This window comes from Dreissena polymorpha, chromosome 5 (genome assembly GCF_020536995.1).
Source record: "Dreissena polymorpha isolate Duluth1 chromosome 5, UMN_Dpol_1.0, whole genome shotgun sequence".
In the NCBI taxonomy this organism is placed as follows: Eukaryota; Metazoa; Mollusca; class Bivalvia; order Myida; family Dreissenidae; genus Dreissena; species Dreissena polymorpha.
The window spans coordinates 52,091,190-52,163,278 of NC_068359.1; the positions used below are offsets into that span (position 1 = coordinate 52,091,190).

General features: G+C 33.7%; 3 protein-coding genes and 3 long non-coding RNA genes across 6 annotated transcripts; 5 read left to right on the forward strand and 1 right to left on the reverse strand.

Moving 5' to 3' along the window:
• The first annotated feature begins 23,066 nt into the window (after nt 1-23,066).
• Nucleotides 23,067-27,689, forward strand: LOC127831219 (macrophage mannose receptor 1-like). The gene is made up of 7 exons (XM_052356206.1): nt 23,067-23,210; nt 25,247-25,355; nt 25,588-25,704; nt 25,901-25,964; nt 26,110-26,373; nt 26,677-26,829; nt 27,580-27,689. Exons 1-7 carry the CDS (start codon nt 23,191-23,193, stop codon nt 27,687-27,689), a joined length of 837 nt encoding a protein of 278 aa, XP_052212166.1. The 5' UTR covers nt 23,067-23,190.
• Nucleotides 27,690-27,930: 241 nt separating this feature from the next.
• LOC127881989 (uncharacterized) lies at nt 27,931-28,461 on the forward strand. The gene is made up of 2 exons (XR_008050366.1): nt 27,931-28,174; nt 28,322-28,461. It is a non-coding gene; the product is annotated as an uncharacterized LOC127881989 (long non-coding RNA).
• Nucleotides 28,462-28,722: 261 nt separating this feature from the next.
• LOC127881991 (uncharacterized) lies at nt 28,723-29,511 on the forward strand. The gene is made up of 3 exons (XR_008050368.1): nt 28,723-28,767; nt 28,913-29,284; nt 29,435-29,511. It is a non-coding gene; the product is annotated as an uncharacterized LOC127881991 (long non-coding RNA).
• Nucleotides 29,512-31,938: 2,427 nt separating this feature from the next.
• LOC127831220 (uncharacterized) lies at nt 31,939-38,134 on the forward strand. Its single transcript, XM_052356207.1, has 5 exons — nt 31,939-32,042; nt 33,407-33,512; nt 33,865-33,975; nt 36,966-37,038; nt 37,266-38,134. The coding sequence occupies exons 1-5, from the start codon at nt 32,023-32,025 to the stop codon at nt 38,132-38,134; spliced, it is 1,179 nt and encodes a 392-aa protein (XP_052212167.1). The 5' UTR covers nt 31,939-32,022.
• A 603-nt stretch (nt 38,135-38,737) lies between these two features.
• On the forward strand, nt 38,738-46,996 carry LOC127881992 (uncharacterized). Its single transcript, XR_008050369.1, has 3 exons — nt 38,738-38,859; nt 45,029-45,082; nt 46,943-46,996. It is a non-coding gene; the product is annotated as an uncharacterized LOC127881992 (long non-coding RNA).
• Nucleotides 46,997-62,102: 15,106 nt separating this feature from the next.
• Nucleotides 62,103-71,140, reverse strand: LOC127831221 (uncharacterized). Its single transcript, XM_052356208.1, has 10 exons — nt 71,112-71,140; nt 70,706-70,814; nt 70,358-70,474; nt 69,943-70,006; nt 69,037-69,300; nt 67,734-67,883; nt 67,112-67,339; nt 66,688-66,951; nt 63,239-63,292; nt 62,103-62,194 (listed from the first exon to the last, which is right to left on the reverse strand). Exons 1-10 carry the CDS (start codon nt 71,129-71,131, stop codon nt 62,103-62,105), a joined length of 1,362 nt encoding a protein of 453 aa, XP_052212168.1. The 5' UTR covers nt 71,132-71,140.
• Nucleotides 71,141-72,089: the final 949 nt, after the last annotated feature.

Below are 72,089 nucleotides of genomic sequence, written 5' to 3' on the forward strand. Positions count from 1 at the left end.
TGAAATAAGCCGACGTTACTATTAAATACGTCTGATAATTTACCCATGTGTTTAACCTGTAATTTCACTTCATCGTACATGGATCGATTAATAGTTTACCGTCGATGCCCACATTAATCATCTTACTCCATAATTGACCGCGATTGATGACGTCATATGCCTTCCGGTAGTCAATATAACAACTGTATAGTTTATCTTTATTCTGAAACTGTTTTTCTATAAGTGCATTAAAAATAAATATTGCATCGACCGTGCTACAGTTTGGTTTAAAGCCGAATTGTGCATCCGTTAGAATGTCATTCGTTTCTGCCCATTGTTTAAGCCGTTCATTTAATATGCTTGTAAACAATTTCGCAAAACAACTTATTAAAGTAATTCCCCGATAGTTATTTGGATCTGATATGTCCCCACGTTTATGAATTGGTATTATAATACCAGATGACCAGCTGCGCGGAAAACGCTTTTTATCAAGTATGTAGTTAAACAATATTTCTAACGGCCTGACGATTACATCGATTGTTTCAGTAAAATATTCATATATAATATTGTCATGCGCATGAGCTCTATTGTTTATCAACCGTTTGGTTGCCCTTATAATTTCTTCTTTCGATATAGGATTATCGAGTTCGGGGTGAGGGTTCTGTGTTTAACCTATTGTCAAATTCATGTAAAAAAGTATCGGAATCAAACGAGTTTATATTTAGGTCACCTTCGTCCGCTAATTTACTGAAATAATCGTGGAATTCGATTAACGGTATCGTATTTGAGTTTTGTGATGTAGTTTTACGTTTAAATAATATCCAAAACTCACGGGGTGATTTCCTTCTCATAGTGTTCATATGCTTTTGCTTTGATCAGTGTTGTACTTTAATTTAGTTTTTCTACAAGTATACTTATAATCCTTTTTCGATGCAATCATTTGTTCTCGTGTACGCTCGTTTTTGTTAAGATTATACTCGTATATAGCTCTGGTACATTGAGATTGTTTGGTTTTACATTCTTGGTTAAACCACCTTTGTTTATTTTTAGCATTACCTATAAACCCTTTACTTTCCAGATTTATAATGCGCTTAAAATACTTTTCTCCTTTAGAATTTAAGTAATTCGAAAATTCTCCCACTAGGATATCGGGATCAGAGTTTGAATCAATTTGTGATAATAACATGTGTTCCAGATTATGTACATCGCACGAAACATCACGAAGAAAGTCGCATTTGTTCTCGGGTTTCCATTTAAAATAAACAATCGGATTAATATTACTAGTTGAAACAGCGTTATTCATGCGGAGAGCAAATGTCAGCGGCGCATGGTTCGAGAATTCCGTGAAATCGTTAACGGTAAAATCTAAAATGTCCGTAAAATTGGTGTGCGCAGTTAATAAATAATCAACTAAGCTTTCACCATAATGTGTATAGCATGTTATTTTACCTATATTTTGATCGTTATGTAAACGTCCGTTCACGATACGAATATTAGTCGCTTTACAAATATCTAACAGGTTGTCTCCAAATCGATTCGTAGTAAGGTCACAAGGTGAGCGTGAGATTAAGGTTTCAATATCTGGGACAGTATCAAAATCGGTATCGCTTATATACCTATCATTTTCGATGTAATCGGCTTTATTTCCCGTTCGCGAGTTTGTGTCTCCAGTTAAAAATACCTTTCCTTTGGTTTGATAAAAATTAATATCTAATTCAATAGTTTGAAAAATATCATAAGTATACAAAGAGTGGACAGGGAAATTTTCAGGTGCAATATATATAACACATAAATATACATCTGATTCAATATTAAAAAACAATTTATCTAATTTAAGCCAAACAATGCAATCGATGTCATTTTTTACTAATGTAACACCTTTACGAATATAGTCTTTAATGTAAATCACAATACCACCACTGGAGCGCTTCGCTCTACGGTGTTGTAATTGTCTGTTTGAGTGAATAAACTTACTATAGCCTTTTAGGTCTAAGGTAGAGTCTTTATTTGTCCAAGTTTCAGTAAGACATATAATATCGTGACAGTCAAGAAAAGATAAAAACTTACTATCAGAGCATTTAAACGCTGTAAGTCCTTCCACATTCCATGTGACAATTTTAATGACACCCTCACTAACGTCCTATTCTTTGTACACTTGCTTGTCCGAAAGGGGTACCTTTTAGTTCCTTTGACTCCCTGCGAACCCTCTCCTTGTCCGGGTAGTATGCGAATTTCGCAACAATTTGCCGCACTTTATTTGGCTAGTATCGGCCTATCCGATGTGCCCTGTGCAACTTGATTTCGGTTTGGGCGTTTTGCACGTGAAGCTTTGTTTCGATGAATTCCAAGAATTTTTTGTCGCACTGTTCTTCTTGCTCCTCAGGTATCTTGAAAAACAACAAATTGTCCCGCATACTCCTGCACTTGAGGTCTGTTATTTCAGCCTGTAATTTATGTTCGTGCTGGATCACTGAATCCTCGCGACTTTGCAAGTTACTCGTGGATTTTAGAGTTGAGTCGATATCACTCTGTTTTTTTGTTATGTTTCATGTTCCCACTGAAATCACACTATTTTTCTAACTCTTTCATTCGGGTTTCAAAGCTATTCATTCGTTGCTCTATTTTGTCTATTCTCGAAACTATGCCCGACACTGTTTGATGAATTTGGTCAAGTTGTGAAAGTTTTTTGTCAACAGAATTTAACCTTTCCAAAATTGATGATAAAATGTCCGAGCTTGGTGGCGGCGATGGCGTTGCCGGGGGTATAAACCCCTGTCCATAAAAATTGGACGTGTTCATCATGTATGGAAATGGTATCTGTGTTAGTTGTGGACTGCCATAGTACTGACCTGCCTGGCTCGCCTGTGTTTGTCCGCTTATATTAGTCACGGGTGAAGCCTGAGCATTTTGTGCGATTTTTTCCCTTTGTTTCGCTTGTTCGTGCTTTGTGTTGAGCTTGCTTGACCGTTATCCGACGAATCTTTGGAGGGTTTGCGTTTTCTGGTCATAGATAATCATAGGTATCATCCAAATTTTCACTTAAAAACACTTTTCATTCATCCTCACTTATTTTATTCCATAAACTTTCAATTTTTTCGATGTAATTTTACTCCTTCAAAATTTTAGCCCGCCATGTTCACGCATGCGCAATGTTACTTTTCCATGACATTGATGATGTTTTATACAAACGTGAATATCTATTGGTATTATATATAAAAGATTAAAAGCAAAACTTGTTAAACTTGATGGTTATAATGTATGCCAAATGACTTTCCATGAACCAGGAATATGGCTGCATAGCGAATGTAGTCTTGGTAACCATGGTTAGCATCACAATTTTAGGAATTTGCTTTTGTTTAAAAGGTACCTTGTAAATTTGGCTATATAATTAAGAGGTTACTAATCACAACAAATGTAATGCAATTGAATTAAAAAAGAAAATGATATGACAGTACTCAAATTTTTATATATTTTTCCATTTTGACCATGAATGACCTTAACCTTGACCTTAGGTTACCTTGAGGATCTGTTTGGTAGAAGCCAGTAAAAAGTCAAGAATCAAATTTTAAAAAGAAACAAAAGGTTACCCTCAGCAGGGCTCGAACCACTGACCCCTGGAGTCCTGGAGTAAAATATCTACCACTTAGACCACTCGGTCATTCTTCCGAATGCCAGATGTATAAACAATTAAATAAAACGAAAATTTGCGAATCTGAAACACCTTTTTTCAATTGTGTCGATTTACCCAAACGTAAAAAGGCCCCTTTAAATACCTTTCGTTTATTCGCGACATAATATATAGTGTAATCGACCTTCACAAGAGAAACCGAATAGGCTTTTACCGTACGACGTGTGTATTAATGTATTACACAAGTATCGTGATGTGAGCTTCAATCATAATTTTGTAAATCAACAACAAAACTGAACTCACCTTGGTGAACACATTGCTTTGTTTAAGTATCGCATGTTTTACCATTTTAACAACTACATGGGACCTCTCCCTAGAGGATGGATAAAACGTGTGATTGTTAAAACAAATCAAATGACAATTTATATACACCCATGGTATGGTGTGTTTATTTTCTTACAATATGCTTTACATCATTGACAACAAAATGGTGATCACTTAAATTGCTAGAAAGGTGCATTTTTTTAAGCGTGACCTGCGTTGCGTCTGGCTCATTGTTATGTCTTGTAATTTAGTGTTCCTTTGACCATTCCGAGTTTTGGTTGTTTAATGTAACTGTGCAAATCTTTTCTCATCCGATGTCCTTTTACAGTTAAATCCATTCAAACGAATATTCAATGTTCACATAATTTAAATGGTGACACAAATAAAGAGTGATGATAATGCATGTTTGGAAATATAAATACGGTAGTATGAATACAAACCTTGTCAACTGTTATATCCTTCTTTCTGACTGTCACACATGTTTTGTCTTCTTCTGTCTGTTCCGCCCTGTAGAGCTCGCACACGTTCAGATATCTCCTGTGCCCTAACGCCTGACACAGAGGTCTGTTGAGGCACTCTTTCGCGCATTCATCGAAGGAGATACCAAAAAAGGTACGTATCCTATCTTGACATTCGGACCAAAAACTTTTATCAATTTTGAAACATGTAATTAAGTTTAAAATTGTAATTAACAAAATTATATGTATCAAAAAGCGTAAAATGTCCATGGTGTAAATTTCAAATTAACCTGATTATAGACTTTCATAAAATTTAACATGTGAACCTTTTATCGGTATTAAAAGTGATGCGAGAGTTTCTACCTTCCCAAGAAATGTTTAACGTTGCAGTGACAGTTTATTGATTTTTATTTCAATTCATTACTTATTGATGGAGTGAAGCCACGAAAACTTATTTCAACAAAAATCATCCATTTAAGTAACGTGTTGATTATGGTGTGTGATCAGATAGGTTTCCTTCAGCGGTAATTATTGAAATATTGATGATGCAATAACCAGTGCACTCTATCCACTTTTTACGTAAAGCGTTGAAAATGTAAATTTCTTAAACAAAACAGCGTAAAGTATCAATTTAAAATAACACGTATTGCTATTTAACATTCGTTCTTGCACAGTTGCATTGCAATCATGCCCATTCCGCTCTGACACATCTAGGCCGAGCTCGAGTGTGCCCTTGTGCAAATAGCAAATTGTGATGTCTACTTTAGTTCATTCATTATTCGTCTTTTACCACAACAGACCGAATAAATGTTGATGAAATAACTGCTCTGGTTTAAATTAAGAAAATGGTTCAGTGCTTTTTGAACGATCGCTGAGTCATGAATTTGTTTAAAAACAGCTCATACCAAACATGCAAACATTCATAACACGTGTATTATATTAAACGTAATGAACGTTTGCTCTGCCTGCAAAATCATCTAAGGATTCCAATATTTTGACACGTGTTTGATCAGTTGAACATATGCGTTAAGAAACGATCAGACACCGCACCTAAATTTGGAACTTTTAAATAAAGTATTTGCACTTTTATCACTGCGTCCGTACTATCTTTTCTATTTCAGCCTATTTTTCTTAGAATAACAATTGTGAAATAATTTTGGTTAAGATTAATTTGTGAAACCTGTAAATGTTCGTAAAACGTTAAAATGTACCAAATGACAGCCTTAAGCCATCGTCGATTTTTAAACGAAAGGAAAATAACATTTATCATCTTATTGCTTTAAATCAGTTGGTAAGAAATATGGTTGCATATTTAATTCGCTCATCGACCACTGATACTGGCGATAAAACGTCGCCAGACATTTTTCAGTTTCTAACAATTGCCATTTGGGTTTGTCGTATCAGCAAAACACATGAAGCGCACACCATTAACAAACTCAACATATTATTGAACATGAAAACCTCTTGTGATTGTATGTAATGGGCTGCAGATACTGGCTGTGGTCGGTAGGCCAAGAGTGTTGCCTATGATTGTTGAAGATAGGCCTTCAGTGATTACAGATAACCAAAAATTATATACTATACCCTTCGTTCATAATCTACGAGTGACCGTTAAAACTACACATTGGCTGAAATCATGTTTACTTTTTAACAATTACTAACAGATGTGAGGACGAAAACTGTGTCAGATTATAATTGTATTAAGAGGACATACATATATTGGCAATAAACACAGCTTGAAACGTGTTTGCAAAAATGATATATTTATATGGACCAACGCGTTTAAGTTATTCCACGCTTTCCGCTCGCATGTGATTACATCGGAATAGAAATTTAAATATTATATATTTTTCGCACGCTTCATTTTTTCAGTCGATTAACTAATCATAGTGTTCTGGTTACATTGAGGTTCAAAGTAAGGTTTTGGAGACATGTTCGTAAATCATAAATTAGCCCATGTTAAGATATTTAGGACAGTATCGAATAACCATATGTTAAATTTAACAGAAAGCTATCGTTGGGAAATGTTACAGTATTAGATTTAACTCAACCAACCGTCAAGAATCCATAAATATTACACACTAGCCAATAATTAAAACTCACTGTTGTTGGGTTTTGACAAAAACATCGGACTATTTAATAACGGTCTAGCGCTTCGTTGAAAACTGTAATGGTGAGAGGCATACATTATTCTAGTGCGTTAAATTAAAAACTGAACATGAGTTCCAACTTGAAAAGTCCAGAACATAGTTTATATCGACATTTTATTTCAGCTTGAACACATTGGAGTGCAAAGTTCGCGCAATGAACCTGACAGTCTTCCTGTGCGCTGTTTTTAGTTGTTCGCGTAGCGAAGCAAACAGTTAATGTTGTTGCTGAAAATTTCAAGTCAATTCGCAACAAAAATGCTTCATAATCGCTAAAACCGAATATAAAAAACAAATAAATATAACAAGCATTACCTGTTTCGTAACCTCGTTCATGCTTCTACAACGGGGTTAAAATTGATGTTACTGGGAAACGTTCTTTTGATAGCGGCGATCTTTTGTATTTACGGGTGTTAACAACGCAATAGTTGAAGGTTAAGCTGCTTGTTTATATTCACCTTCTCAATTTATAAAACTTTGAACATGAGTTCACCAGTTACAACAGGTTAACTATGGACAACCTCAAAAATAAGTTATAGTCGCTACAACCGATATTGAAAAACAACTTAATATAACAAGAAATATCTTTTAAAAAGGTAGTCGGCGTAATTGCTGACTTTGAAATAAAGTTTGCAATGTACGTTTCTAAAAAAGTAAATTGAAAACAGAGTTTAACTGTTGTGTTTTTTCACTTGTAAGTCACATATCCACCGCATGAAATATGTGTAATCATTGTCAAACCACACATAAGTGTAAGTAGATGAAAATTATACGACGGGAGTGCACATCATTTGTGTCCTCACATGCCTTATTATGAGTATATTTCTTCACTATCGAAATATATAGTATGTTAACATTTGATTTAAATGCAGTTTTCTTTCGACACATTTAAATCACACTTTCATAGCCGCGTCATGCGAAAATGGGTCTTATGCGTTTCGGCTAGAGTATCTTAAGCCCAATATGTGCATTTTCGCAGTCTGGTCAGAGGCGATGCTGTTCGTTATAAAATCTCTCGATGTGTTATGGTCTCATTATGTATCTCCTGACCAGACTGAGAGATTAGCAGACTGAGTGGGCTATACATATGATGGGCGCATATGGAATAAGACCCATTTTCGCATGACGAAGTGCATTAAAAATCTCATTGTGAATGGTAAAAGGCACATTTTAGCACAATGCTTTTCGATACAAAATTGGATTAAAAAAAGCAGACTTGTAAATAAGGGCAGCCTATCCAGGCGTTCAGGAACGATTTCCAGACGTGCTGACCGAGTACGGAAAACATTGTGGTTGAATAATTGAACGATTTTCCTCTTATCGTGCCACTATGCTATTTCGGTAATGTTTGTTTTCTCATCTTGAAAGCAAAAACTGTGTTTATCGATAGTCAATTATATAATCCCCAGACGATTTAGTGAACGAGTACTGACCCTGAAATTCTTTTAGATGGATTATAACGCGTAATTGTAACTGGGTCACAATTTGTGTCGTTTGAACATACAGAGAGTACTCCGGAATTCTTTACACTGAACAGTGCTACATCCTTTGCGCTGAGCACAGACACAGTGATGTAGCCAAAGTTCATAGGTTTTAGCATATGAAATATTCGAAAATATTCATGCTTGTCTTCTTGCATTATGTACAAGTCATTTAAGGTGAAAAGCTGGGTAATACAGCAACGGCGAAAAAGCGCATAAGTGCTTTATACCTATGTTAAGGTCAGAGTTGTTGACACCGAGGGTAACATGTAATGCATAAACAACAAAGTACGGGTCAACAGGGCTGTCTTTATGACAACCTAATTCGAAAGTAAAAAGTATTGCTCGCAGATTTATTTTGTATTTATTTTCATCGATTATCTTATTGTATATTTTGAATTTGTACGTGGTGTCAAAAATCAAAAGTTTTGTTCAGGGTATTTTCATCATGAAATTATATTCTTAGTGAGATAGATATTCGATATTCCAACAATATTCATTTAATAAGATGGTGCTTGCAAATTGTCTTTATATTCCGTTCTCATTACCATTTTCATCATACGTTTTATGCTCTCTGAACGTCCAAAAATGTCCATTTTGTTGTTATTTTGTATAAGTTATCTCTATAAATAAGATGATAAAAAGTGCACACAAATCACGACCCGTGCGTTATGACACACTCTTTATAAATTTGAATGGCTTGTGTTCATTTCATACTTGCGATTAATTTTGTAAAATGAGTTGCGTCTTAAATCATGCAATAGCGAACAACTTCAGTGCCTTCAGCGCTTTGATTCTAATTGCTGTGAAAGATTTAAAAGGGTTAAAAACATCCAAGTTGCTTGAAGGAAATGTTTATGTGGAAAAGGAAAATGCTGTAAATTATCGAGTCTTTACTGTAGTTGGCGTTTCAAGCGCCACTGAGTTCGCTACTGTCTGTAAAAAACAAATGGATGCGATGCGGTCTTCTTTTCGGCCGTCAACGGTTCATGCACAGGATGCAGAAAACTAACCTTTCCGTCACCAGCGTTGGTGGCGTCAAAAGCAAACGTGTACTATCAGTTGGGTAAGGCGTTTGAAATTTTCGGAATGATATGTTTGTCCTTCGCTTCGACAATGCTTCACAATATATTAGAGTCATCGACGCTCAGACAGAGCGACTACTTAACGTAATTGATTAACTCTTGAAGAAGTCAACCGAATCAAGAGTTACATTCGGTGCTAAACGAGTGATACTATTTTTAGAAATATGTTTGTGCGAACATATTTTAATGGATTATTATGGAAAAATAATGAATGTATATTACACTTCGAGCCCTAACCTAAGATTTCTTCTTTCTTTTAAGAATGACGTTTTTACTTCGAATGCAAATATCTTATCAAATGATATAGGGTATATGCCATCAAATGAAATATTTTCTCAGATATCAAAAACTAAAGACACATTAAGAAGTAAACCATTTCTTTTTTAGTGAATGCAAATATCTTGGAATGGCATTACGGAACGTCCAGATACTTATTGGATGTCAGCATAAAAATGAACTAAGCCGACGCAAAGGTTTCATTTTTTCTTCTGCTTATCACGTAACTGCGTTATATAATTCGTTTTAGACAATTCATTTAACATTTGTGTGTAAATTTGTTATTTGTAATTTTATATCTTAACATTTCAAAATATATACGTCGAATTTTAAGTACTAGAATGCATGAACATATTTACCGGAACAAAATAAATGTTCGTACAAAGTTTAAAAAAAAAGTGGTATTAAAGCTGGGATGGCTTATCCGGTGCGAGAATTAAGTTACTGTTTAAAAGTCAGGAAAATAAACACTTCAAAGGTCAAATCATCATCTTGCTTTAATTATTATATTGCCGTTTATACATAAATGTTCAAATATAGTTTAAGTTTTAAGTCACTCGCATGACATAGAAAGATAAACAATATAAACCAAAAACTTAAATTAACCACTTGAGTGCAGTCTACGTTTAAGTGCAGTTTATTCAACGTCCGATACGTGCGAAATAAATATATTGACACTAACTTTGCATTGCAAGTTTGTTAAATATCTATAGAGGTGCAACTGTATAAAAACATACCATTAGACAAAATGAAATGCGAATGTCTTTAATACTTATCACAATTTTATTTTAAGGTTTACTTCAGCTGTTTGGTGCGCACGTGGTGGTACCTGACAATAAGTCGAACAGAATTTCTTGAACGATCTCCTGTCACAAACGCCAACAGGTAATAGTTACTAAACGGATCTCGACATCTTTGGAAAAAAGTTACATCTTATTCACAGGTCGATCAACGCTGTCCTATGTACCAATTGAATATTTGATTAAGTAACGATAGTTGATATAGTTTGTTATTTTTGAAAGGTTTCACATAGGTGAGATTTTTTTGTGTATCTCAGATTTTAAATATTGCAAAATTAAGCTTAGTCCGATGTTAAACTATTACTAAACTGTAGCCTCGGGTACGTAAAGAGGAGTGGTGTAGGAAAACCGGGTTAGATGCATGAGCAAAGAACTGACTTCGTGTCAATTTAGGGTTATAGTGTCTGATATGGAATTTCTATGTTGCAAATAGTATGCCTATCTTAAAAGTGACTTTTGCTATGAGTGAGATGTTTTATGCATTTGAACTTCTTAAAACAACAAAGCGATGCATTGATCGCTCTACTGCGTTTACCTTTAATATAAGACGAGCAGATCGAAATGTCATGATAATATTTCTGGCGTTTAATTATTTCTATGTTTTCCTCACTTTCCTCTTGTATTAAATTTTAAGTAAGTCACTTCTTACAATTGACCTTTCGACAGCCGATTGATTGACAGGCTTATTAACCAATCAGATTACTGCATAGATTAGGCCCGTTTCTATCCGCCATTTTGTCCGTCAAACTCGCCGTTGTTCGTTACATAAGCTTATACGTAATGCTGTGTTTTAAACAAAGAAAATGGTTAAAAGGTGCTGTTATGGCACTTGTTATTCAGACACAATGTATCCAGAACGGTTAAAAGATGGAACTACGTTTTTTCCGTTCCATTAACCGGGTACTAATCTTAAAAAATGCAAACGTTGGATTCGTCTTTGTAGTCGTCTCAACGAACAGCTTAATCTCAACATATTAAGCTATCGCCCGAAAGCAAAACACCTCGACGTTTGTTCTAAGGTCGTCATAATAAGATACTACGCGAAAATAGAATATGTAAGTTTTGCACCGGACACGCTTTAGAAAACGAGTATCACTTTTTACTTGTTTTTCCTCTATATAGAGAAATTAGAAAGGAACATTTAAAACCATATTTTCAAAGGTGGCTGACGTTAAATAAATTTGACATTCTAATGCAGTCGGCTAATAAAAAAATATTCTAAACTTTGCTAACTAGATTATTAATGCTAATGAAATGCGTAATAATAAAGACAATCAGTTATAATTTTTAATAATATCACATAAAATAGAGCATTTTTATTTCTTTCGGTTTAAATCTTCCGAATTTAATGTAGCTAGTTGTATATCGTTAAAAGTTAAGAAACTATTTTAAAATGCGCATGTAATTATCAATAGTTGCCAATAAATGTCATTTTACACCATATGTGGGCTTTCTACTAATCCGTTATCAAAACAGATGCCGCAAACTGTGAATGACCCTGACACTTTGATAGCCAGTCTGATTAGCGAGTTTTTTTTTGTACATGAAAATTCTTTCAACTTCTTATATTTAAAACATTGCAAAAAATAGTTTAAGAGGAAATTAATAATATATTGTGTATGTTACTTTTTTGACGACATTGACTATGTTACACGATTATAACAATGCTCATGGGTCATTTTGACCAAACGCATTATAGATATGTGTTATATCGGATTTCAATATAACGTTCTTTGTCTTCTTATATAATAAATTTACTTACCTTTGCCACATTTGCAATATTGCCATCGGTTGCAAAATTAACGGCTTTTAATTAAAAAACTGAAACATCTATTACTCAATGAAAAGTATTGTGACAAACGACAATGCATACTGTATGTGATAATTTGCGATAATTAGCCGACTTTGACTATAGATTAACGACTTTTAAGTAGACTTATAAAAAAGTTATGACTATTTCATAGATATGATAATTATATTCAGCATAACTATTCAATGATAATAAAAATATTGTATGGCCTTTCTGGTATACCATGAGGCGTTTTTGGTTCACTGATGCGGACTTTTTGGGAAGCCTTTTTGGTAAACGGCTTTTCTGGTACTATATCTTTGAGGGGAGCTAAACACCTATTTGATACATTACATTTAACACATTTTAAATAAAACATGATAGCAATAGAAACATTTCATGTAATTTGGACCGAAATCTTTGTGAATATCTTCCAACGTACCGATTCGCGTAGCCAGTTTTATGACGGACTTCGGCGGAGTGACCTCCCTTGAAATCGGGGGGCGTGGCTTCACTCTCGCTGTCGAAAGGTCAATTAAGCGAATCTGATAGAAATTGCCGTACTTTACCTTTCACAAATGTCCTATCATTATTGTTATTGTAAGATGACGTGTGTTCAGGTTGAGTTGGAGTTGTTGGGACCGCTCATTGTCCTTCGTCAACCATTACGCCATACGATCCATTTTTGCATGACGCGGGTCATGTTGTGCTTGGATTGTGTTCTTTATACGAACGCATGAATTGCTTTTTACAATCCGTTATATTAAAAAGTAAAATATATCCCTTCCTTATCCTGTCCTTCAAAAGCGCAAAAACGAGTGTGCTTTATTTTTTGTCATGTAATTTAAAGATTCACACGATATTGCATGTCTCTGTTCTGTCATGTTTCTAGTCTAAATAACAAAAATTGTTGACAGGTGTTTCGTTTGTATACATTGGAATAATCGATTCAACTTGGATGGAGCATTCTGAAAAAACGGTGAAGTACACGTACTGGGCCCAGGGAGAGCCTAACAACGGCGACGGCAACGAAAAATGCACTGCTTTTTGGCGTGTTTAGGGATGGGAATGGATCGATATCGGTTGTTCTTATGTGATTCATTTCGTATGTGAACATGATTAGAATCATGAATCGTGTAGATTGAATATCACTCCCGTATTCATCACACAATAACATTATTTTAAACACAGGCTCGAACAAAACTGCTTTGTATTTGTAGAACCATTTTATCAAAAAGCACTCCTACTGGTGTGGGTCAAGTAACTTATTTATTGAGTCGGTATGTTTACATATTTCCGTTTACTTCTATTGATATGACAGTATGTGCAAACATGGGAAATCATTCGCGTACCAAATTGTTTCTAGAATAATGAAAGGCGAATATCATCGACTCAGATGTACATCTTTAAACCTCCAAACGAGAAGGGGGAGAATTCCAATTATAGACACTTAAATGATTCCAATGTTAGCGCGTTTCATATAATATTTGAATACTAACTCTGTCATTATTCTATTATGATTTCTGTTAATACTTTTCTGTTATTATATATTGTACTTGATGTATTTATACGACACGGATTTATTGTTTATTTTGTGAGTTGTAGATAACTTTATTATATTGTTTAAGGCTTACGCGTTTATTGAAATTTACATGCTACTGCTTCCTTATAAAAATTTACTTAATATTTATTTGTTTCTTTTGTATATATGAATACAGTCAAGTGATACGTGCTGATTTTGTTTAGAAGTATACAGAGGTGATGCTTATAGCCTTTGTATAGAAGTATACAAATGATGGTTGTTGCGTTAGTATATGAGGATACAAGTAACACCCCGTTCTCACAGAGCTGCGACTTGACGACGATTATCCCGATCAAGCCACGATATGAAAAAGTAGATCAGGACGAATTGAGGCCGATCGGACTCTAAAATCGAGCAATTTGGCAAATTATGGTCTTCATTTCGACCGTACTACGATGCCCCTATATATATACAACGAATATTGTTGGCCACGATCCCGCTACGTTTTTTAGCATGTTCAAAATAAGCGTGGCGAGAGCGTAGAGATCTCCGATCATGAAGACTCCTCCGCGATCATACTGCGCTTATGAAGACTCCACAACGTTTCTCCTGCGATTTGTCACGATCGACCACGTTGTCGGCCACGCTTTGATCGTAGTAAAAGCGGAGTCTATGTGTGAACGGGGCGTTATACTTGCTGCTTTTGTATAGAAGTATACACATTATGATTGTTGCCTTCGTATATAAGAATACAAGTAATTCTTGCTGCTTTTGTATAGAAAAATACACATTATGCTTGTTGCCTTGGTATATGAAAATACACGTGATACATGCTGCTTTTGTATGGTAGAATACACGCGATACTTGTTGCCTTTGTATATGAGAATACAAATGATATTTGATGTTTTGTATCTGAGAATTTACGTGATACTTGCTGCTTTTGTATATGATAATACAACTGATATTTGCTGTTTTGTATATGAGAATTTACGTGATACTTTCTGTTTTTTAAATGAGATAAATAAAATAAAATAAAAGTGATACTTACTGTTTTGTGTATGAAAATACAAGTAGTACTTGCTGGTTTTGAAAAGAAATATACACGCGATGCTTGTTGCCTTTTTATGGATAATTTCGGTAAATTATCGAGTTTAACTAACGAGCGATCAGCTATATTAACATCTATATTGTTTGATCACGAGATAATTAAAATAGACAATCTACCAAGACTAACGCATGTTAGAATTATTTAAACTTTTTCACCGTTTGTTTAAATTATCCAAGGGTAAACATGGAATAGTATCAATATTTTACATAAGTTTTAATTTTTAATAGCAGTTAATTACCAGATTACCAGTTATTATATTTCCCTTCCAATCACCGGAAAGCATGACATAATACTGTGAATTATGTTTTATAAACAGTGGTATTGAAGATGTGCGTACTTTTATAAGTTATGTTATACACAAATGTTGTTGTTGGTAACTTAATGATATATATATATATATATTGTAATATGTAAACGCGTTTTCAATTTAATTATCGGGAATTTAATTGTATTTCGAATAACAGTATGAACAATGTGTATTCTCTTTGGGTAAACAAAGCGTCTTAAGTTGTAAAAAGTAGCAGGTTGGTTCACTCAAAGTGAAAGGAACAATAGAAATATTTTCCGTTTTTGTGCTATAGATTGTTCTTAAAAATGAACATGTAATTTATGTTCTATAACAATTCATGAACAGTTAATTGTATTAGGTAAAAAAAACACAACAAACTTCCCTTGAGTACATTGGTATTATCTTTTAGCAACGCAGTGCCATTGAAACATATCTTACATAATTATAATTGAAGACAAAGCTAACCTTGTCAAAATAATACCAATATCACGAATTGTAAAATTAAACTGTGAGAATAGCAGAAGACTTTTTGAAATTAAAACTACACCACGAATAACTTAGAACCTGGTAGTAAATAAGCTGTATATCTGCTTTTTGTGAAGCACATTTGTTTAAGAAAATGAGCATATAACTGGCGATAAAAATAACATTAGTATATCATACATGTATGCAAAGGTATTGTTATCACGTCATTTATACTTGTATATTATAAGATCAACTTATACACATATAAACTGCTACATTGATACGAAAAGGTTTATAACAAAGTACGCTCCACAAAACATATCAGTAATTCACTTAAGAACTATGCAATTTTAAATGCTCCGATTTCGTTGGCTTGGACTATTCCGATATTGTGTCTGTAATTGGAAGTTGTGTTATAGTTAAGGGCAATTATAAATTATTGTTACATTATTGACTTCGAAAATTAGTCTGTTTTTTATATAATCACGTATGTTTGTTTCTTCGTATACAAAATTGCACATATTTTCTTTTTCGGTCACTGTACTTAGTTGTTTTTACGAGTGCTTCACTTTTAAATTGCTGAATTATAGTCAATAAAACTTTGTGTTGGATTTAACGTTGTTATATATCAAAATTACGATGCAACCAATAAAGCTTTTTAACGAAGTACGCCGTAAATTAGTTTCAGGCAAATTATTTTTTTTCTGTACCGGATATGAAATAAGTGTTAGCTTTTTCGGATATTTAAATGATAAACGGGATTGTTATCAAATAAGGGAATAATATAAATTACATATTATCAAGAAGCCGAAAGATTACACATGTTGTTTTTTCTAGACTGAGTCATAAGAATCGACCGTCATCCTTAATACCAAACAAATATTTTTTTATTGAGTGCTGGTGACTGCAAGCATGTCTCATGACGGGAAAACAGGTGATACATTCCTTTTATTGAAAATGCGCAAGTTGTGCAAGACTTGTGTACACCGGTTAGCTTTCCTAAGCGTTAAATGAAGTTGTTATTGTTTAATCACCTTAGGACTAAAGCATATCGTCACAATATGCTCGATTATATATAAATTAGAATGAAAACAGCGATGTACATTAAATGTTATGCCAAATACACAATCGCAACACTCATATAATTTTGATTTCTCAAACAACGGCTAAAGATATCAACTATGATGTGGTGTTGTTGTTATATAATACACTACATACAATAAACGATAATTTAAAATCATTAATCGACTACGATATGATACTTCTTCACCAGCAATAGATTTTCACGAATGTTATAATTAATTATTAGTTTACAATTGATTAAAAACATTAATGCCCAATAAGTCATTAACAGTCCGGTTCGCCGATTTTGCAGCGTATTTGAACAAATGTTGGTACCCGAACATATGCTCGTGCCCGACTTGGAGCACAAATGTCTTAATCAACTACACTCTGAGAAAACGAATGTGTTCTTTGCTACATGTATCTAAATAATTATGCATTAATCTTAAAAATGTTCTTTCTATTTTTTAAAAGTTAAATTACTAAAATATGCAACAACGTGTATCATACGTGAACTAGATAACGCCCCGATTTGGGAATAGGGATACACCCGCCTTCATAATGCTAGTATATTATTCGTTCTCTATACATTGTATTCTTTTATATTTAGTTGCACTGTAATTGTGAAGATATATCCCTGGTTATCTAGTGTTTTCGTTCTGTTTTCTTATTGTATAACCCGCAATTCCGTCTTTGGGTAATTTTTGATAATAAATATTTGAGCAAAGGAAACTTGTAAGAAAATAATATGTTATAGGAATGCTGGGAGGTTTTTATTTTTGAAATTAAGAAACTGATTACGTATTTTATTTACACCAAAACGTATCACTTATTGATATCCATTTGATACTTTATGAAATTACATCAAATGCAAATCATAGTGAATCATACCTATACATGTAGTGTTTATAGGGAAATACGGTATTTTCTCACTGTACTCTTTTGTGCTCAAATGTGTCCTCTATGCTATTAGGTTAGCCAACGCGCTGAAATAGTCGCATGTCTATGAGTACATGAGAGCTCCGCTGTACAAACAAAATACTAATTGAGAAATAATTTATTTCATGCTAAGTGATACATTATTGATCATTCTCAGAGAAATATTTCCTGATAAATGTCTCACTATCCTAACAAAGGACTACGTTAATTAAATTCAAATGTTATGAAAAATGATAAAAATAAGTAAATATAAATTACAGTATATTTTAAATACCAACTGTTAGCAAGTATGTATAAACACCAAATACATAATAAGAACATATCAAAATCTTATATTGTAATACCTATTAAATAAAATCGCTTTCTGACTTCCTCAGTCGTCGTGATCCAATTTAATAACCAGAAAATGACTGAAGAATATTGATAGGTTGTTCATTAAGAATTGTTAAGGTAGGCCAAATAATGATGAAATAGGGTATCCTACGGGTCCAAAAAGCTTCCGAAATGAGGATGTTAAATCACGCATACTGAGGGTTTTCAGTATAACTTGAAACACTATATTGTTTCATAAGGACAACTTCTAGAATAGTTATTGGTTGGTAATAAACATGGAGGTCAATTTAAAAAAGTAAATAGATATTTTGAGTTTGCCGGCATTTTAAGACATCTTCAGGTTTTATGCTTTTCACAAACATACTTGTCTGAAACAAGGATATTAAAACCCAAGAAGATGCATGTTATTTGACAGAAATCAAAATATTTTATTTTTATTTTTGTTAACGTGATTATTATGTAAATTCTAAAATTATCGCAAACATAGTTAAAGTTTAATTTCCAAAATAACATACGCCGAAATGACTGAATAACTTGAAACGCGCACATGTTACTTGTAAACACAATTGCAAAAGGTTTTTAACATACGTAACAATTATAAAGCGCGACCGTTCATAAAACACAATGGGACTTATCTGCTGCAAATATTGACGATGAATGTGTTTGAACATTTCATTAACACAAACGTTCCTAATTTTTTTTCCCGAGTTTTAAGCGAGATGTGAATCTGTTTAAAGATTTGAAGTAATTAACGTCCAATTGGGACAAGGCTATGTCAAATAGAACATGCGTTAATATCTTAGATTATCGGCGCGCAACCAGCCATGTTATTATGTTATATTAATTTTCGATCCAAAATGAATTATATTGAATATAACATGTTTTTTTATAACGGATGAAAAAGAAAGTTAATCTTTTAATTTTAACAAGCTTATCCGGATCTCCACAACTTTGTGAACACGCAACTTATATGTACATACGGTGACTAGTGTATTCAACAGAAAGTGTTTCATATGAGCATTGATGGTACATACGTACTATAGGGGTTACACAAAGGCTAGCCTGTTCCTGATTTTGGCAATTACTTAATTCCTTAAGCTCATTACTGTAAGGATGGGACGTGCTTATTTAATCTATTGGTGGATAATAAAAACGACTGTCTGGTTTGTTTTGCAGATTCCACCAAACAATAACAATATAATGTAGCTGACAGTCGCGAAATCGAATGACTTTTCCAACGTTATTGGTAATGACTACAAGAATTTTAGGCGGCACAAAACCGTGTTTAAGCGATGAAACAACCGTCGTCCGCCTTTAATAAAACACAATTAATTAATTGCATTGTACACTCCCATCTTAATATACTCGTCGTTTGAAGATCCAAAGTAGTTTAGAACCGATTTTGTGTTTTTATAACAGAATACTATGTAGCCGTACAACTAATGCAGTTGTGTATTTACAAGAGCTTAGATCGATGCCCTGACCTTGTTTACGAAATCAATTCTACATTACACATTGTGTTACCGCGACCCTTTGGTGTCCTATAAAACGCTTTATAGACACGCAAAGACGCACACAGACGCACACGACGACTCGAAAGAAGACGGTCCGATATAGTATGTTTGTATATTAGTAAGACCAGTTGCAGCCCCAATAAATTGCGTTTTAAATGCAGATAAGATATTCATTAAAATTCGATATGGCGCTGGAATGAAGCGTAACTTTACATCAAGATGCTGGATTTTTCTCAAGCCACGGGTACCTGACGACATACGCTGGTCAACTAGGTTCTTGCAATTCATATGTAGAGGAAGTGAAAGAACGACGAGGTACCAGTACTTATACTGAACGCATCTTAAGTATGCTTAAGAAAGAAGCATTCAAGTCTGTGCAATTTTAAACGTACTTTACTCATAGTTATGAGTAAATTTATTATTCTCTATTCTCAAAATACTATTAAAATCTCATCATCTTTATAACCCATATCATCATCATTATCATTATAAAACAAATAATAATCCAAAGACAAAATAGGAGTGAGTGCTTGTATTTGACAGGACTTTCAACAAATAAATGCAAAAAACAATTCTTCTGAAGCCCGTATATGTTGTATACGCAATGGATATAGACCTCAACGGCACCGCTCAGTTGAGGAATCTCGAGACGACTGGAAACGGTGTAACATCTTTGTTCAGGTGTATAAAGAACTGAAACGATACTTTTTAAATGCTGTAGGGCATGTAATTATGAATACTTCACATACACATGTGTGTCATGTGAAAAAGTGCAAATGTATTCATAACAATTAGACGTCAAGTATATATCTCAAAAAAGAGTTACTGTTTTATTAAACTGATCCCCGCCGATGCCCACAGTGCACACAGGACGCCCCCAATGCCCATCAATCACGCTAACTTGCTTGAATATTAAAAATTAACAAATGTGAAACATTAATTTGTTCAAAGAAGCTGCTAATATCTGCAAGATTCATCTACCACCACCAATCAAGAGAAGTGTACATGACTTCACGTACACCCCATACAATACTCAGTAGTAATAAACGATTCAGGTAAAACCGCGAGCGGGATACGCAACCCTACTGCCATTTTTGTTTTCTTATTTTTTCTTTTAATGGCAGGGGGACGTATGAGGACCCATGGCTCGAGACCGGTGTCAAGGTGCCTTCATCACCTCCCGAAACCTCTAATTTAGAGAAATCTACAAATAAGCAGCTATTAAGATGCTGTAACATTAAGTATTTTATAGTAAAAAATGTAATTAAAACATTATCAATTCATTGCGCAAGTTAACATAACAAACAAACATCAAAAGCATCCTGCACACACCCCGGACATCAGCAAGAAACAAACAAATCACTCAAACCATAAAATCCATAAAGCATCTATAAAGAATGTTGATAAATCATAAATATTCCGATAAATATATAAATGTATATGACGAATTTAACAGCTATATTAAACCGACTTCAACATCTAACCAGTCACACCAAAATGAAAATATTAAGTAATCGTACAATAAAAATGTCTTTAAAATTAAACGTTCATTACGAACGACAACAAAAAATAATAACACTTGACATTTAAACATACCAATATTTCAATAAGTATGCTGGATTCCTCTCCAGGAAGTGAGAGTCTCGAAAAACATGACACCCATAACTTAAAAGACCTCATTCAAACACAATATTAAGTAACAAATGAGTCAAAATAATCAAGAAAACTTAGCTGCTTCAGACTTAAATGAAAATACACCCATCGTCTTTCCTAGTAAAGAAATCGGTTCGTGTTAAGATCCCATCTCACATGGACTAAAAACCGAACTGAAAATATACTAAATATAGACTTTATAATAGCAAAATTATAAACATAAAAGCAATGTAACCAATTATTTAACCATACATATGTTCATTAAGGGCGGGCGGGCGGGGTTATCACCCTTTCGTTTTCTTGCTCCATAACTTTGCCTGTCAAAAACAACCCTCGAATGGCGTCTCACTAGATGTGCAAATCATATATACCCCAAAACGAAAAACTCGTGCGCTTTCGCGCTAAAACATGCACACAAAACCCGTGCATTATACGCGCTAAACCATTACCATAATCTCTCTTCTAAATAACACGTATTAAACCATACTATACCGTATTTCTCAAACCGAGAATAATTTCATTTATTTTAATTTCAGCAGTGTGCAATTTAGTATTGTAATTGATTTTTTTAATGCGTTGCTTGTTTGTTTAATTACATGACCTAAAGAGGCAGAATTATAAACATACTGTTTTCGGACTGCGAGAGAACGAGTCATAATTTTAATCATCAGAACTAGTTTTGGTGGATTTAACAAAAAAGTCAGGTTTATAATTTCAATTGCTTGCTGTGTGAAAAAAAAGAATAGTAAAATGGTTGTTTAATTTCGTTCAATCTAATTCCATCGATAAATGCCCAGTCTTACAGTTACCTGCAAACTCGTTGGGCATGTCACATTTGTATGATATTAAACACATCTGGTGTTTTTGGCTTGGTATTGCACACATTCGTAATTAAATAACTATAAAATGAGAATTTACTCGATGCATTTTGTCTCATCTTAAATTGTGTAAATTGTAAAACAACTAAACATACAGTTAAGTATGTTTTTAATTACGAAACAGGCTGTCAAGAAGTCCCGTGAAAAAATGAGGCTTTATACATTTATTTCCCTTTCTTGAAGATTTTGCAATCACTTTACGAATTGATAACGTAGCTGAATAAGTCCGATATAAACTTCCATGTATTTTGTCTATGCCTCAACTCGGCCACAGTCATGTATTATCTGTTTCGGTGTTTACACACGTGTGTCGATCTGTACGTACTAAAATTTGTCCTTATTGTAACTTCCCTTTCCGGTGCAGGCTTTCGACATACCTTATCACGAAAATAAAACGTTTCTGCTCCATAACATGGGCAGTCAAAGTAAAATAAGAACCAATATTCGCTTATGTAAAACGGCGGTGTTCGCGATTAAGTACTACAATGCTACTTTAAGGTCAAGTTTAAGATAAACAACTTATGTTGTTTTTATGTTGCCCTTAAGGATTGGAAAAATGAGATTGTGAATATATAAACCGATTTGAGAGGCCTCTTGAACTAAGGAACACATCGCTACTATCAATGTCATACTTTGGATAAAATGAAATGAACAACACTCAATGTACTACTTATACGTCACTTCAATTTTAAAGCGGAGTGTGAGGAGATTTCCATCACAATCAACAAGCTCCCGGTTTTGGCTACATTACTTTACATGTAATAAACATGTTAAAAGCACAAAATGTGTTGTTTTGAAACAAAGTAGATACACGTATACGTTAACATGGAAATAGAGTTTTTAATATTGTATGCAAATCGAATAATGCATTGATGTTATCATGTATGTGTTATGATATTATGACACACATACAATATAAATACTTAAAACATCTGCTTGTTTTGGGCGCAAGACAGCAAACGCGTTTTGTGTAACAATCATCTCGAGAAAGCACTACCCAAACCTTTATACGGCAAAATCATGACATTAACATTGTACTGGTCTTTTTACAAAGCAGTTTAACAGCAGCTAGTGTGATGATAAAAGTAACAAGTGTTCTTTTAACAGCATATATCCATGTTGGACATCTTCAAGTTATTTTCCTTCAACTGAACGTAAACTTGCAATAAAAGTGCAATATACAATTATGTGTGTTTCTCTTAACGTATTTTGTTGGAAATATAAAACATTATGAGCTTACATAATGTGTTGATTTCATTTGTACTAATGTGCTTTGTGTTATCATCATCGCATTAAAAACAATCCACACCTTAAGACGACAATGTCCATTATGGATTTGTTTGCCACATGTTCGCTATCTAAGCGAAATTGTAAACGCCGCATGTCACACATTTCGATACAGAAAGGTCAATTCTTATCATGAACCAGTGAAGAATCCTTGCTAACGACCTAATAGGACTATGCTTGTTTTTGAATTTCGGTAAATATTTATCGTTTGCTATTGTTCTGTATAAAAATTACATATATATATATATAATGATTCATTGTTTCATCAGCATGAGTGTGAATTTAGTCATAGTGAACATGTTTATGTTTGTTTCGAAATAACACACTGATCTTCAGGCCCGTAGCCAGGTTTTTGAAAAGGGGGTGCGAATTTTCCCCATCAACGATTGTTGCAACAAAGTGGCGAAGGGGGAATATGTGGGAGGGGGTGTCCTCCTCTTGCAATCGGGGGCTTTTAAGGTCCTCCCCCTAGAAAATTTTGAAAATGAAACGTAAAATCCTGCATTCTGATGACTTTTTATCCGTATTAAGAGACTGAAGTTATAGAGCATTTTATATGAAATTTCATTTTCAGTCATCATACTTAGTGAATGATCGACATGAATATGATATAACATACATGTATTCCCCACTACAATTTTTCAATAACCACCGTTTTCGATCAGTCACGAAAATACATTATTTTATACGGTGTACGGTGCGCGCACACTTTGTTTACATGTGCAACAACAAATTTATAGAATGTTAAATCAACAATAAGAACGGTATAAACTATCATTATTTATTGGAATCTTAGAATCTTGATAAAAAATGGCGTATTTACCATTCAAAAAGTCTACCATTCATAAATCAAAAAGGAAATATTAAAAAAAAACAATTTTTTGTCTGCTACTATGGACAGTACCAGAGGCCTAGCATTGCTCTAAGCTTGCTAATAGTGTATTATACAACAAACACTGGTTAACAAAACTGGGTCTTCTATAATCTGCATTAATATTAAAGAGAAATCAAAGGATATAATAAGTTAATTTTATTTTTAAAACTATTTTTAGCAAATTAGATATCTTTTTCTAAACGAATTTCAGACATATTTAACAATTAAGGTTTCATAAAGACCCTAAAACCACAAACTACTGGCCTTTTGGTCTCAAAGTACTTAACCATGTATACCAGAACGTTAAAGAAAAAGGATGGACTTATTTGCACATTATGCTCAAGATCCGTCACAGTTACTAACATTAAACGTTAACGTCCATCTGATTCTATTTTATGACGTTTTAAATTCATTATAACAAATGTTTAAGAGTACATATTTAAGAACATATTTCCTAGTGTCAAGTTTGACAGAATTAAAACATGGTTGAAAGTTCTGTATGTAGAGCAGAACAGATGCCACTAAGTGTTGGTAAACTACAAAAAAGCTACCTTGTTTTTTTGAAATAATTTGTTTGTTTTTGTTTTTTGCCATACAGCAAACAAATTATCCTTTCTTGAGCTTAAATACGAAGACTCACTAGATTCCCAGAAAATATAAATAACCGTTTTTTACTCGTCAACAAATATTGGGTGCGAACGCACCCAACGCATCCCCCCCCCCCTGGCTACGGGTATGAATCTTAACGTTTGTACATTCCAACCTTATGATTATTAATACGATAAGCACGGTAAAATATTTGTTTAGGAACAAATCACAATTAGCATAAATGCTCATGCATTTAAACCTTAAATGCGTCACATGACATGCAATTATGAACATTGCCGTTGGCAGATCAGTGCGAACTGTCAAAGTGGACTATCGAATTATAGTAGCTACTTTCACTTCGAACAGAACAGAGCACACATATATATGTTGATAGCAATAACATTTACTGCATTGCATCCACAATGATTGTTTAGTATAGAGCAATACATTTTACTACATTCAGTTGTTTTCAAGTTGTTATTAAATTTGTTAGCATTCCGCAAACAAGTAAGATTATGGCACAAGCATGGTCATGCTCATGACATAATCGAACCGATGGTGCTTTACTATGTGTTTCTTCTTTTAATTAACAGTGTGTTATCCAAACGGCCCTTTTCACGTGATTTTCTTTTGGTGGCATATGTTGTCGTTAAATTAGGCGTTTAAAAAGAATTTGACGTAAACATAAATTCATAGATTTTTCTTTAACCATACTAGCTGCTTTACTACCAAAAATGTTAATCATTTCATGGTGAATATACTTTTAGATTATTCATTTTACGTGCATTACTAACTTGCGGAATCTGTGTTACCACCTGTGAAGCAGATGTACCATGTGCATGCTCCATTAACACAGAGGTGGCTGTTTACGAACTGGTGTGTTTTGCATTTGTTCTCGTTTGTAAAACTTAAGAGGTTACTCAAATTTTATAACTATTGGTTTTAATTTCATCTGCAATATCAAGCAATGGTGCACATGTGTTTCTTAGAAAACATAACATAAAATATAACATTCGTCGATAGTTTGGACTAATTCAAAGCCATGTAACAGTTTGTTCTCCTATGATAATCTAGGCCTTAGACGGTAAACAGTGGTATGTTATTGCAGGACTACGATAAGTCCTTGGTTATTGGACATATTCTTAAACATGAGTGCAAACCTCAGATACATATTCATACAAGCAAAATAGACAGTGGATGGATAGCTGTCATTATGGATCAAAAGGTAATAACCGTGTTATCATTGCTTATTTATTAAGCGCGAAAGACACTTAATTTTATACATTAAACTTATCTTTACTATGTTCATGTTTGTATTTACTTGTATATATTTTTAAATATAAGTTTTACTTTGTGACACATTAAAAATATCAGTTTACGATCATGCACAAGTAATTTGCACTTTCTTCAATAATTCATAGGTTGGGTTTGTTCAGAATAGTCCAAACGTAGTCGAAAAATCTTGCATGGTAGCCAAAAATGCGTGTATGTATGAATCATTAAGTGTAATTTAAACAGTAAACGCTTTCTATTTACTTGCAAATCATTATCGTTTTGCAAATATCGGAAATCCCATTTTGATATAATTCTTTTAAAACGTTTCATTTTATTATAATTACATATCGCCCAGATGACGGATATCTTTGTCCACACACCGGTCAATTGATGACGAACGCTAGTCAAACCGGCAATTGCTACGAATTTGTGGACATATTAAAAGAACCACGTGATTTAGCGGAAACATACTGCAAACTGAACCAGGGTCATCTGCTCTCCGTTACATCCGTTAACGAGCTCGAATTTGTTTTCTCAATTGCCCCAAAGAATGCTTCTGTGAGCACGCAGTTTTGGACAGGGTTTTCTACAATACAGTCAAACAGCAGCTGGAGTGATGGTTACTCTAACAATCGATCTTATAACAGCATATAACCACGCAGGACATTTGCACAATATTTACAAATTCAATATATCCCTTATCAAATACACATGCCCAAAAGCGCACAACAAGTACAAAACAACTACTCATGCGGTTATATATTAAATTTCATTGTTCAATTAACTGAACAAACGATATGCTAAATTTAAATGTATGTCCAATCGTTAAACCATCAAGCATGCACTGTTTCCAAATATAAATTCATGTATCCAAAATAATACATCTTTAAACGAACATATATTTTTATTATATGTACCATAGGATCGGACACGAGTTTCCTGATGTCAATGCACCGAAATCTAAGCAATAATATCACCAATCCGAGTATTTGCACTGTGTACGAAGCTTCGGGCAGAGATGGGGTCTGGACCGATAGTAACTGTGCCACACCACATGGCTTCATCTGCAAATATGGTAATAGTCAACTTAAGTTTAACCAGATATAATTGATGCAAAATTAAATAATTTTAACGACTATGTTGTGTGTTTTTTTTCAGCTCAAATGTGAGCTATTGTGGTCAGTCTATCTCTGGCAACCCTCGTCAAAATTGTTCTTGCTTCCATTCCAATGGCGACATATTGTCTCAATCGTTATTAAATTTAGTCAGAATTCTTGCCTATACAATTTCTATAATATATTTTAAATATGGGCCATGGGATTCAAAACCAGGTCACCAGGGCAAATCTATGAGAAGCCTGTTTATCTCTATAGAAGCCAGAATTTTAATTCAATCTCAATGAAATAAGGCCCGAATGTTATGTACAATATTTGGCAAAGCAATAATTAGTTCATGTGCTGTCCAAATCACGTCATACTAGTTAACTCTAAAAGCAACCCTGTTTTATCATAGAGGCCATCGGTTTGCCCTAATCCTGATGAAACCGTATCAGAATCATAATCTTGACAGTATTAAGATATGTTCCAAACAAGGTACACAATAAGGTCATCCTGTCAAGTATTTAAGAAATATGTATGCACACTGACAGTACAGTGCAACATGTGTTACACAAATACTATTCAACTTAATCTGATTGTGTTTATATCTAGACCAAATCTGGAACCCGAAATTACAATTTAGAAATCCATGCACAGTGTTGTACTTAGAGCTCAGTTGAGGGCTATCTTTCCTTTCTTGTTACTTACAACACCATATTTTTCTTCAGTACACACAAACTTGACGATTTCGTCATACGATGCAACGAAAACCCCTAACAGTATTCAGCCTTCTCCAGCATCATCTTGCAAACAAGTTTTTGGTAACTCTCAGGTTTAATATATACATTGTGTTTATAGAGAAATTTAAAATAATAGTTTGTATTGTACAAAATTATATAATCGCCGAGCATAACATATTGATTGATTAATGTGATATACTAAAGAAGACACTCAATTTGATGCAATTAGTTTTTCAGTTTCTGAAAAGCGAAGAAAGCGTTCAACTAATATAGTGTTTTGTTTAATTTTTATAAACCTTACAATATATGTTTTGATTGCAGAAAATCTGGATCTGTCCCAAGACACTGAACTTCATGTCACATTCCAGTATTCTGGGTCATTGCTATGAATTCGTTTTGCATTCAGCGCGTTTACGGACTTTAGCAGAACTGTATTGCAAATCCCATGGAGGGCAACTGTTGTCCATTGTGTCTGAATTTGAAGACGAATATATTTACCAGACTCTTGTGAACAATGGTTTCAGAAACAGGACGTTTTGGGCTGGGATAATTACAACCAGGGATGGTTACTTATGGCTTGATGGTACTTCTTTACTCGTTACCTTTAATTGCGTTATAATGAATACATCGTTGAGTAGATTCGATAAATGTAATATACAATAACGAGCACGACATATTATTATTTAAACGAATAAACATAGTGACTTATGTGTTTATTTCATTTTGATAGGATCCAGCACTCAACAACTTATGTTCATGTACATGAATGTGACATCGCCGGGAAGATGCTTTATTTTAAAAGTAAATGAACATGAAACTATTTGCAAAGAACCGATTGTAATTCGGATTATGAATTTATCTGCAAGTACAGAAAGTATTTCTTATAATACTAATTGTTTCAGTATAACTTTACTTGTAAATAATAAAGAATGCGAACACGTTTCATCTCAATAAAATAAAATTGTTCAATGTCAATAACACACATGTTTTAATAACAATACAATATATGCGTTGTTATTGTGTGACAAAGTGCACACCGTTTCGTCTCTCAAAAGTAAACACAATTTCAGTTGATGACTGTTCAGAAATGTCATTTAAGATACTTCAAATACAATAATTCTTTACATTCAGAACAAAAAACACTGGATTTGTCGGTCAGCAACATATCCATACCAGGTAATAAAGAGTACTGTCTATGTTCAAATTAAGAAAAAAAACAAGCATGCACAATAAAATAAATAAGTGAGTTTGATACTAATTTAATATACAAGACATCGATTACATATATTGTTATATTTTGTAATCATTATGATTAATCTAGGCAACTTGCAGCTGTGCACAACTTGTTGCAATGAACACATGACAAACGGAAGCTCGTTCGCCTTTGCCCATTATGGTTCAAGTTGTTACGAGATACTATTAACCAATCTTCATTGGCAACAAGCCCAGGACAAGTGTACACAACTTGGAGGAAAAGTGCTGAACATTACCAGTTCAGAAGAGCATATTTACATTAAACAGTTGCTGCAACATTATGGATTAAAGCAAGAAATATGGCTCCTGGGATACGATTATCCTCCACACCTGGTTAATGCTACTTGTGCGGTGTTGGAGCCACAGCTTGATGGTCGTTGGATTGTGTCACAATGTGGCCTTATTGCTGATGTCACACGCGGTGTAATATGTGAATACGGTAATATACAAAAGGAACTTTTATACTTATGATGTTAATCGAGTTTTAAGAGTTGAAATAATTATTATGTATTATTTTGTTCTTTGTGACACTTTGTTTTCCACTCAACTACATCAACTTCATACTGTACTATTTTTCTTTTTTTTTCAGAGCTAACACATTCTGCGTCGTCTTTACCGCTCATCGGATAAACATCAAGCAGTAATTTGAATTTTTTATGGATTGTAGATTGAAAACACATAGCACGATACTCGTGTTTTATAGACAATTCAATGAGTATTATTGTAAAATAAGACAATTTTGGTCAAGTTGAACTTTATACATTCGGTAGATCAGTTGTTCAACTATGCATTAACATGCTACAACTTGTTTTCTATGACATATAACCTTTAGGAATAATGTTTAATTGACTGACCAATCGTTTTTCGCTATTGTGCCGAAAGGAAATTGTAACCTTGAGGAGCGTCGCAAATTTAGAGCACTGTCCGCTCTCGTCATAGCGGTAACAAAATTTATTTTGCAAATTTAAGAACGCGTGATAAGAAAGCTGACATTCGTTATCATACCATACCGTGATTTACTAACTCGTCCGACTAATGCCCTCGCTTATTAACACCATTTCTGTATTCGTTTAATCGAATCTGGAATTAAATGACAGCTAATGTCAGATCCTGTATATCCTATTCACCACCTGAATATGTCGTGAAGATTTAACACCAATCAGTAACAACCAATGAGTCCCGAACCTGAGTTAAACATTCCAAAATATAGTTCGCATTTCAACGCAAAATATTTTTGAAAGCATTTAAAACGCAAACGCTTTTGATGTTATCGTTTTAAAAGCCCATAATCATCTCGTTTGGGTTCGTATTCTTGGATGTTTACAACTTGGATTGACATCTTCTTCATTTTATTTATGTTCGTCATAAATTAAAATATAGTTAAAATAACCTATTAACATCGATACATAATTTATCATTTCTGATATTTTTGCAAACATTTGGTAATTATCTACGCGCACGTTTAAGTGTTATAAATTGCATAGATTTGATACAACGCTTTCATTAAAGGTGGTGTTATTAATTTAAACAATTATAGTTTTATCTTTGTAACACTGATCCGTTATTAAGGTTAACACTTTTATTTATAAAAGAACGTGGTCAACTTTTAGACATGCAAAAATGCATTTTATTTATATCCTGAGAAGTTCATATACAAGGGATGCCAGCAATGTCATTCTCAACAAACAAACATGATTGATTTCAATAAACACAAATATATTCATATGGTCAGTGTAATATTACAACTCAATTAAATTAAATGCAGGTTTCATTTTAAATATAAGTTGTGGTAGTATTTATCTTTAAAATAGCTATGGTTATTGAAGGTAACTTGATTATATCAGCCGCTTGTTGCCAGGCCCACGAGTTAAACGAATTGTGTAATAATTTTGCAAAATATGTAAAATCATACGCGGTGTTTAAAGTGAACATGGTATGCAAATACCACACTAAATATAATTATGGCGATTTTGTAACGATTTAACTATCTACATTATTATTATAGCTTGCTTGCTATGTGTATAGTCATAAGTCCAAATGTATAAGCTCAACTACACATTTTCCTCATTTCATATTTTGCACGTACTGCATCACACTTTGCAAATATCCTATAGAAGTTAGCATTTGTATTTGTCCATTGCATATGAATTTATAAAACATGATATTCGTTTTTTTTTCAACAACAATGCAACAAAAGAACATCAAGACAAAAAATTCAGTAACAAAGCAAAAAGCAATTTTTTACCTTGAGAAAAAGCGTGCTAAAACATCGTTTCCTTTACACACAAAAATAAAATTTGTGTCAAGCATTCAATCGGCAAAACAATGAGTATCTGTCCATTTTAAAGGCCAATAAACATCTATGTCACGTCGCATCGCTATAATATTAATCATCTTGGACTGACATTCAAATGTTCTTAACCCATCTTATTTGAACGCAAATCGTTCCATTTCATTGTCTATTTTTTTAAAGAGTGTTTATCATTCAAAATGAATATAGACCGCAGGTAAATTGACAAGTAAATATGGTAATTAAAATCTCATAATAGTTTACAATTTATTTGACACAGCTATTTGTTAAACATGTGTATGATTTGATTAGACTATTAATGTTCACCATATATCGGTTTCAGAAGTTAAAGCGCTGAATGTCCTTTATTTAAAAAAAAACTTAAATACATTATAGCGACAGTTTATAATTGTTCTTATATCATAACCTTAAGTCGAACCCCAACCTACATGTGCATGTATATTAAATTCAAATAAACAAGTTGAAGAGATATCGTTATGGGTTGCTATTTTCAAACAGCCATGCGTTTATTACGGCCTATAGTGTACACTGTATATTGTGTACAATTAAAAAATGATATGTGCATAAGTATTAGTTTAATAAAATTTGTTGAAGTTTTAATTTGTGTAGTTAAGTATTAATATGTATAGGCAATTAAACTAAAACATAGTTTTAAATAGAAAATGTCTTCGTTATTCTTAACCACACAACTCTTTAAGTTTCATACATATAAACGGTAGTTAACTATCCCGTGCAGACATCATGACGTCCCTTTACCTTATCTGTCCACGACCGACAACATTCCGGTTTTGACTGTGTGTCGAATCTAGATCGAGCACGCGTTTCGAAAACATTCGCTTAAATAACCAAATGGTGCTCTTCGGTAAATGATGACAGGCGAAATAAGGTAAGATGGGTATATTTTATTCGAGAAATGTGGATTGTACACTGTATTCGTTGATGTTTGATGTATTATTTTGTTTGTTTATTTTTTGAAAACTTGCTATCAAATAACTTTGTAATGTCTTAAGTGACTTAATTTTGAATGCTATTGCATTTCTGTAGGTAAATGATTTATGATTTTGAACAAAATCTCTGCCCTATGTCTGCAAACTGTAAAAAAGATTAGATTAATTCGTTATAGAGGTCCAGAAGAGGCCACAATAATTTTCTGCCATCAAAATATGAACGTTTATATCACTAATGTATTATAGAAAGAAATTTTATAATTTGTGAGATCAAAGATCAAGTTTAAGAATTGTATGCTTGAGTAACTTCACAACGTTACACATTTGGAAATTTGGTTAGTCAAAGCATACATGTATATAAACTCATTCAGACTTTGTTCAACATATTTTGCCAAATATGTTTTTAACAGTTTGGATATGTTGCATTAAGATAAATACCACTTGTCTTGCATACTGCTTTGATATTTTGATTGTGAGATGAAAAGAAAACCACATTTCCTTCCACTTAGGGAATACAAGTCCTAAATCAGGACATCGTCTCTTTATGCAAAACGAACTATTTGTTCATGTAGGGCCTTGGCTGAAAGGTCCAAAAATAGCACAATCTGTTTTGATAAGCTTGCAATATTAGGTCAAATTTGTTTACCTTACAGTAAGTCCTCAATTCAGTGTCTGAACTGGCAAAAAACATGTGGTGTAGTCAAACGTTTATGAAAATCATATATCTGTGATAAAAACAAATTATTGTGTAATTAATGCAAAAAGCGCATTGATTTTGGTTAAATGTACTTATTCTCAGCTATTGTTATATGAAACACAAACTATAAACAAAATAAATTAGATAACAAAAACAACAGCCAAGAACACCGCCTTTGAACGGTATATGAAAAGCATTGGGGATTAAAACCGCTATAAAGGCTAGCCGAACTAAACAATTCGCACTTACCCTAGAATTAATTACAAAACAAACGCGAATCTTCAAGGATGTTAATCAAATATGCTGACAGAACATAAACACACCAATACCAAAACATGAAGCATGAATCGAATACTGCATCAAAAGAAGAGTTTGTTATGGGAAGCAATCATAGTTAGTGTCTTAATTGATTTATTTGCAACAGTTTTTACACTGACCGCAGATAAAGGTAGTATATACTAAGAACTCCTTGATTTAACGGATATTTGCTAAACATATGTGTATTCATACAAGCACACTAAAATATGAAGAACGATGTTTTTTTCCAAACAAATCAACTTTCAGCGTTTTCGAGTTCCATAATTATATCCTTGTCGTTCATTTCAGTTTCTATTCTCTGCGGATTGTAATCCTATGCGCCCTTTTGGGACAGGGTGCCACGGACTTCAACTGTGTGTGCAACTATCACGTGGAACTAGCCGTGCATCAACAGGTTCGATTAAGAAAAAATCTGACTTAATAAACTGCTATAATTTTCACCACATGAGATTATATTAAAAGTTGTTATGGGGTCGATGAATGAACAAAACAAATTTTTTTTTAATTAATGTATTGCACTATTAACAGTGATTATAAATAACACGTCATTACAATAAAAAACTTATACAAGATTAAAGATAAATATTAACCAGATTAATGTTGATTTGCTGTCACTCTGTTGTATATTGCGATAATAATTTGTAACACAATTCACAATAACTCAATCATTTATTTAACCCGATAACTTTATCTTAAGTTATTATATATTAACCACTTTCAGCATGTTTCTTCCAAACACTTTTCAGGATGATAAAACGTCATCTCTTGTTGGATACATGTACGAGTTCGACTGCAAACCGGAGGCGCCAAATGATAAGACAACAAGCGGTATGCTTGCCGTAATGTTTGAACAAAAAGTAAGAGATCTTCTAAAACTTGAGCATTTTTTCTGTAAAATGGTTTGAAAACTATTCCGAGTGTACCCAGATTATATTTGTCTCGATTCAAAACTATCATTGCCATCATTGATACGTATAACCTACCAAGCTTCGTTTGAAAAAAGGGTGCTGGAATCTCTTAGTTTGCAGATGGATAATTGTACCGTCAGTTTGTTGATTTGACATCTCTTCTCATTCGATTTTTGTTCGAATTAGATAAAAACAAAATTCACGTTGTGTTTCAAAACAAGAACGTAAGTACGTAAAATATGTTTTTCGTTAAGTTCAAATATCACCTATTGGCCGTCTTGAATAAAAAAGTGTTCGTCAAATCATATTTTTAACTGGACTCGCCATGTAAAAATATCTGCAGATACTTGGAAAAAAATTAAGTACATAAAGGACTTCATCTAATATTCTATTTAACAACAAAGCAACTATCCTTTCAATAAACGCATATTTTCCCCGAAAAGGAGAGCAAAACATAGTTTTATAAATAATACAATTGTCGCGATAATGGTATATTTTCCTAAATTCACTTATTTTATGATAATCAATCCAAAACAAACACTATTATGAAGATTTATTTGTGCATGAAACCAAAATGCACACAATCGCGTCTATTGTTTTAATAACCCACCCACACAATCGAATGATTGCATAATACTTCTTTCTTGTATATTGTTACTTACAGTTCCTTAAATTGATATTTTCAAAATGAATAATTACATCATGTTTAATTTGCTTATCTCCATCGAAGAACGAAAGGTTTAGTAACCTTAAGTCAAGCTTCAAATCGGCGCATAAATCATGTTTCATATATAACGTGTTATGTTGTGTTTATGTGTCATTCTTTTGCGTAAGCGCAAAAGGTCGCTTGATTTAAGTAAATGACTAGCGTGCATAAGACAGATATATATCAGGATATTATTTCGGACGTTTTTAATCCTGTATACTAAACATATGTTTCATTTTCCGCCGCACTGAAGTGCGTGCGGTCTATATAGCCTGAGTTTTTGTATTTGTCTCTAGTAGGAGTTGTTATTATTGAAATTTCAAAACATTGGAAGAAATGACGAGAGGACTTGATTTCATACAATATTGTTGTGATCAGCATGATGTTATGTTTTCTTTTGTTTAATTTGATTCGTTTTCCAAATATACAAACAACTTTGGCTGCAAAAAAATGAACGAATTGTTATCATACATCGCGGTTCATTCTTTAATGTATGAAATATATTGCGAAAAAGTGAAAGACACAAACAATCAACTCGCGTCAGTTCGAAAACGGGGTATCACATTATGCAGTTAATGTCTACTGCTTATTTAAATAGGAACTGAAGTTGCAATCATTTCTTTAAAGATAATCCATGATTATCATTGCATGTTATTGAGTTTTGCTACCCTGCCCCCCCCCCCCCCTCCCCTTTGAGGTTAACACCATGCACTTGAAGAAATAGCAACAACTATGCAATAGTGCATATCAAAGTATAGTTATTAAAACAGGCGGCTTTTGTTCCAAAACAGTCAATAAGGGTAATGGATAAATAAACTAAAATCGCGTTTTAATTTCTTCATTACATTTTATTCCTGTCAAAATGTTACAACTTTCATTATTTTTAGCAACGTTTGTAAAATGGATATGTTTTTATCTACCGCAGTGTTATATTTAGTGTAGCTGCAGTGTCCCGTCAAGATCCAATCAGTTAATGATTATTCCACATAGTAGTGTTTGGCATAATATTTGATATAGAAATAATTTAATGGACACATAACCATCTAAGATATTATTTGGCCGACTTTTGTCATTTCATCTTCTCCACCATCATTTGGTATATTTTCATGAATATTGGTACTTTTTCGATAAAATATACTATAAAATGACTTGCGGCTTCCTGGATATTATCGGTATTCTAGATGATATTTTATCCGACATTTATTGAATAATTTAAATAAGATTACTAACCAAAGGTTGAACCATTTGTCGCACGCACGAAGTACATTACTAACCTCTAGGCCAATGTTTAACGATGGCATCTAATATCAAAACACATAACTAATGCCAAACCTGTGATAACATATCGGTCAATATGGTTTGAAGGGGATGGGAATCACATTAAATACATTGTATGCTATATTGTTTAATCAGCAAGATTTTGGTCCATGAATAGAAATAAACCTTCAAGCCCCTTATTAAGTATTCACTTCTATTTTTTATACCACGCGTGAAAAACACTTCGATCGAATCAATAAGTATCCCCATGTACAGTGGCAGCATAACATTTTAAAATTTTATTTATTGTTCTTAGATTATGTCAATAAATTTCCTTGTATGAAAATAAGTTACATTTGTTTATCCAGTATGTATTTATATGTATCTGTACTTCGTAGTTATTCATTTAAAACTAATTAGCAGTATTTATAATACAACACAATAAAATAACTTAATATTCCTATGTGCATTAAAATGATATTAAATGTACAGAAAATGAAACGAACATATCTTATTGGATGGTGGGTGTTACTGCGGCAATATTTAAAAAATGAAAATGATGTTATGTAACGATATTTTTCCTCAAGAATCATAACCATATGAATGTAAAACAATCATCGCCAATGAGATGGCTATTTTAAACTGTTTAGGCCATTTCAATTTTTTTCGAGCATCAGTATGATTCGGTAATATTTTTCAAATTTCTAATTTATGTGGAATCGAACAGGTAATGCGCATCGGGTTCGATGTATACAACGATAAACAGCTGCATTTATTTTATCCGACTTAAAGACTTTAAATAATACTTAGGCAGGACAAGATTGACCGAGATACTTTTTTGTGTGGTCAAACATACTATATAGATTAAATATGCCACATGGGATTAATGTCTCAATCAATTATAATAAATTACCTTTTTGAGGACATCATAACAATCAGAAAAACATGTTATACTTATTTTTGTTTCTGCATTCAGCTAGGCTTTGTGGAAGCCGATTCTAACGTCATGGTTCAGATTTGTCCAGGAAACATTCCAGCTTTAGATTTGTGTGAGTATTCTGTATGTTGCAATGATTTGAAAGTCATGGTGAAACATCGATATTTTGTTGCAGATTTTGTTAAAGATAAAAGTACACGGATGAAATCCCAGTAGCGCAAACTGACAAACTTATGAGCTCACGTGTGTGATAAAGATAGCAAAAAAAGTAAGAAACTGAATTATTTCGTTTTAACATTAACTCTGTGTATTGTCAAAACACATCGTGCTGTGTTTCAGTGACGACAACAACAACCGTTGCCACACAGACCTACAGAAAGACGACACCCACGACACAATTAACCACAACAACAACAGGGCAAACTATCAATACAACAACACAAACACCTACTACAACAACACCAACTACTACAACAAAACCTAAGCCTACTTCAACACTCACTATAACAACGCAAACTACAATTACTACAGCAGCAACAACAACTTCTACAAAACCAACTTCAACTACAACAACACCAATAATAACTACAGCACCAATTACTTCTTCATCACCAATTACAACTACAACACCAATAACAACAACGACACCAACTACAACAAGGACACCAATTACAACAACGACACCAATTACAACTACAACATCAATAACAACTACAACACCAATTACAACTACAACATCAATTACAACAACGACACCAATTACAACTACAACATCAATTACAACAACGACACCAATTACAACTACAACACCAATCACAACTACAACACCAATAACAACTACAACATCAATTACAACTACAACACCAATTACAACTACAACACCAATTACAACTACAACACCAATTACAACTACAACACCAATTACAACTACAACACCAATTACAACATCAACATCAGATACAACTACAACACTAATTTCAACAACACTAATGGCAACTAAATCAACACCAACTACTACAAAACCAACCATATCTGCTTATGTTTCAACAACAGCTACACCACAAACTAAAAGCACAACTATTTCACCCATCTCTTTTCCAAACGCGCCTATGAATTTGGATTTGATTCACAAGGGTATACATAATTGTCCTATCTCTGATATGTTTGAGTTAATTTATCAAGTAAAACCAAACCTTAAACAACAGTAATTTTTTCCAGAATACGTGTTAAATAAGCGATCATATTTCGTAAAGCTTTTCATCATCAATCGTGTATAATCGTAAATCAAATGATGTATTGATAAACGGTAAATGGAGTATTATTTTTTACAAATGACAATGCAATCAAAGGTTTATTTATCAAGTTGAATAAGTAATCAAATGAACACATGTTTTAGAAAATCCGGCCTTTTGTCTTCAATCATCAAATCTAGTCACATATACGGCGCTGGGGTACTGCTACGAATTTGTTGTCAATCTAAGATTTATTGAGAATGCGGAACTGTACTGTCACCGATCTGGTGGACATCTGTTGTCTATATCGAGCCCCGTGGAGGAGCAATACATATACCAAGTTCTTCTGAACAAGGGACTTACGAGTTTTACGTTTTGGACCGGACAATCCGTTGCAAATGGTTTTCAATGGAGTGATGGTAAGCTTGTATTAAAGTAATTGTAAATTGCGACAACACCAGTGCATCTAAAAACCTGCATACAATATGCGTACAGACCGTGTAAAAAATACTAAATATTGCATAGTTGTAAATGTACTGAACACTTATTGTTTACTACAGGATCGAATAACAAGTACGCTATAGATTTTCCTCACATTTTGGACACGCATAGTGGGTGCGTTCTACTTGATGCTTCACAAAACAAGCTACTGTTGAACAGGAGCGATTGCAGCACAATGCACCCGTTTATATGTAAATACAGTAAGTTAAACTCAGCCCTGTACCCGATATGTTCATTTTAGCATTCTTAACACTGGCACTTTACGATTTATCAATAATTGACGTGCTCTCATCGTTAAAAGCTTTTTTATGGTATTCATAAATATTTGTTATTTGGTTTGAGATTGCAAATATTATTAAATGGTTTTGAGTTTATTTCTTATACTATTTCGGATGTAACACACGTGTAAGTTATGTGTTCAAAGTAAGTTTATCTTTGAAATGTACTTTACCGTTTTTAAATGCTGCAACGACCATGGCAAATAATGGTTAATATTTTATCTTTTTTAAATGTCCTACATCATACAACCATTGATTTAAGGACAATAGATGACATTCTGACATTCACTGGCATTCACTGTTTTGCCTGAATCAGTACGTTTTTTTCGTCAGTTAAGTAAATATCAAATGCCGTGATTCTGGAGTCAATAATTATTTCATGATATGAAATATCTCACTTAAATATATACTATCATGAAAGCACGAAATACGCGCTATTTGAGCTATTATCGTTAAATCAATAAAATGCACGACGAAGCTTTGGTTGTTAATGACGTCATTTTATTTGACCCAGATTTTTTGCGCAAACAAAATATTTAAAATATTTCTAGCGGAAAGAAATGGGTATAATTACCAACAATTCAATATAAAAAAATATAAATCGGACAAAATCGGGCGTTTGGGAATATAATAGTGTATTTTTGTTCGTTGAGCCAGCCTTTAAAGGACCTTTTCACAGATTTTAGCATCTTTTAGAGGGCCATTAAATGCTTTTAACAGATAAACGTACACATTGGAATTAAATAGCTCCAGTGAAACACAAGAGTAAAATTAACGAAAGAAAAAAAGTAATCCACAACTTTGCTAGAATAACTGACCCTTTGAGCAAAAGGCTAGCACTTAATCCACTCGGACATCCGTGCTGATAAAGTTCGTGGTGTATTTTATACTTTATATAAATAAAATATAACGATAACAATAGAACTCTCCAAATCATTCAATCGTTTCGCGATTGTAACTGCGATTGGCGCTGCTTGACTGGTCTCTATGATGCCGTTGTGCAACAAGTTGTTTTTTTTCAGTTTTGCATTATGTATGTAAATTACATAAAATTACATATATTGCAAACCAATCAACAATACCTTACCTTTGAACCAGCTATTGTCAACATAAGGAGCAATAACTGTAATTAATGTGCGTAGCATGCAAGCTGTTATTGTATGACGTGACTTGGGGTCAACTGATGTCGTTTATGTATGAAATAGATGCAAAACAAAAATGACGTCAAAATAGTTAGGCGCCATTTCGGTTTATTTATCACCGTTGGCTAAGGTTGAATGTAGACGCCATTTTTTTCAGTACATTCTTCTTAACAGATATGAAAAATCGGCCCGCTTAGGCCGGCTGATATAATTTATATTGGCCCGCCAGATACAGAAAACGACCCGCTCGCGACGTCATTTTGTTACTATTTATAGCAACATAATTCTATGTGTAGACAATAACACACGGCATATCTGGGCCGGACGTCTAAAATCGGCCTGCTGCCGAAATTACGACCCAGTCTCTAGATTTTATGGACGACAAGTCGGACGTGGTGGTTTATTTAACAAATAAAAACATTTAGAAAGCATCGAACTAATTAAAAATATTATTCGGATTTTGTGTTTGCCATGCTTAATTTGAAACTTCAATAAGAATAATATAAATCGCTCCGACCAGTCATTAGTTTTCTTAAATCGTTGGTCAGATTGTTAAGCATCCGATATTAACGTTTCAAACAAATCATGAGATTTAAAATATATTCAGATGACTGGATGGACGACCGGAAAACGGAAGCGTACATCATTGTAATTTTATTGTTTCATGCATTGAATAAAAGTTTTCATTGTGGTAAGCGTGTCTTTAACTAAATTTTTCTGTTTTGATGACTCATGTAAAATGTCAAATAGTGTCATTAATGTAAACTTAAGTACGAAATCAGTTGCAATCGTTAGCTTCATTTTTTCAACTGTGCTCTACGTGTTATTATTATCAATTCCTTCTCAGATTTATTGTATAACGTTTTTCTCACCGTTGCTTAAGACTGAATGTGGACGCCATATTGTTCAGCACAAGACGCGCGATCCGATTCTTTTCAGTTGTAAACAAATCGGCTCGGCTATAATTTATATTGGCCCACAAGATACGACTAACGGACCGCTCGCGATATCATTTCGTTAGTATTTATATCATCGATATGTTATATTAACTTGTATGTGACCTATTGCACAGATTGTGTATACCGAAAGTTAAAAACAGTGAATTTTGTGCTTTTATTCGTTACAACTTGTGCCATTTGGATTGGAAAAATTAGCGCGTTAAAGCATGAAAGTGGAAAAACATAGCGCGATAAACCATGAACATGGGAAAAATGAAGCATTATTATTATGATTATAAGTAACAGAATTAAAATTGTGTTTTAATGCATGTTTGACAGCATTTTTACAGTATAAAGAACTGCTTTAGTTTCTTCTTACAATGAAGACAATGTTTAGTTAATATCCTTCCAAAAGCATATTAAACTTGCAATAATGTATAGATTGTTAAATACACCTTTTAAACATAGCCTCTTTCAGTGTATGAAGTTTACTACAGTATTTATTTTTATTAAATATAATTAATTCTTATAGTTTTTGTTGTCGTTTAAGCTTTGCCAAAACACTATAATTTAAAATCATAGACATTGCAAATCTCGTTCATAAATAACGTTTTGCTTAACTAAGCGTCGTCATAGGATTATTACTCTTTAAAAGCTTGATTTTGCAGAGATTTACTAGCTAACAAAATATTTCAGGTACAATTGAATTTAATGCTTAATTAGCAAAACTCGTCATGCGCGTGTTTAGTTTCGTTATTGGCTTACACTTCATGCTCGCACTTCTAACGTTAAAATTACAAAGTTTGGTGTCTTACCAGTTATCATAAGAACCCCCATACATGAATTTAAATCAATAGTGTAATTTGATGATGCACACACTTTGAACTAGTCGCTAATAATGTAATATCATTAGCAAATAAGAGCATGCACATGGATTTTATCAACAATCTAATTATAAGGTCAATACAATACGTGTGTTAGCAAAAGCTTCAGCATTTTGGATGATAGCCTAGTGGGAATTATCCGAATGAATCAAACTTTCTGGTTCGTGATACGCGATCAGTAATAGTTGTCACTATCGTCGTCAGATCGTGTGCTTTTGTAGAAAAATGTTTGCGTAACAACTTACGATAATTATATGTAAATTGTAATCCAAAAACGATTGCAACGTATTTTTGGTAGACTTGAAACAATCGGTGTAAGTTTATATTCCCTAAAATTTGAAACTATTTAAGTGGAGATGAAATTTTCAACTTATTGCAGTTAATAAATCCATCAAAGTATGCACATAAATGCGACATGCGTTTTTAAAAATTGAAAAACCAAGAATACCTAACATTTGCCTTAAAAAATTTGTTCGCCAAGTGTAAAATTCACCTTCATACTGAAAATACACAGTAAACAAGGATCATGCTGTATCAGGCTAGCATATTGATTGGACGTTGATATTTCCAAATGTATTTACTTATACTGAATTATCAATTGCATATATTATTTTTGAGGTAAATTTAATTATAATGCATGTTACAAACCGTTTCATATTATATAACATTATACAATTTATAATTGTTTGTTAATAAAAGTACATAGGAAAGTTGTTTATCGCAATAAAACGAAATATTTACATAAACTTAAATATACTTTATGCTCTTTTTCCTACCTGTATGACTCCATAAAAATGTTGAATAAAGTGATATCACACAATAATAAAACAAATGATAAAGTTTCACCTAATAAAGTCGGGTATTTTTACCACTAGCATTCTTTTCGTTGTCATTATCGAATTTGAAAAACATATTTAGTATAGAGTATAAGTTTAACATGTTATTTTCAAGTATAATGTTTGCATTAAAATATAAGACTTTCAAAGCGAGAACATAATTGCAATTGAGAAAATAATTTTATTTTAAAATGCTGATCTATTGTTGTCATCATAGTGTGTGTCTTATCGAGTAAGTCATGACTGATTGATAAGAAAATTAAAAATGAAGCCTATTTTTTCTATATATATAGTTTGAGTTTTTTATCTAACCTTCCAATCCAAACACATCGAATGGTCTGTAAAACTTGGCAATTAGCTTAATAGATATGTTTAATCAATCATATTCATTTAATGATGGACCAATACACGATTTGTATTACTAAATAAACATGAATATGAAAAGAAACATATATGTACATAGTCAAGTCAAGTCAATACAATACACATATTGCTATGACGTATCATTGTGAGAGACTTAACCAAGTCGTTTGAGTTTCGTTAATTTTGTCTTACATTAACGTTTTTTTCCATAGGTTTAGATAGGGTACCTGCAAAATGAATTCGCCCTCAATAGCGTCAACAATTAGGAGTTATTAAGGCTGTGTACATGTTTTTAAAATTAGTTTACAAAGAGGATGTTTGTTGGATTTGGTGGAATATCGAATTTAATTCACGAGTGATCATAGAAAATATATTTTTCTATCATCTCGAGTGAATTAATATCGATATTTCGCCGAATGCAATGTTTTCGTTATTTATTTTAATTAGGCTAAAACAATAACGTCATGACGACATTAAACATAACGTCATTTCACATTTAAACAGTGAAAATTATCGATAATTATCACTTTTAAATATCACTGTTTGCAACAGTAAAATATATAGAGGATATTTGTTGGATTCGATGCAATATCGATTTTATTTCACGAGTGGCGCAGCCACGAGTGAAAAAATATATATTGTATGACCACAAGTGAATTAAAATCGATATTCCACCGAATCCAACAAATTTTCTTTATATTTTATGCTTTTGTCAACGTTTATTAACATTGTAAAAGAGTTTAACTGGGTGATTTTGCTGGATTTATGACGTCATTTCATGTCTAAAAAATGACGTCATTACACAGTAAAACAGTGAAAAATATCGATAGTTTTCACTGTTATTTTTTATTGTTTGAAACAGTGAAATATACGTTTTATTTTACTGATATTTCTCTATAAACCACCGAAAAGCATAAAATAAAAAATTGCATTAACTGATATTTTTCTATAAACATCATAAAGCATACACCATAGGTATTTGTTGGAATTGATGAAATATCAATTTAAATTCACAAGTGATGATATAAAATAATATTTTTGTCCTCTGTGATCACGAGCGAATTAAAATCGATGTTCCAACGCATCCAACAAATTTACTTTTTATTATATGCTAACAAATGATAATGTTTGTATTTAAACTAAATAATTACCATAAAATAATGCCGTCATGACATAAAAACAACGTTATTTCGCATTAAAACCGTGAAAATTATCGATATTTGTTTATTGTTTCAAACAGTGAATAATCAATTTAAACTCATTGATATTTGTCTATTTACAACCGGAAATAATTAAATACATCAAAATAATGTTCAAAGTTTACGCATAAGTTTGTAAAATTATATTGGCAAAGAATATTTATGTACAGTCTCGTATTTACATCCCTGACAATGAATTTTAAGACCTCAATACCGACATGTTTATATCTAAAACTAAAAAATATTTTTGTAATTTAAGATCAAATGGCAATGGAAATTAACAAGATTATGTTACAAAGTATGCCTTAATATGTGTGTATGTTTTAATGGTCATTTTCGGCTGTAAATGAAAATTAAATTATTATTGGATGTAATAGTAATATAAACGAGGCGGCACGACGCGATGGCGAACGTGATCCGCAGTTGCGTCTCACCGCAGCGTTGTTTTGAGCGTCATAATAAATCCCCGCGATAACAGCACGCCTTTGATACTCAGCAACGTTTTTGTACGCGGCGTCAAGGCGGGATCAGACAAATCAGTAGCTGTACTGGTTCCTAGATTTTGTCGTACTTTAAAATTGATTAAAAAATGAGATTATAAAACAGATTGCGTTATTTTTTATAATATATTTTTACAATTATTGCAAATGGGAATGAGCTTATGAAGAAAAATGTAATTTTTAATCGAACTATTGAATGTTTTAATTGTGTTTTGCTTTCTTCCTGTAGCCCCCATCAATGCGCCAACATCGAGTACGAGCAGTGCTATAATGGTTACTCCAGGTTAGTTTTGATTTCACACAAACTGATGATATATTTGCTAACAAAAATAAATACTCTCGAAGTCATTTTAATAGCCCACCAGAGCTTAACAACTTGGTAAACATGGTATCCGTCGTCCGTGCGCGTATGTGTGCGTGACACCCATAAACTGTTTGTTAACTCCTTTCAAACTGGTTTGCAAAATTTGACGAATCTTCTCAGAGATGTTCTTAATAAAAAGTAACCCCGTGGTTCGGTTCATTGATTAATTAGGTCATGGGGCCAAATACAGGATTTACCTAAAACTATCATCTTATAAAACCACAAGACTTAGTAGTTTACTATTTGATACATCGTACTGTAGTCCTCTTCAAATTGTGCTCACATATGAAAAAACTGGCCATTCTTCTGTGATCAACACGTTCACATCTATTTATGTGATACCTAAATTTCCTCTTAAAAGTATATTAATAATGCTACTTGATTTAAACACGCCCATCACCAGATGCACAATTTGTATATAGACTTATTCAAGTAACGTCTCATAAAATCTCGCCTGACACAGCCAAGCCCAGTACGTTCGTATTTGACATATATCACCATCTAGATATCCAATGTAGTTTGTTGAAATAATACCGGGGGTCAAAAGCGGCCCCGCAACGCGATCCACCAGTTTAACATAAACATACATAGCGGTTAAACATTTAAAATACGTCTTGCTTCCATCCGCGAGACATATGACTTACATTTTTGGAATGTGTTATTTCATAGTTGTCCCTTTAGAGTATTATGCACATTATGCATCTAGGGGTCACAACTAGCCTTGATATGAGGCTCCAAAGTTTAATCGGACTTTTTTTATGTAAAACATTGTTAGGTTTTTCTCTGAATACAGCAAATTATGAAATTCTAGAAACTCCATAGATAGATTGTTGCTCGTTTGAACTTCTTTATTCACAGAACACCAACTTTAATAATGAATTGGTCGAAATTTGGATCAAAGCATTGAAAACGGTCAACGAAAAGCAACGGTCTGTCTGTCTGTCTGTCTGTCTGTCTGTCTGTCTGTCTGTCTGTCTGTCTGTCTGTCTGTCTGTCTGTCTGTCTGTCTGTCTGTCTGTCTGTCTGTCTGTCTGTCTGTCTGTCTGTCTGTCTGTCTGTCTGTCTGTCTGTCTGTCTGTCTGTCTGTCTGTCTGTCTGTCTGTCTGTATGTCTGTCTGTCTGTCTGTTGCGATTTATTTCCTCCGACAAAGGGGAACAAAAAAGCATGTTTACCGCTATATACAACACCAACACGTGATCTATAAAAATATTGACACAATAAATTAAACGAACTTATTTGAGCACAATCAAGCGCACTTTAACATAGTAAGAACAAGTGCTACAAATATTGCTTTAATGTTCAGAAGCGCAAGTTTTGACAAAATGCTTTTATGAACTTTAAATGTTTTAGTATATTTAACTATGCATCTGCTGTCTCATTGACGTTTATTAGCTTTGATGATGATGGTGATAATGTTGATAATGATGATTATTAATATTCTTATGATGAATATCACCACTTGCAGTATATTTTAAAATATAAATATATTGCGTGAAATCGTTAAGAAATGAAACAAACGTGATTTTGATCATTTTGATGATGATGATGATGATAATGACGATAATTATGATGATGTTGATTATGACGACGTCGACAATGATGATGATATTACTTGTTACAGCTTTTACATAAAGATGTTAATTAGGTTTGGAAAATCGCTGAGTTATTTTATCTTAACTCTCTCATCTTTAATTTGGAATACCAAAGCCTCAATACTGTCTATAAAGGTGTTGCTCATTGAAATGCTTTAATACAAAACGTTTTATTTTTGGTTTCAGTTTCGACGACAGCCAATCCACATCCAGGTGAAGCTTGGTTTAATCAAATGCTAAACGCTCACCATCAGCCGGGGGATGTTCTGATTGGATAAGTGTATACATGTACAACGTGGACAATTTATGGGAATTTTCATATTGACTTTAAGCAGTCTTTATTTGTTTTTCTTTACCCGTTCAGTGTATTAAACAGTTGTGCATGCAGTGTAAGGTTTGATTTATCATTTAAATAACCGATGAAGAAGACGTAAAAATTAAATAAGTGATATTATATGTTAATTATTCATCGACTCTGTGCAATTGGTCTTCAACTACTTTTAACTCATGCAAATGATATATGAAATTATAAATCGTTTATGTAAGTTTAATTTTGACTTGACATTTATATATACAAAATAATGAAATGCGAATTCATGAAAAGTCTTCGGGGAATAAATTTTACCATTAAAAAAAGAATAGCTAAACAAAACAAATATTCAAACTTCCTCGTATATCGGGGTTTCAGGTAACCGACCTCTTTCTATTTCAAGTTTATTGTACACTGATCAATGTCTGTTTTATCTGAAGCTTGAGACGTATATAACACGCGTAACGCATTTTGTGGCCATGTTGGACAGTTTTTGTTGCCATTTATAAATAAGCAGTCACGTTCGCATTGACCATGAGTGACCGAATTATGTTTTCTTTCATAAACATAAAATTGAATGTGTTTTCTGAAATCTCTAACTTTAACATTTTACTATTCCAACCCTTAAAACAAAACTCTTGAGTTTAATGAAAGGTCAAGTTCTCGTTTGATACCTATTGCCCACCATTCTTGAATAATACAATATGCGTTTCTGGTTAATTACAGTTAAATAAAAATCATAGTAAAACGCATGAAGTAGATCAAGTTTTTGGCATCCAACTATTGTTTCGGCAAAAAGGGCGACGTCTTCACCGAACAAAACGTTAAATAGTTCAATATCACAGGGTTTCAGCTCGATTCCGCCTACACCATTATTGTTTATGTAAGTTATCCGTTCTTAAATGAATAATGTGAACAGTTCGGCGAGACAAATCTTCCCTGCATTACACCTATTTTACATTCAAACTGATCCGTTAAGCTGCCGTCGAGGTCTGCACATAAGGTAGTCTTGGAGGCTCGACTTGTAAATAAACTCTGACATACACACACGTTAATCCGCCGTTTGCACAAACACATGTTTTTTATCGCATTTACAAACATCGTAACAACTTTAATAAGGAACATGCGACATTCTCATGTACCGACACTACGCATAATATGTCACTCACCACAGAATCAATATTACATTTAACGTCAATAAAGGCGACGAAATATTTTCTGCCATTTATACAATGTTTTCAATGCCTACTTAACCCCGTTCACACATAGACGCCGCTTCTACTACGATCAAACCGTGGCCGAAAACGTGACAAATCGCAGGAGAAACGCAGTGGAGTCTACATAAGCGCAGTATGATCGCGGTAGAGTCTTCGAGATCTGAGAGCTCTACGCTCTCGCCACGCTTATTTTGAACATGCTCAAAACAAGCGTAGCGGGATCGTGGCCAACAAGAATCGGCGTAAAGTCGTAACAAGAGCGTAGTAGAAGCGCCGTAATCGTACAGGCGGCGCGAAAGCATCGTGGAGAGATCTTCATGATCGTAGTAATAGCGCAGTAAAAGCGTAGTACAGTCGGGAACTTATCAAGTACGCTCTTACAACGCTCCCACTACGTTCTTACTACGTTACCACTACGACCTCTCTACGTTCCTGACGATCCCACGAAGACCTACAATGACATAACGCCGATCATACCACGACCTATCAAGCAGCTGTTTGTTTTTATAGTGCTGATTTTTGACCAATTATCATATGTCAACAACATGTAAAGGGTGACACTATACTTGACGATCATTTGCAGTTGGGACTTCGAACTGTTCACATCTTGTTACAGTTTTTAAAACTTTAAAAATTTAATTGTTATGTCTGTCTGTGTGTCTTGTCTTGTTTTTATTTTATTTATGTATGTTTTAAGAATGATAGTTTTGGTTCTTGTAATAACAAATCTTAACGTTCTTTTAATAAAAAGCCTTATGGTTGGTACCATTAGCTTTGTTGTCAAAGAACTTTAGGTGCATTAATCGGGTTTAAACCTATATTTGCAATGCGATTATGTTTCAAGATTTGTGTCATATGTTTCTGTTTTATACACGAAGTATAAGAATAAAACTCATATAACCAATTGCTTGTTTTGTAAGTATACTATTATTATTTATTACTACATATACTTAAGCACGTTGATCTGCCGGTAATCTTTCTGCGGCTACATTTCTTCGATGTTTGCATACCTTTACCGTATTTTACTTGGGTACAGTTTTACAAAATTGCTCTCGAATGGAGTGTAACTCAGAATTGGGGAAAAAAGAACATAATTCAAATACATATTTTTCATGTTCTATTGTTTACAACAGTATATACATATGTCAAACGCTGTTAAGATGACTTTTTTTATATATTTCATTGCATAAAACACGTAAATTCTTTTTGCAAAAACATACATAATAGATTTAATTCACAAATTACTGCAGGATTTTTCACAATCTAAACTTAATCCAAAATTGCAGCTTGAAAATAAAACATATTCAAACAATCAATTGACCTTATCGCAACATCCGGGCACTTGCGTCAGTTAGAGTTACATGCCCCTTGACGACGGTGAAAACAAAAGCGCTGTCGCCATTTTATTTGCATTGAAATATTTAACACTGTTCGCAATTTTCTTAAGTTAAGGCACATCTTCGCAATCATTTTTTAGAAAAAAAAATTACCCAGAAATAGAAATTCTTTCATAATAAATTTAATTTAATGAACGAACACAAATAAGGATGAAAACAAACAACCAATAAATTTTAAATATATGCAACATATAGTAGCTGATTTGAACTTCTATATTTGTTACCTTATTACCTTGTTACGTATTAAATAAATTCTCATGATAAATGTTATTGTTTTTATTTAATTCACACCAATTTCGACACTTTTTGTTTCCGCATGTTAGATATTTGAATGCCCCTTTCTTCATCACAAACCGATTATCTCGTTATGTTCGGATACTGTCCAGACAAAGAAAACACGGTGTCATAAAGCCAGCTGGGAACCTATACTTGGGGCTCTGCATAAACCACATGTGGTCATTAAACACAATTTATGATACCTCTAAGTCATCTCTTGTCATACTGAGCAGTCATTTAAACCAAATTTTTAATGCCGAAATAATTGAATATACGTTGATTTATAAAACACGTTGACACCTTAAATAAAAATTTAATTAAATTAAATGCAATATTTTTAATTTGATTGTTTGCATCAGTATTATAATCGTGTAAGGTTTTGTATTCTGGTGTTTAATTGCCCCTTTGTTTAGCATAATCCGAATATCTCGTTTTGATCAAATATTGTCCAAACTTAACTGACAAAAAGGTGTCATAAACCACACTGGGTGGTCCAGACAGTGTCATTTAACACGATTGATGCCACCATGTCTCCTCTTTCTGGTAGTATTAAGCAGTCATTTGGATGAATAATTAACGCCGATGTACATAACATTTGCTTAAATTAGATATGTGACATATGGTCAAATATAAAGTCATGTCCAATTTAGATTATCAGAAATGTACACCGTAAAGATACTAGCCCGATAAATTTATTAAAGTATTTAATAATAAAAAAAATTACGTAAAAAAACAAGTTACGTATTTAGCGTGTATCAGTTAATTAAAAAGACGTCATTCCGTATTAAGATTTAATGTTACGACAATAAACGATCGACATCATAAAAAAGAAATTACGTTTGACAGCAACGGGGGTAAATAATGTTTGAAAAACAAATATTTATACAGATATATGTGTGTTAATTTTAATATTTGTCACTCGTACTCATTACAATGAACAAAACTAAGGCTTTCAGTAAGTCATGTACCAGATGCCCCTACGTATTTTACAGCTTCACATTAGCATGATAAATTGACATAGGAGAAATATAATTTTAATGTTCGAAGATGAATGAACCCTGAAAAGAACGACATTACTCATTACATAAACATCTACAAGGATACTCCCATTATTACCCGGTGTCTCGGTGAGAAAGTTAATCATGAATGTCGCCGTACTCGATCATCGGCCACTTGGTCGGCTCATTTTTCCAACATCCAGCTTGCAATTTGTACGGACATTCATTAAGTCCAATTAGTTTTATTTTCTGATCATATCGGGCTTTCGAAGTGCAATCTAACCCTTCATAATAGTCAAAAGACATTTTAAACACCAATTACAGGACATTTAATTACCTATCGACTTCCCAATAGAAATGCAATTGACGAAATATCAGCAGAGGTGCTCAATCAGCGTAGTAAATCGACCGTATCTAGGGCATTGTTTTCACCGTTGCTAAGGGACTGCCCCTTTTGTGACGTCATCGCGATAAGGTCAATACATAAACGCCATCTGAGTTCGCAAACAGTAATTGTAAAACGTTACTCCAAACATATGTTTATTCGTTATCTCTTGATTATACCGCACTTATACTGCTTAAAATGTCCAACACTGTACATAATAACACACACTAGTGGGGAATATTTTTTTCCTGCCATGGTACCGATCCTACCGGGCTGTTGAAATAGAGTTTAAGTAGCTCCTTTTGTCTCTTCCCAGCGATGCTGTCCCTGCTTGGTCCTCCTGGCATCTGTACCTCTTGCATGTTAGCTTCTTGTCTCAAGGCACCTGGTTCCGGACTGTGATCATCATCCTCCTTGTCAAGTTGGGCATTTTGTAAAACCGGGTAGCGCAATCTTATGAGGTTATGAAGGCAAACCCAACACTCTATGATGTCTTGTATCACTGCTGGGAATTGCTGCATGGTTGTAAGTAATACCTGTCATCTTTTTGACAAAATACCAAAAGCATTTTCAATCACACGCGACCCCTTGATATTCTGTTGCTTGTGATTAAGTGCTCTATGGTTAGACCTCTTTGCGAATAAGGTTTCATCAAATATGTCCTTAACCCAAATGCAACATCTCCCAGAAAAAAGTAGGGCATCGGCTCGTTGTCATGAGGAAGTGGGTCTGGTGCTGGAAATCCAATTGCTCTGTCATCGAGGCACTGTTTCAGCTCAGATTCGTTAAAAATTTAAGCATCAGACATAGAACCAAGACCTTATATTGTGGTAAAGCGAGCAACTGTTCGGGGGACATCTAATGGTCACGTGTTTACTATCTAGCGCACCGCATGCATGTGGGCCATTCCATCTGTTCTTGATCTCGTCTGCTATGAGAGACCATTCATCTGGAGTTGTTGGACATTTTATCACTTCATCTTTAAATTCCTCACAAATAGCCTGGCAAACCTAAGGAATGACACACGCTTTCGTATTCTTAGCCACTCTGAAGTTATACATAAGAAAAGGGTACATATCTCCTGAAGCGAGATGTCTGATAGAAATGCCAAGTTTGACACCTGGTTCTAGCGCATTCCTCCAGCCTGTATCTTTCTTCTGAATCCTAGGGCCAACTCTCTGGAGCAGCTCATCGAACATCGCTGTTCCATCCTCAAAAAGTTGAAGAAGGAATTGGTGTCTTTCATTCGAAGTTCTCGCAGGTGTGTGTCATACTGTCAAAACTGGAGCCTCCTTTCTGCAGATAGCCATGGCAGTACCCAGTATCTTCTTGGCCTTCTTCTGCGCCTCCGCCTGTTAACTACCTGTGCAATTTCAAGTTCAACTAACATTTGGTTTTGCTGAAGTAAAGCCAGATGAATCAGATCAGCATTAATACGTCCGTTCATGTTTGAAGATTGTAAAGAAATGAAAAATATGTTTTAAACCAAAGATATATTATCGTCGATACATCATCGACAAAATCGTACTAGAAGCGTAATACAATCGTAATATGATCGGAGACATGTTAGCGATATCGTCGTACAGTGATATAGGTCTGCGTAGCGTCGTAATATGATCTTGAATGTCGCGGCGGTAAACGCGGCCGCTGGTCGGCAACGGTCTGCGTAACATCGTAGTAGAAGCGTGTTAGCAGCGCGTTTGACGTAGGGGCATCGTAGTACGGTCAAAATGAAGACCATAATTTGCCAAATTGCTCGATTTAGACGCCGATCGGCCTCGATCCGCCCCGATCCTAACCTTTTTCAGATCGTGACTTGATCGGGATGATTGCCGTAAAGTCGCAGCTCTGTGTGAACGGGGGTGACAAATGAATTGTTATGAGTTGCATATCCCAATTTAGAGCCCGCGTGCTATATAATTTGAAGGGATTCATTAGGAAGATTTTCGGTTGGTTTACATCGGAATTACTCTTCGATGTGCGCTTGACGATTGACTATGAACCTGTGGTATCGAAATATAATAACGTGGGTACTCAAGGTAATAAGTGTGGATTTAAAGATTAACATAAAAGGTAAATAATGTCAGCTAATCATTTAATAGAACTTAACAACTTTAAATTCATATGGCTGTAAGCGGGTTAGCAGTGACTGTATTCAACTGAGACGGTGTTCATGTATTGACGATCAAACAACATTTTTTAAGCAAAGATTAATTTACATATACTAAATATCTTTATATTGGTAAACAAACCAAACCATGCCGCCTGCATATTGAAATTGTGTTTGTATCGCTATGTATTAATTACAAAGTAATCTTTAATATGTAATATGTTTTTAATAATTGAACATAGTCAAACGTCCCTTGTAATGGCTGCACGTGTGATTTGTTATCTGACAATAATCCAGGATTATTCAAGCCTTATACAAGCATGGTTGTCGATTTAATGACATACAGACAGCCGGTGGGATGTTTTGTGATGTCACGACGTGATCGGAGTCGTATGCATGGATTAACGATGTCGAGGAGGAAAGTTTCTCTGTGTTTGAGGTTAGCCATCGTTGTTACATGTGGGACGACCAAAACAAACCCCGGGCCGTGGTCTAACAGTAATTCCGTCGAACCAGGACCATTGTCGCAGGGTCGCCAGTCCCGTAGTACTAGTTGGCGCCAGACTACATTGTCTACAAATGAACATGTTATCTTGGTGGTAGAACCAGCCGGTGAAAAGGATTTGTTCGGACATAGTATATCACTGAAATCTGACTTCAATAAAGGTATTGCGGACAATAACTCTAATCTATCTTCATTTAGCTTAAAAACTGATGATGTTTCGTCAGTATGCAGTGAGTTAAAGTCTGAGAATGATCGATAACGTGCTGACAACTTAGTATTAATGGATAAATTAAATTAACTTGAGTTGTCAGTTAAAAAGCTCGAAAATCAAGAACGACGTAAAAACTTATTTATTGATGGGTGTGCAGGCAACCGAAACGAGTCAATGTCCACTACTGAAGTCACGGTTCGTCAGTTCTTATCCAATACACTACCCCTTACAGATGTTGATAAATTAGGTATTGAAAGTACACAGCGCACTTCCCGGGGTGGGACCGACACTAAACCTACGATTATCGTTCGCTTTGGGTGGACCAGAGACAGGGATAACGTTCTTAGCGTTGCACGTAAGAAATTGAGCAATCGCTTAAATACCAAGGTATACGAAGATTTTTCGCCCCGAGTCCGAAAACGCCGTTGTGCGATATGATAAACTTATTATCGATGGTAATGTGTATTGCTTTGATAAAAACACGACTGACATTAATTTCATTCATATATACTACACACGGTCAATACGTAGTCGAACACATGACGACTTTAGCCAACAGCAAACTACGTCATCCCCAAACAGTCAGCGCAGCCAATCCGAGCAACATGTTCACCTAGGCGAGGAGCGTGAACACGAGGATTCCGACCACAGCGCCCCGGAATATAATAGCGGCCGAAGCCTGTTGAATCTTGGCACGATTTTCACGAGGAGCTACAGTGCCAATACAGGTGTACCTTTGCAGGCAACATTAAACCTTGACTTTTTAAGCTGGAATATAGCAGGGCTGAAGAAACATACTGATAACCATGAACTGTTAACGTTTCTCTCACAGTTTGATATAGTACATCTAAGTGAGACCTGGAGTGATAATATTGGTGAATTTAATGACTTTATGCAGCAATATTGCTGCTTTGACGAAGTAAGAATTAAAACTGGGTCTTCGTTCATACCCGGAGCCAGGGGGGGGGAGGTGCGTTGGGTGCGTTCGCACCCAATGTTTTCTGACGAGAATTTTTTTTATTTAAACTATAAGATGCACCCAACTTTATTCGACGCAAAAACGATTATTTATCTTTCTCCGGAATCCAGTGAGTCTTCGTTTTTAAACGTTACAATAATGTTGAATTCAATACTATACCGACAGGAAAGAGAGAACATTTTAGATTATTATTAACGGAATGTTATGCCAGCTTCCGAAAATGACGGAAATCAAAAGACACCCGTCGACTATTGCCGAAGACTAATGAGTCACTGGTTAATAAATTGCATTATACCACGATTTATAACAATTAACGACTGAACACAGCATTTTCGACAGACTGCATTGTCTTTTCGTTATATTTCCGTACAACCATTTTCGGATCACAATAAGGGTTTTTAGACAAAAAATATCAGCTATGCTCAAGACAGGATAACTTTTTGTTGTTGTATGGCAAGAAAACGAATCATTTCTACAAATCAAAGTAGTTTTCTTGTAGTTTACCAATACCTTATGGCATTTGTTCTGCTCCACATACATAACTGCCCACAATGTTTTAATTATGTCAAACTTGACACTAGAAAATATGCCATACTCTGAAACAGTTGTTATAATAAATTTTAAACGTTATAACATATATGATCAGGTGGACGTTAACGTTAAATGTTCATTAACTGTGACGGATTATGAACATGTGGGCAAATAAGTCCATATTATTTCTTCAACGTCCTGTTATAAATTTATAAGGGCTTTGAGACGATAGGACCAGTAGTTTGTGGTTAAAGCGTCTTTATGAAGCCTTAATTGTTGTATCCTAAAATTGATAATCAATTTGTTAAAAATAATTTTTAAAAATACAAATAACCAGTTATAACATTTTTATTTCTGTTTAGTATTGATGCAGATAAGAGAAGACCCAGTTTTGTTAATCAGTGTTTGTTGTACAAAACACTATAAGCACGTTTAGAGCAATGCTAGGCCTCGGGTACTAACCATAGTAGCAGACAAACAGTTGTTTTGAAAAAAAGTATTTTTTTCCCTTTAAATTTGCTTGATTTAGGAATGGTGGAATTTTGGAATGGTAAAATACACCATTGTTATCAAGATTCCAATAAATAATGATATTGTATACCGTTCTTATTGTTGATTTTATATTGTATCAATGTGTTGTTGCATATGTAAACAAAGTGTGTGCGCGCATACTAGCTTCGGGTATAAAATAATGTATTCCGTGACTGATGAAAAATGTGGTTATTGAAAAACGGCAGTGGGGAATACATGTATGTAATATTATATTCATGTCGACAAGTCACTGAGTATAGTCAATGAATGTGAACTTTCATAAAAAATGCTATATTACTTCAGTCTCTGAATTCAGATAAAAAGCCACCAAAATGCAGGCTTTTACTTTTCTTTTTTTAAATTTTCAAGAGGGAGGACCTCCAAACCCCCAGAAAGGGAACAACCCCTCTCCCACCTACCGCTTCGCAATTTCGTTGCTCAATAACAATCGTTGATGGGAAAATGCGCATCCCCCTTTTCAAAACTCTGGCTACGGGCCTGTCGTTTAGAAATAGAGGTGGCAATCGTGTTTTTGTAAAGAGGAAATTTACTGATATTTTAATAATTACTCGTTTGTATGAAAATGTATGCAATTTCGTTACACTTCATATTGATAAGTCATTTTTGAAGGACCTATATAACATAATACTTGTATTTGTATACATTTCCCTTGAAGGCTCCAGTATTTATAATGACAGTGATTTAAACGGGATTGAACTATTAGAAAACCATTTGAATATTGTAAAGTTTGATTATCCCGATTGTCTTTTATTTATAGCAGGTGATTTTAACGTCAGAACTAAAGATTACTTAGATTTAGTCCCTGATGATAATCTTCGACATATTTGTGGTAATGTCTCATATAATGGGGATGAGTTTTTAATGCATAGGAATAACAAGGATACAAAACACAATAATTATGGTACAAGTTTAACTGATCTCTGCTGTCTGCTTGATGCCCATATTGTAAAAGATAGACTGCTTAGTGATCTTGAAGGGAATTATACATGTAAAGCCGGCAATGGCGCTTCCGTTGTCGACCAAACTATTATCTCCTCTGTTCTTTTTAGCTTTGTTAAAACACGTAGCCTTTTGATAGGGATGAGTCTGATCATGTTTTAATTAATTGTGAATTGTCGTTACCCCTCTCTGAGAGTTATAATTTGACATACGATGAAATAGAACATATATGCATACAAGATCAAAGTCATAAATAGTATAGGTGGGATGACAGAAAAGCACTCAGATTTGTTGATTTAGTCTCATTAATATTGAATTTGATATATGACAGCATTATTCTGCAAATGAACACACATTTTATAAATAGTGCTGTTAATATGCTTACAAATATTTATATATCTAGCGCCTCTAAATGCGGAATGCTCGTAAATCGTTCTTTTCTGTATATCCAGTCACAACCGCCGTGGTGGGGCGGACTCTGTGGCACTCTGAAATGTACTAAACAACGTTTATTAAGGCAGTTTAGGATCAGCAACGACAATTTAGATCTATCATTATATAAACAATCAAAACGTGAATTTAAAGCATATGCACTTAGTCGTAAACTCTTATCAACGACGTAATAGAGATAAATTAGTGAGTTCGAGAAATAATCCACAAGAATTTTGGAATATTTTACGTAATTCAAGATCCCCAACCAACGCGAGTTCCATATGCCCTATTTCCGAAGAGCAATGGCATGTCCATTTCTCAAATTTATTTGAAGCCCCTGTAACTTCAGACGATACTGTCGATATTAATGATCTGTTCGCTGCACCTAGTGATCCAATACTTGACCGCGATATAACGGAAGCTGAAGTACTTCATGCTATTAATAAGCTTAAAGTAGGTAAATCTCCAGTACCTGATTACTGTCCCAATTATGACTAAAATGTTTAATCATATTTTCAATACGGGCATTTTCCCTGATGACTGGGCAGATAGTGTCAGATGCCCTCTCCATAAGTCAGGATCTCGCTCCGACCCCAACAATTACCGCGGTATATCCCTTATAAATATAGTATGTACGGTTTATTCCTCTGTATTCAATGCTAGGCGGTACACGTTGGTGGAAGCAAACGATAAGATAGACGAATTCCAGGTGGGTTTTCGTAAGGGTTATTCAACGATAGATAATTTATTCACCCTGAATGGTATTATTCAAAAAAAATTTTTAAAGCGGGGTCGAATGTATGTATTATATGTTGATTTTTCTAAGACTTTTGATATTTTACTTCACAATAAACTCTTCGCATGTCTAATTAATATGGTATTTATTGGCAAATTTCTCAATGCTTTGAGATTTATGTACTCTAATATTAGGGCAGCTGTGAAAACTAATGGTGGTATAACAGCGAGCTTTCCATGTCTTAAAGGTACCCGTCAAGGTGATATAAGCAGTCCATTGCTGTTCATTTTCTTTATTGATGACCTTAAAGTAACATTACTACTCAAGCTCAACGAAACTTTCGTACAATATTTCGTAAAATAAACTTTACCAATTTAAAAACAGTGTTTCTTATGGTATTGCCGAAATTTTAAAGCCAGATGTGGTCTGGTAAAATAGATGTTTGTAGATACAAAATGCTCGTTGTTTTTCCATTTTAATTTGCCGCAACGACATATATTCATACGACACATCAACACTAACATGGTGTTCGTGTGTCGTATGAATAGGTATATTCGCGGGAAATTAAAATGGAATTGATTGTGTCACAAATAAATAAAAAACGAGCATTTTGTATGAACAAAAATCTATGTAATCATACCACATCTAGCGTTGAAATTGTGGCTATTGCTATAAGGAACACTGATTGTTTAGGTGTTTACTTTATTTTACGAAACACTTTACGAAATTTCCTTTGATTTTGAGCGTTATAGAGACTTTAATACATTTCTCAGGAACACATGTAAAAACGGCATATTTGTAACTAAAGACATCCCTAAAATATTGACTCTTATGTACGCAGATGACGTTGCTAATCCTGCCGATACAGTTATAAATTTACAACGATAGATTAATGTGATAAAGACATTTTGTGAAAATTCTCGGATGGCTCTGAATATGGACAAAACTGAAATTGTTGTCTTCAGAAATGTTGGACCAGTTTAATGCATAGAACAGTGGAAATATGGAACAAGTCCTATAAACATAGCCTCATTTTACAAATATATGGGTTTATTTTTTACTCCTAAATTGTCATGGTCACGATCGCAAAGAAACCTTGCATGTCAAGCAACAAAGTCTATAGTCTGTACTAGAAATTATCAAAAACAATATGGTTATTTTCATTTTAATGAGTGTTTAACATTGTTTGATTCCATGGTTAAACTATATTCTACTCTATGGCTCAGAGATATGGAGTTTTTCATTTTCGCCTATAATTGAACGTGTTCAAACGCACTATTGTAAATAGTTTCTGGGTGTTTCACGCTCGACAAACACAGATATGGTCTTATGTGAATGTGGCAGATTACCTATTAAGGTCGATTATGTGAGTCGTTTTATTAAATACTGGTGCAGAATACTCCAAATGAGTTCAAATAGGTATCCTAAATAAACCTATATTATGTTATATGATCTTGAATCAGTAGGTAGGCATACATGGGCATCAGAAGTAAAAGTATAATCCTTTGTAAGTACGGTTTTTGACTTGTTTGGCTTTCTCAAGACATCGGAGATATTGATAGTTTTATACATAGTTTTAGGCTTAGTATCAGATTGCCTTAAACAAGACTTGATAAATCATATTGATTCTTCACCTAGATGTGATCACTATAAACATTTAAAATCTTTATTAGAGACTAAAAATATTTATTAATGGACTTACCTTTTTCTCCTCGAAATAGATATACCACATTTCGATGTTCTTGTCACACATTTGCAATTGAAACAGGAAGACACTTATACAGGAATACCAAGAGCTGAGCGGTTATGTACTGTTTTAATCACAATATTGATGTTGTTGAGGATGAGCATCATGTTTTATTTGATTGTAAAAAGCACTCAGATATACTCTCATTCTATCTGCCAAATATACAACCCAATCATTTTACAGTTAATAGATTTTACAATTAACTAAACTCTGGAAGAAATTATGAAAGTCTAGCTGTTTGTAAGCTGATAAATAATATAATGAGAAGATAGTATTAATATAATGAAGATAAGTAATACTTTTGATCAATTAATAGTACATTTATCGTTGTATGTCAACTTTGTACACGACTTTGTTTTCATTCGAACGATTGTTTAGTTATATATAAAACTGCTTTTTTCTTGTTCTCCGTCTGTCAGATAACAATTATAAATGTATGTATATCTATGTTTATATTCAAGTCTATTTATATTCGTTTTGTTATGGGCCGGTGGCCTTGAATCAGAGACTGAGTAAACAAACAAAGTTTAAAGATTACATAACGGCGGAATTTTTACTGCATTAACTGTTAAAACGAAAAATGTCAAGTTACGTTTATTAGATTATAAGATCTATAACATGTGATGATGTTAATATATATTGTATAATTTAACGCAATATATATTATTACTATAATTATTGCCTTCGAACATCGCCGTTCTTTAGTAACGGCACAACAAAAATACTCAGAAAAAGTAAAAAATACACCAAATATTATATTTTAAGTTCAAACAGTATACATGTAATTGTTGGAACGCGCTAAATTTTATCTTGTTGTCGATGGGTTGAGTGAGTCGTAAATTATAATACAAGTTTACCAATTTTATTTTCAACCAATGCAAACGTCTTCTTTCAGTGACACCGATTTCTGCATCGAAATGGTGGTCGTGAAAGTGAAAGTACGCTAAATGTGTTGTTTCTTCTGAATTTCCGACGTTTTACCGTTCAACAGGGACAAAAGAACGACGTAGTTCGATGAAAACCTTAGTAAATGAAAAACGTACGTGGAGTTTATAGCATAATTCTCGTTTTATTGTGAAAAATCGACCGAAAATCGCCTTCCGTCATAACAGACATCTGGACGTCTGGAATTACACACTTCGATTTTGGGGTCATATTTGTGAAACTTTTAGCTGTTTTGGACAAACTTGGTGGATTTTCATCAAATAAAAGGTGTTTTATCATAGATGGACGCTTCCTGCTGGTAACCACAACGACATATGTGTGCATTGTTTGATCTTTCATGCTGTTGCATTGTTTTATTCAATACACCTGTGAAATCATCGTTGGATACCTTTACTCTTATTATATATATAAGGAACAAACAAACTGTGTCAGAGTTTATTTACAAGTCATCGCCGAGTCTTCAAAACAACCTTATGTGGCGACCTCGACGGCGGCTTAACGGATAAGTTTGAATGTAAAATAGTGTAATGCAGGGAAGATTTGTCTCTCCGATATGGTTCACATAATTCATTTAAGAACGGATTACTTACATAAACAATAATGGTGTAAGCGGAATTGAGCTGAAACCCTGTGATATTGAACTATTTAACGTTTTGTTCGCTGAAGACGTCGCCCTTTTTACCGAAACAATAGTTGGTTGCCAAAGACTTGATCTACTTCATGCGTTTTACTATGATTTTTATTTAACTGTAATTAACCAGAAACGCATATTGAATTATTCAAGAATGGTGGGCAATAGGTATCAAACGAGAACGAGATCTTTCAATAAACTCAAGAGTTTTGTTTTAAGGGTTTGAATAGTAAAATGTTAAAGGCAGAGATTTCAGAAAACACATTCAATTTTATGTGAAAGAAAACATAATTCGGTCACTCATGGTGACCCCTTTTTATAAATGGGGACTTCACTGTATGCACAACTGTTTAATATACTGAACGGGTAAAAAACAAACAAAGAAAGACTGCTTAAAGTCAATATTAAAATTCCCATAAATTGTTCACGTTGTACATGTATACACTTATCCAATCAGACCATCCCCCATCTGAGGGTGAGGATTTAGCATGTGATTATACCAAGCTTCACCTGGATGTGGATTGGCTGTCGTCGAAACTGGAACCAAAAATAAAACTTTGTGTATTAAAGTATTTCAATGAGCAAAACCTTTATATACAGTATTGAGGCTTTTGATATTTCAAATTGAAAGATGAGAGAGTAAAGCTGAAATGACTCAGCGATTTTCAAAACCTAATTTACATCTTTATGTGAAAGCTGTTACAAGTAATATCATCAAATCATCATCCTCATGATGATCATCATCATCATGATCATCATCATCAACATCATCATCGTCGTCGTCGCCGACATCATTATTATCGTCATCATCATCATCATCAAAATGATCAAAATCACGTTTGTTTCATTTCTTTACGATTTCACGCAATATATATATATATATATATATATATATATATATATATATATATATATATATGATTTAAAATATACTGCAGTGGTGATATTCATCATAAGAATATTAATAATAATCATAATTAACAATTTCATTATCAACGTCGGCAGCAATTGCAAATTCACCATCATCATCAAAGCTAATAAACTAAGTCAATTAGACGGCAGATGCAAAGTTAAATATACTTAAACATTTAAAGTTCATAAAAGCATTTTGTCAAAACTTGCGCTTCTGAACATTAATGCAATATTTTTAGCACTTGTTCTTTAACTATGTTTAAGTGCGATTGATAGTTCTTAAATACGTTCGTATAATTCATTGTGTCAATATTGTCATAGATCACGTGTCATTGTTGTATATAGCGGTAAACACGCTTTTTTGTTCTCCTTTGTCGGAGGAAATAAATCGCTTGTTGTGGTAAGTCTATCGTATAGCTCGACTTGCATTCAAAATATCGTAAGCACAGCTTTTAAATTATTTGTATGTGTTTTCGTGATATGCATATAAATGTATTGATATAAAGCGTATCGATAACTTGTGACTTGCCTTAAACAAAGTGCTACAAGAAGTAAACTAGAATTTATTTCATGCGAATTTTCTGTTTCCTTATTATCCTATATCCACGGCTAAATTTTACGTACCACTAAGGCAATTTAACGGTTGTTACTAATATAAGAAACACTCACCTTTATTTCCAGCAGTAGCACTACTTGCACTTGCTGTTTGTGTATGGGTTGTATCTACAGCAAATAACTAACAATAAATAGTTAGAAACCAATCAAAAATATAGAGTTTATATTTAGTGTTTACCCAGCTTAAGTATATCCTGTTCTACAATGACAATAATTGACTTTATTTGTTGCGATAAAACTGTTATTTATTCTGCGGGCCGATTAATTATCTCATCCGGCCCTCAAGCAACGATGGTATTAACGTCTTTAATACTTAAGCCCCGTTAAATGTACTTTTTATTACAGAACCAGCTTTCCGTATAAAAATCGGATTTAAGTTGTTGAGGTAAGTGTTTCTTCAATTATAAAATTGGCTGATCGATGAATCCTGTTAAAGCTCAAATAGAGGCATATATCTAATGTACAGAAGAGTTCCAGTTTCATTCGATATTTGTATTATCCAAACTGTGTGCTTCGTGTCGTTAACATTATGTTCGATTCATTCGTTGAGTTGTGGTTAATTGTATACTATTGATCACCGTTGGGTGAGACTGAATGTGGACGCAATTTTGTTTTTACGTAACGCGTTGGCCGTAACGTCTCGGGCTTTAGCTCCGGGGCCGATTTTCGATTATCAACATTTGGTCCTGCAGGGACAAACCTGATAATCATCTTGCTTTGACCGATAATCACATGCAGTCGAGTCAATTTTGTTACTATATATAGTAACATAAGTATTAATCGTGAAAAAGCATAACTGTTCCTTAGAGTTACTTCCTCGTTCCTTGAGGACCGATTATCATTTCTGGCCCTCAAGCAACGATGGTATTAACTTCATTAATACTTAAGCCCCGTTAACTGTACTATTTATTACTGACCCAGCTTTCCGTAACTTAAATTTTCATTCAATTGGTCACGCAATTTATGACGTATCTCATGTGACGTAATTTCTGTGACGAAACACAGTCTTAGCTAGGCTCTCTGATTTTAGGGACTACAATTCCGTCATGGAGGATTTATATTTGACAGTTAAATATTTTTTAGCATCAAACGAATCCAAAACTTATTTCGGATTATTTGTTTGTCATGCATTATTAGGAATCAATTTTGTGTAATCGCTCCAACAAGTCATTAGATTTCGTAAATCATGTTTTTTTGTGAAAGTGGTTAACATTCGATAAAAACGTTTAAAAATGTAGTGATTTAACATCAATATAAAATAACGGATGGAATAACAAACAAGTGATGTTTTTGTCAGAAACACAATGCTCCCTATGGCGCCGCTTTGAAAAAAAAATTCAATATATCATTTGGCAGGTTTAGAAATTGTCTCTCTTTTAAAGCTTATTACTTTCCTTGGATTTGTTTTTTGACTTTTGACATTTGACATTAAAGGATGATCTTGACCTTTGACCACTCAAAATGTGCAGCTCCATGAAAAATATGCATGCCAAATATCAAGTTGCTATCATTAATATTGTAACAGTTATGACCAATGTTAAAGTTTTGGTTAAAGTTTTGGGACACAATGACACACACAGTGACACACACACACAAACATACAATGACAGACAGGCCAAAAACAATATAGAATCTATCCCCGATCATTCAATCCGGGGGGGCATAAAAAGGACGGAATAGCACATTGTTGTTATTTTATAAATATATACATCGGATTTAAGTTGTCGAGGTAAGTTTCTTTGACTTTAACTATAAATTTTGCTGTGCGATGAGTCCTGTAAAAGCTCATATAGAGGCATAAGTCTTATGTACAGAAGAGTTGCAGTTTCAATCGATATTTGTATTATCCATACTGTGTGCTACGTGTCGTTAACATTATGTTGAGTTGTGGGTAATTGTATTGATCACCGTTGACTGAGACTGAATGTGGACGTCATTTTGTTTTTACGTAACGCGTTGGCCGTAACGTCACTTGCTTAGGATATTAGTGTTGACGAGTTTGTTAACCATGGTAATTAAGTAAGATATGCTTTTTCCGGGGCGAAATGGTTTAAAATCGTTGATTGATAATGCGTTGACTGTACACAATAATGATTGCTTATGGTTTACAGGCATTCATATGCGGGTTACAATTACAGATGTAGTCGACGCAACAATTAATTTATCTCGAGGTGGATGTTGGTACGTTTACAGTAAAACCAGTCAACAGTTTCTCTACCATTCATGTGTATGGATTTTGTTATACAATTATGATGGACGTATACTTTTATGCTTAATGTCTAATCACGAAAGCGAAACATAGATTCAGCTTGAAGTCCCATCGGTGTAAATGATCAAGCCGTTTCGTCGCTTTCACAATGATGCTATGTATTTAAACTTGAACCAATACGCAAACTTTGATTCGAACGTTTATAGCATTCAATCGATTTCAGTATGCATAGGTCGGTCGGTAAAAATGTACATGCGCAAAGTGTAGAATGTACTTAAAGAATGAGTGAAATCTTACTTGAGAAGAGTCTTTAAATATTATTCTATATAAACGAAATCGCTTAAATGTGCAAGAAATTAAGACCTCAGATTGACTGGACGATGGTAAAGAGAAAGAGTAAGCTTGAATTATTGCTGCATATATAGCAATTAATTGTGCATACCGTTTCAGTTTCTATAATATCAAATGATTCTTATGATAAAGTTTATTGGATTTGATTTCTCCCCAAAACGACTTGTTGTGAATAGGCGGCATAAACATAATAATGTCACAGAACAAAAAGTTATAACACAAGTTCCTTAACTTACTAGAAGTGTGTCAACAATAATGAATCTTGGTAATTAAACAAATGTTCACAATTATAGGTAACAATCACGCTAGAATAAATACAATACACATCAGTCAAATATAATTTAAAATGCCATTGCTTGTTTATTAATTAAGAGAACTTTGTTTAAACTTTGAATAATCAAATAATACCTACTATATTTACATATGAATGATTTCTCGGTTGAGCAGTTTGTTTTACAAAAATGTAGATCTGATGGCGTTGTCTCTAATGTGAAACATTGACCAGGGCTGCTTGAGTTTAGGTGAAGGAATGGCACGTAACTCGCAGATGTTCCTATGGTTATAATAGGATATACATATTGGTTGAGATGATTCCCGACCTTTGCGCACATATTTGATAAGGTCAGAGCATAGCCCGCATGAATTGCATGCTTTCGTTGTAAACCATTTAATGTTGGTGGATTCAATACATTACTAATTTTTGTTTGTTTTTAATTGTATGTTTTTTCTGTAAAATATTACATTTTGGAGTGATACTGATATATACACAGTCCAAATTTATAATATTAATTTAGGTTTTAATTACATAAGAATACATTCAAAACTGAAAATCCTACAAATCTGGATAATGACAGTTGTGGTTGGCAGATATTGGGGAGATAACCATGAAAGTCTAACCTTAAACATTATGTATTACAATTGTTCAAAATGTAGCAGATATTACCGTCGCTCCATTTGTAGCTATTACTTGAAACGGATAGCCCTGTCCAAAACTTTGTATTCATCAGTCCATTGGACGCAATAATCTGGTATAGATACTCTTGCTCCATTGAAGAAACAACAGACACGAGGTGACCTCCGTGGATATTGCAATAAAGGTCTGCTAAAGCACACATTCGTGATCTGTGGACCACCAATTCGTAGCAATAACCCAATAGACTCGTGTGCTTCATTAAGCTTTGTGTTTGCGGACATAGGTTGATATTTTCTGAAATTGAAATTGATGGTTACTTATGTTAAATAATTATGTGTTGATTTCCACGCAGGGTTTATTTATGTTATCCTATCATATTATTGTTTTACAATGGTCTACTATTAATTAATGATTGTTCAGCTAATTAATGAAATGTATCATTAATGTTAATTACCTGTTGCTGTAAAATTAGTAGATGTAGTTGCAATTGAAGTTGTTTTGGACGAATTTGTTGTCATCAGTGAAGTTATGGCTATATATGTATATGTATGTGCGGTAGTTGATTCGGTTGTAACAGTTGTTGAATGTTTTGAAGTGGGGATTGCTGAAGTTATTTGAGGTACAGTTGGCGTAATACTAGGAGTCTGTATCTGGCTGGCTGTTGAGGTCTTGTGTACCTCAGCTGTTATCCGAATTTTACACAAGTGTAATCAAATATCAAGTACAATTTTGAAAATCATTTATCTTCTCATCTGTCCAGTATTTGAATGATTTTAAAGTTGCTTTGTTGAATTTTACAGTAAATCAAACTTGCAGTGTCAGCTCGAAGCCCATGTGGTTTGGTAGTATACACTTCATGATTAAGTTTTTGAAAATCAGCATTTTTTGTATGCAAATTGTGTTTTTCCGTGAGTGAAAAAAGTCTTAAAAGCATTGTATAACTAAATATTACGACATCAAGCTTTCTAATAGACATTTATCGTATTTAAATTGTAATATTTAGAAAAGTCCATAACGCTTTAAATGATGTATTGGGGTTCAACAAAATGCATATTTATTTATTTTCTAAAACATACCATATTTACAGATGAAAGCCTGCGGTAAAGAACAATCACTATAGTTCCACATGCCATCCCTTCCGACAGCCTGGAAAGAACCACACTGTCTCGGCTCGTTGTTGTTTCCAAGGCTCAAAAGATGTGGTTGTATGTAAGCAGTGGTGGATCCTAGCGAAATATGTGTTTATTTAAACATCTTCTATAATGCATGCAGTTTATTTCATTTACAGTTAGATACGCATTATTCCATAATGCGTATACGTATTAGTTTTGCTGTTTTTAAGCGAGAATGATTGTACTTAAAGGGAGTATGCAAGTAATTCTTGCAATCTTAAGTCAACATATAAATATGGCCTCGGAATACTAAATAGCATAAATAAACAATCTGTATGTGGTACGAGAAATCGAATATTGTTTACTTCAGTCAATTACCTAACCGGCTGGTTAAAGCCGATGCCGACACGCTTACTTGCATTTGTTAGGAAACAAAATTGTGTCTTTGTGTCGTATGAACGAATCTGCACTAAATCTAAATTTAGATTTACATCGTACATGCATGATATACATGCTGGCGAATTCGACTGTTCATATATTTTCGATTTCTGAATTAAATATCAGGCTTATTTCGCATTTTTTGACACATGTTCTTCTTAACTTTTATTTTAATTTATATTGAATTATATGTATAATAAGTTTTTAACATATTTATATAAATTCATATATATTGGACAAAATCGGGCATGCTCCCTTTAATATATATTTCGTCAAAATAATAAAAAAATATGATTATAATTAAAAAATGTCGTAACAGTCACGTAATCGTCCCATCGATAAACTAATAAGCATATGCTGCTTAATACCGAATGTACGCGAAATTATGGGCTTTGTGTGAATATATATATAAACATGAAGGTAAACAAATCCCAAATTTCGAAAAAAAAACACTTAACCTTTCAAAGCATTAATATGCTATTGTACATTTTAATATTTTACAGAAATGTCTACATTCAAACAGACTTTAGACCCGAAGCCAATATCTGACTTCAATCGTCCAGAGATGTACGATACTGTTTACTTCTAGAATAGTACCAATGGACAACCAGCTAAATATACGTTCATTTATAATGCACCCTGTATAGTTCTCTTAATAATCAGACTTAGATTATTGGTGAATTTCAAATGAAACTTTTTTGTCACTTGCATTTAGGATCTTTTGAAAACATTAAACAATGATATTGAATATTAAGAATGGCATACAAATTACATTTAAAACGTATGTTTAAATAATGACAGGTATTTTTGTAAAACATATATACGTCACCATCACTCCATCGAGTGGTATTATCCATTGCTAATAGACCTGTCCAAAACGATTGGTTGACCAACCGGTTGTCCTTAAGAAATTGGAAAATAAATTCTTGCTCATCTATAGACGTAATTGAAAGTAGATCGCCACCCATGTGGTTACAGTAGACCTCTGCTAAATTCCGTGATCCCTTGAGATCATCTACGTATTCATAGCAGTGCCCAGTTTGTCTAGAATATGTGCTTTTCACCCTATTATTTGGGCAGAGATAACCGTCATCTAGAAATAAATCAAAACATATAAGGCTTGTTTGTTTACCTTTTTAATATTTTTGTTATATATTTGAATGCCCAATCGCTTTACCTTAAAATAGGAGTACACATTTTTTGGAACGTCCTTTTGACCTTTTATGCTTCAATTATTATTATTTGTTGTGTTTGATATTGATATCTGCTTTTATTTTTTTTAAATGAAATCATTATAATTGTAATTGAAGTTCACTTCTTTTGCGAACACCAAAGAATCATTTTTGAAAATCAATACATATTAAAAGTTATTGCAATTCCTAAAAGTACGATTTTTATAAATTAAAAAACAGAAGTAGTTACAACCCGAAGGTCACTGAACGAAATAAACCTGGTTTCGGAAAAACTTAATAAAGGCCAAGTATAATAATATTTTTCTAAAAATAAATGTTACAAATACATAGGTGAATCACAGCGACATGTTATTGCAATACATTGGTGTAAATATTGGAAATGTTTGTTGAAGTTGTGAATGCTTAGCATGAAAACGGTAATTTTTGTAACGGTTATGCTTCAACAAATCTGTAGTGTATTGAAACATAACACGTATAACATGAACTGCTATGAGTAAAAAAAATTTGTAAAATTATAAAACATGTTGATATGGTTTACTTACGAGCGGTTGTTGCTGCCAAACACGATTGGACATTTGTGTCGGAATTTGTTTGAACAAATCCTAGCTGTTAAACATAATTGTAGATAAACGGTATGAACATATATAATAGCATTACCTCTGAACAGATATGTCCCAGTGAGTCAGAAATATCCCATAAAAAGAAGTAAAGCTTATATTAAGGGTATGGCATAGTTGCAAGCCCATAGCTCTTCATGTTTCAAGTAAGAAGGAATAAACGAAAATACTCATTTAAAAACTCTTTTAAATATTAATGCTCTGTATAATTAAAAGCAGAACGGTTTGCTCAAAGGTCAAGGTTGCATATTAATTAATATGTCAATCTAGCGATTTAGGTTGTGAGAGGTCCAACAAAATCAGAGCAACATAAAACCTTATTCTGTAGGTGTGAACGTACCTTTTGTTCAATCAATACAGCCATCCAATTGTTTTTCATCTGAAGAAATCGAACAAAGACTCCTGGCTTGCATTCATTGAAACGGATGTGACCTATGACCAACGATCCAGTGTAATCCTTTAATTTCAGACCACAGATGTCGTTTAGTAGTACATGATGCTTTTGGTTTTTAATATAAAAGTCATTCGAAAAATTATAATTTAACATAGTTTGAAACAAATATCCCATCAAATCAAAATATGCAAAGACGATTAATATGTTAACTCTTGATCAATGATGTGTGGGTTTTTTCAACTTGTTTATTCATTGGATAATTTTAAAATAGATGACCAAGGATGTTTAACGTACCAGCTCGTAAACCGGAAGCCTGTCAACGACACTGCATACACACTGATTGTCAGCTAAGCAATTATGTAGAACAACACAGCTCAGTAATATTATCACAAGTATGTGACTTCTAAAATTGAAGACGATATATCGTATAATCGTAATGTCATGCGTTACAAATCAATTTAACATTCAGTAAAACAACATTCATCACAGCAGGTTACATGTTCTCATATAGGTTTCATTTTTTAAAGAATGTTAACGTTTTAAAGCATCATGTTGGCATCGCAATGATGCCGTATTGCCGCTAATAAAAACTCAATTATAGTTATAATATTATATAATATTCCTATTCGAGTAAAGCTCAAAAGTTAAGTTAGATACAACGTAAAACGTAAACATATGTTAATCGTATGAGCGTAATTACCGAAAGTTGAACACCGCCATTTTCCTTATCTGAACATTGACCGACGTGTACATACATGAATATCTACGTAAAAAAGCGAATTTAGACATTGTTATCGAAAGGAAGCTACACATTAACACACGTAAATCGCCTGTACATTTATGATGTTTATGTGTGTGGTATGCTTGCAAAAGAATAATCAATCTAATTGAAAAAAAAATCTAGTCGTTCATAAAAAAATTAACAACGAGCATAGACGATTGGTTCATATGTTCATGCCAATCTAACAAACTTTCATGTGCTCATCACTCAGGACGAACAGATTCATGACTTGACGATGGTTAATATTCGTTATCACAATTGTACATTTCTTAAACACAGGAAAATAATTTCTTCATCGATAATAGTGATGCAGTTTTAAACATAACTGATGTATTTAAAATTCATAGCCAGGTACATAAAAGTGAATTTTCATTTAATTTGATTTGTGACATAAATGATACTCGTGATTGTATATGCATTAAACTATTATTTCTAATTTATATTAAAGTAAAGGACTTAATTGTAACAAACCTTGCAGACGTAACTCATTATCAGCGAACGGAATTGTTAGAAGTACTTGCACACGATTAATTTCAAGACGTTTAGTACCACAATTACTTACTATGGTGTCTTAAACATAACACCCCTGGCACCTTTATTCGACAAAGCACAGCTTAGCCAGTGGGCGAGTCAGTGCCCCAGATAAGCTGCGTATATGCATCTTTCACCCTATTAAAATGTTTAAAAACGCAAAGAAATACAATATCATGCGTATTGGAAACGCAACCAATTTGACTTTTACGCACATTCCTAAAATTCAATGCGTACGATACAATAGCTTCAATAAAAAATTCTTTGCTCATTTTCGGTATATCCTCTTTGCAATTATAATCTTAATGCGACGTCGCTCTAATTCAGCAAACGTCTGGATGAAGAGCAGAAAAACAATCACAGTTA

Excerpts from the sequence above, each read along its gene's own strand:
- LOC127831221 (XM_052356208.1), bottom strand. The coding sequence starts at position 71,131 with ATGGCGGTGTTCAACTTTCG. Across the intron at positions 70,815-71,111 it reads ATGGCGGTGTTCAACTTTCG|AAGTCACATACTTGTGATAA; the intron begins GTAATTACGCTC and ends CTTCAATTTTAG. Across the intron at positions 66,952-67,111 it reads TACTAATTTTACAGCAACAG|AAAATATCAACCTATGTCCG; the intron begins GTAATTAACATT and ends TTTCAATTTCAG.
- LOC127831219 (XM_052356206.1), top strand. The coding sequence starts at position 23,191 with ATGCTTGTTTTTGAATTTCG. Across the intron at positions 23,211-25,246 it reads ATGCTTGTTTTTGAATTTCG|ATTATTCATTTTACGTGCAT; the intron begins GTAAATATTTAT and ends ATATACTTTTAG. Across the intron at positions 25,705-25,900 it reads CTGTCATTATGGATCAAAAG|GTTGGGTTTGTTCAGAATAG; the intron begins GTAATAACCGTG and ends AATAATTCATAG.
- LOC127831220 (XM_052356207.1), top strand. The coding sequence starts at position 32,023 with ATGATGACAGGCGAAATAAG. Across the intron at positions 33,513-33,864 it reads AACTAGCCGTGCATCAACAG|GATGATAAAACGTCATCTCT; the intron begins GTTCGATTAAGA and ends AACACTTTTCAG. Across the intron at positions 37,039-37,265 it reads CATTCCAGCTTTAGATTTGT|TGACGACAACAACAACCGTT; the intron begins GTGAGTATTCTG and ends GCTGTGTTTCAG.